This window comes from Vipera ursinii, assembly GCF_947247035.1.
Source record: "Vipera ursinii genome assembly, chromosome: 10".
Taxonomy (NCBI): Eukaryota; Metazoa; Chordata; class Lepidosauria; order Squamata; family Viperidae; genus Vipera; species Vipera ursinii.
The window spans coordinates 18,105,792-18,168,352 of NC_139520.1; the positions used below are offsets into that span (position 1 = coordinate 18,105,792).

Genomic DNA, 62,561 nt, shown 5'->3' on the forward strand with positions numbered 1-62,561 from the left:
GGCAAATCTTTCCACTGGTTAATTGTTCTCACTGTCTGGAAATTTCTCCTTAGTTCCAGGTTGCTTCTCTCCTTGATTAGTTTCCATCTGTTGTTTCTTCTCTTGCCTTCAGGCGCTTTGGAGAAGAGGTTGAACAACACTCCCACACACACTCTTTCTTGTGGCAATCCCTCAAATATTGGAAGACTGCTATCATGTCACTGAAGGTTTTTAAGAAAGGACTGGATAGTCATTTGTCCGGAATGGAATACGGTCTCCTGCTTTGAGCAAGGGGTTGGACTAGAAGACCTCTAAGGTCCCTTCCAACTCTACTATTCTGTATTTGATTCTCTATTTGCCACATCCTCATTTTAAATCAAAAGCATCTAAATTCCACTCCTTTTTCTAAATACATCAGGAAGGGCAGAGAATTTTGGGTACCACAAAAGGAGATTTCCAATGCTACTCAAGGATTGATTCTTAGACGTGCTGAACAGAGATATTTTATCTCTGGACCTTAAACTCTTCCCAGGAAAGGCCAAACAGAAAACTTCCTTTAGATCAACAACCCTTCTTGTTTGGACTGGATCAAAGAAAGATTTCCCCCCCCCTCAGAAGTGGAGTTTTTCTCTTTCTTTTCTCTCACTCTGTTCAAAACTGGGCCTTTTGTTTCCTCCCTGCTTTTTCTGACACAAAAGGAAGACGGTTCTTCCTGCATGCCAACCCTGTTTCAATTCCTCCTTCTGAAATGCTATTGCTGGGTCTAATTAGTTATATATATATATATATATATTTAAAGAAAAATCATCCATCAAATTCTTGCTGAGAAGTTGAGAAAGAAAGAGAGAGAAGCCAGGGACGCCTTGCTTATCTAATAGGGTTCCAAATATTTGCAGGGAAATATAACTCTTGAATAAGATCTGCTTTCAAGTGTCAAGTCCTTAGCATGTCAGCTAAGGAAAAAGTCCTGACAGGTACTAGGTGAAGAATAAACATTGTCTGACAAGGGTGGTGGCAGCAAAAAAAAAAAAAAAGGCATCAAAATGGAGGAGGGGGGGGGAGGAGGAGGAGAGAGAAAATTCATCCTTTTTTTAAAGTAGGAAACTTTTACTTCTCCATCCTAGCTTTGGAAGAATTTCAGCTTTGCAACCTGACTATTATTCCCCCACCCTCCCTATGACCCTCCCTCCACTCTGCTGCTAGGATAACAGCCTGGTTCTGATGAAAAGGTAAACAAATGCAGCTCATTAAATGGTTTCCAAATTAATGGCCCGATGTGGGGACAGTCCTCAAATTGCTGTCCTTTCCTGCCAACGGTCACAAGGAGGCGATGCTAGGGATGCCATGCGGATTTTCTTCTGTGGCAGAAAGCGTCTCGGATGCTCAATGGAGCGCGGCCGTGCAGAACCCAAGAACAACGTGGCTTGGGTGAGGATTCTGTTTGGTTTCTGGTCAATGCTCAAGACAGTGTTTGGGACAGTTTAGCCTCCCTTAAACCAAGGATAGAAACCGAGGACCATGGGTGGTTAACAGGCCCCCCCAAGCGGGTCCCCTGAGATCCTAGCCAAATTCCCACGGAGACAAATTAAGCCAATTAAGAGTGAAGGTTGGCTTTTGAAGGCCAGGTACGTTTAGAAGACAGAAGAACAAAAATGTCCTCGACGGTGGCAGAAAGAATGGCGGTTAAAGATAAAGGTAAAAGTTAAAGATAAAGGTAAAAGTGTCCTCCATCCAATTGTGCTTGACTATAGGGGGCACTGCTCATCTCGGTTTCCTAGCTGAGGGTGGACAGTATTGTCCGAAGACATTTCTGTGGTCAGATGGCCAGCATGATTATATCCTGAGGAGCACGGAATGAATGCTGTTACCTATTTATCTACTCGCATTTGCATGCTTTCGAATTGCTACGGTAGGTTGGCAGGAACCCTAACCCACCATTTCATTTCTTAATGCAGGTGTAGAGGAGAGAGGAGAGGGCCATCCTCAGATCCAAGATGGAGTAGCATGGCCAGGTAGGGTTGAAAGAAAACCTGTCCGAATGATTGCTGGTCAGGATCAGCCACCACGGATCAAATGGACGGAGAAATTGCTTGCCTACCTGGCTAAGAGCGCCTGTGGTCTGACATTCTTAAAAAAGGATAGAATTCAACATGCTGGCAATGTATAGATCCCAATAAGGTATGCACAGGGATACAATTCCTTTGAAGTTTAGCTTAGCTAAAAACAAACAAGTCTGAATCGTGTTGCCCCTTTGAAAAAGGGGGAGGGGGGGAGGGAGAAAAAAAAAGAGAGCTGGTGGGAGATAACAGGGTGGTTAATATCTGCAGTTCAGGAGGAAAATAAGAAATGGCTGCTTAGAAAATAAAATAAAAATCAAAGTCTTTTGCTACAAACAGCGTGTCTACATCAGAATAAAATCTGGCACAGGGAGAATGGGAGGGGGAAGATCTTTAGATGTGAGGGATTATGAAAGAGTGAATATAATTTGCAGATAAAATGCAAGTGATTAAGTTAATGAAGGATAATTTTGCCAGTTTGAAAACTATAATTAATAGGAATTAATTGTTTATTTAGAAACTTAGCAGAGCTCTGCTAATACTAATAATAAGAGAGGAAAAACATCAAACGTGATGCCATTGAAAGCTTGTATAATGAAGAAATGATCCAGATGTTCATAAAGGCTTATAAAGCACTTTTTTATATATATAAGAGAGAGAGAGAGAGATGGAACATGTATCAAGAACTCAGATGATAAAAAGATGTTACTTGCTGTTCTGCTCTTCTTTTAAACACATCCTTTCTGAAATAATGATTATCATTTATACTTTCATCTTAAGTTAAATAGCATATGGCTTTGGCTGATTAAAACCCCCTCCTGATATTTAATCAGCATCTTAGTATCACGATTCTAATGGAGGCTGCTGTTGCCCTGCTGATAATAGAAGCTTTTTAAGCAACATCTAAAGTCTCTGGATCAGAGCTTCTGGCTAGAGAGAGCCTTTGAGCTTCTCCTTATGGAGGAACTGCAGAAATATCTCTTGCTGGTTTGTGGGTTTTAGGGACAACTTCAGTAGAGTTGAAAAACGCATTTGCTTCAAACTTTCCGCTCAAACAAAGGCTCCATTTCTCCACCCTTCCCTTTATATCACGGATTTCAAATATTAACCCAGGACACATTAGGACCACCAGCTAGCCCACCCCATCTTAAACCAGCAGGTTGTGGAAGCCCATCTGGGTGAGCTAGGATGAACCTTGAGAATCGAATTATTCCATCATGGGTGTGCTTTACAACCATCATCCATGGAGGTGATCAAAAAGAGTTTGGTCCCTCTATATACAGTATTTGCCCTGCCAGTATTGATGAGGAGGAAGTTTTCTCCCTTGCTTGAGGGACCGTGTCACATCCTCTCTAACAGCCAAGACCCAGATAAGCAGGGATTAACACCAGACAAACAATCCAGGTGGAAACAATGCCCCAATCAAAGAACTACGAGGAAGAAAACCACCTGCTCCCACCCACATTGGCAGGCTAAGCTACTGTGTACAAATTGGGAGCAAATCCCGGGATCACTAAGGTCGATTGATGTTAGTGAAAAATGTTAGTAACATGGATGTTAGTGAAAAGGAAAAAAAAACGGTGGGAATGACAGCAGTGTTCCAATATTTGAGGGGCTGCCCACAAAGAAGAAGGGGTCAAAGTATTTTCTAAACCAACTGAAGGCAAGACAAGAAACAATGGATGGAAACTAATCAAGGAGAGAGCTAACCTAGAACTAAGGAGGAATTTCCTGACGGAACAATTAATCGGTGGAATGACTTGCCTCCAGAAATTGTGGATGCTCCATCGCTGGAGATTTTCAAGAAGAGACTGGACAGCCACTTGTCTGAAATGGTATAATGGCTCCTGCTCGAGCAGGGGGTTGGACTAGATAACCTCCAAGGTCCCTTCCAACTCCGTTGTCCTGTCTTCTGTGTTACCTGTGCAACACTAATGAACAACAGCTAAGCTCAGAGAGCACCGAGGATGCCGCCGTTCGGCCCTGAACGGCTACAAACGGGCTACAAATGTTCTTTTTCTCTTCATACTTACCGTTTCTTGCCATTGGTCATGCTTGCCAGGAATAGAAATCTACAACATCTGAAATGTTACCTTACCCGTCTTGCAAGGAATAATAAAGACTTTGACTCTTCCGGGGTGTCTCAGCCTTTCTCTCTCGTTGTTCTATTTTGCTTGCTTCTTCTTCTTCTTTTTTTTTTTATAAATAGCAAGCAAATGTGTAAAATCACACACCCCTTTCAGATCAGCAGCAGAAAAGGGATGGCAAGCGACAGTATCCTCAAGGTATTTCCTGACAGCTGTCCAAACAAAATGCAACACATTTCTCTTTTTATTTTCTTTGCCTGCCTCTCTGCTCCCCCCCCCTCTGCTTTTTTGTTGTTGTTGTTGCAAACATCAGAGAAAAAGCTGCCGATAAACTGATGAACATTTGGGATTTCTGGGGCTTTCTGTTGGAGGCTTTGCCATTTCTTTCCTAAGCAAAAAAAAAAAGCATTAAAATATCAGGTAACCTGTTTTGGATGGCCTTCTTTCCCCCCCCCCCCCCCGGAAGGGTAATAAGGATAGTAATAGAAAGCTTGGGGAGATCTCAGGTTAACTCAACTATGTTTTTGGAGGTGAAGAATGGTGATATGATGAAGTACTGTTACCAAATAACACAGTGACACCTGGCAGAGCAGTTGTGGTCGCTTTAGTGCTAACATGTTAGTCACTTGTACACTTGCTCTGATGAGGTGACAGTCTCAGCCACCCTTGATGTTCGCTGTCTTCTCCTTCCGGTTTATAATTCAGACCTAATTGTGGGGTTCTTGGGAAGGATACTCTTTCCTATCAGTAGAAGTGGAGATTTCCAGCTCAAGGCTGAACTGTGGGGTGCATGGTGCTCTCTGAGCTTGGCTGTTTTCTTGCAGACATTTCAATATCCAAACTAGGTGACAGGAGGAGGAGGAGGAGGAAGAAGAGGAAGAGGAGGAGGAGGAGGAGGAGATTGTCCTTGGTGTTCTCTGAGCATGGCTGTTTTCTTGCAGACCTTTCATTACCCAAACTGGTCAGCCTTGGTGCTCTCTGAGTTGGAGGAGGAGGAGGAGGAGGAGGAGGAGGAGGAGGAGGAGGAGGAGGAGGTCGTCCTTGGTGCTCTCTGAGTTGGTTGTTTTCTTGGAAACATTTCATTAACCAACCAGATAACATAATCCATGAGCACTGATGATGTCCCCTAGTTGAGTCATAAAACATCTGCAAGCAAACCACCCAGCTCAGAGAGCACCAAGGACCCCACAGTTACAAACCTTCTCTTCTATTGGTCAGACTTAATTTCTGGGCATTATTTTGAGGCAGTCTTTTTTTTCAAACTTGGCCACTTGGAGGTGCGTAGACTTCACCATGTTGAGGTGGGGAATTCTGGGAGCTGACGTCCACACATCTTCCAACGGCCAAGTTTGGAAAAAAAAACATTTTTTTAGAGTTTCAACAATCCAGCCAATTTGCAAGCTACTACTGGACCTCAGGGAGCTTCTAGGCTTTTAGTTAGAAGCTTCTCGCTCGCTGATCCAGCCTCTTCTGGATAAAGGCAAGGGGAAGGCTATTTATGAATTGCCTTGCGTATTCAATTGAAAAGAAAGGCAGGATACAAATTAAATTAGTGAACTAAACAGGCTACCAAACTCCATCTGTTGCAGCAGCTGTAGTCTGTCTCGCAGAAAAGAAAGATCTGACAGTCATTGCCTTATAACCTTCCAGATAGGAATACCATAATTTACACTGTGTGGTTTTTTTCTCTTGAGAACATATTTTTGGAAAGGTCATTTGTTTGAAACAATGTTTTCAAAGCATGATTCAGATTGGGTTGGATGGAATAAGTACTTCCAAGCTACAGATTTGTTTTAAAATCTTTGGAGCAGCCATAGAACTCCAGAGGTTCTAGAGAAGAAGTTACCAGAGAATGATATTTTTAAATTTACCCCCTCCCCCCGCCACTCCCAAGTTATCGAATGCCTAGGGATTCATTTAAATTAAGTATAGTTATGCCTTTTAATTACGACAAATCAACAATGTGGTGCAGACTTTTCCCTAAATTCGTGTACTCCAGATATGATTCCGGGGAGATCCACTTTAATCAGCAATGGTATCTTTCCACTGAAACCTGGAATCTGATCTGTAAGTAGATATAGAACATAGACTAAAGGACATAGAATAATAATAGACCTGGGGGTCATCTAGTCCAACTTTTTACTCAAGCAGGAGACCCTATGCCATTCCAGGCAAATGGCTGTCCAGTCTCTTCTTTTTTTTTTAATTAAAAAGTTTTACAAAAACAAAGTTTTACAATATATCCCCAAATCCCCCCCACCCCAAACCCGCCCACTCCCCCCCACTTCCCAGAGCTAAATACAGGATTATAGTTATAATAATCATATTCTAAATAAAAATTATGCAAATATACAATTAACCAAATTCATAATGTGCTTTAACTCCCCTTTAACATAACTACAATCAAAGCACCAATAACAATATCCCACTAAAATCTACTCGTAAGCTAAATGGAACTTTTTAGTCCCATATTTGTTCTGAATATAATCTATCCATCTCCTCCAAACTGAAATATATCTTTCCTGTGAATGATCCTTCAAATAAGCAGAAATCTTAGACATTTCTGCAAGATTCGAAACTTTAAACACCCATTCTTCTATAGTAGGCAAACTATCCTTCTTCCAATATTGTCCCACCAGTAACCGTGCTGCTGTTATCATATTCAACATCAAATTAGTTTCTTTAACATCACAATCTACAATAATACCCAATAAAAACAATTGCGGAGAAAACTTTATCTTTCTCTTAAAAATCTTTTGAATGTCCAGTCTCTTCTTAAAAACCTCCAGTGTTGGCGCATTCACAACTTCTGGAGGCAAGTTGTTCCACTGGTTAATTGTTGTAACAGTCAGGAAATTTCTCCTTAATTCTAGGTTGCTTCTCTCCTTGATGAGTTTCCATCCGTTGCTTCTTGTCCTGCCTTCAGGTGCTTTGGAGAATAGCTTGACTCCCTCTTCTTTGTGGCAGCCCCTAAAATATTGGAAGACTGCTATTACATCACCCCTCGTCCTTCTCTTCATTAAACTAGACATAGTTCTCTCAATTGTTCATCACATGGTATAGCCTCCAGATCCTTTATCATATTTGTTGCTCTTCTCTGCACTCTTTATATGTATATTTATATATACATAATATATTTATATACTTTATGAGCACCCCAGGCAATGTCTGGTGTTGAGTATGGGGTATGCTTGCAGCCAACAATTGTGACATTTCCTTCCTATCCCGCATCAAGTGAAGAAGCTCTGGAGTTCTACAGCAAATGTTATCTCTACGTCCCCAAGCCCTGTCCCACCAGCCCAGGAAAAAAAAATATATCCCCCTTTTTTGTTGTTACTGTCTTATCAACTTCAATAAAATCTGGCAAGAGATTGTAGCCTGCAGTTGAAAAAGAATACAGCGCACAGCTGTAATAGGGAAATAATAGCCTTTGCAGGAAGAATTCTCGTATTTTCCAGAACCTCGTGGGGACATAAACTGTTGAAAAGAATCCTTCTAAATTCTTCCTTCCTTCCCTCCCTTTGTGCAGAACAAGGCTATAGTCCATGCTGTAGGTTTGTTGTCACCTGGAAAGCAATCCTGCGAAGTGGGTCAGTGTTGTTATTACAACAGATGGAAATTTGTTTTGGAAGAAATGCGGTTTGGGAAAAAGAGTTATTCAGAACTGGCAGGCTTGCAGATGAAAACAGATCTTTCTGGAAAAAAAATCTTCCTTCTTTCTTTTTTCTTTTTTAAATAATGCTGGAACACTACCCCAGATTTATGTGCTTTGTGAAACCAGTGACAAAGGCAAAAAAAAAACAAAAAAAACATTGAGTGGAGATGCTTAGTTATTATTTTTAAATAGTTAATAATGAAGTGAAACCTTTTCCAGCATTTATTAGTGGTGCTTCAGAAGATACTATAAATGGACAGGAGAGCTGTGGAAAGACACCAGAGTGGAAATAAAATATTCATTTGCAATGGAGGGACTGCCCACTCATTACCAGCAATGTGTTTCAACTCGTATCTCTTGTAGAAAGAACAAGTGCGGTTACAGATGAGAACTTGTTGGTGCCAGTGTTTCATTGTGGTTAGAGTTCATCGCTAGGGCTTGGAGATTAAATATCCAGCTAACCATAATGCCCACCCAGGAGACTTTGGACTAGTTCCTCTCCAACTAGGTTGACACATTGCACTAATTATAACGTGGTTTCTGTTGGGCTTAAGGCACTTCCAGATAGCGCTGATCTGTGTCTCTGGTTCTCAAGCCATCGATAAATCTCAACAGTTGAATTGATCAGCCTCCCGCTTGGCTTTTGCATCAAAAAGCCGGATGTGGATCCTGTGCCAATTCTTGCTTCTCATCCAACATCCACAGCTTTTTTCCCCTTTCCTGTTTAAGTTAGGGCATTATGGGTAGGGATAGGAAATCAGGGCTAAAATCTAGCAACTGCTAGATGTCAATAAGAATTTTCACTTCTTTGTACAAGTAGATAAGTTGATAAGATGAGGTGAGGCGAGGCGAGATTTTGAAGAAAAAAGAGAACCAAGAAAGTCTAATTGCCTTTGGGAAAACCATGACTTGGATGATTGAGACTCTCCACTGACACCCATGACTTAAACCAACTCCATCTTTCCGTAAGGGTTATTTGATGGATGCCAGCATGCGGCCATAACTTAGCTACCCAAGGCTGAAGCCTATAGAGCTGTTAGCAGTCATAGGTCGATCCCAGATCTAGGCAAAAAGTAGACGTTGTGTTCTGTCCTTGTCATCATTATCCTCATTGTTACCATCACCCTTCCCCCCTGACAGGTCTCTGGGAACTAACATACCTCTCAGCTTACACTCCAGTTTTGTTGAGTTTCTCCATGAAAGTGCATAAATTCAACTCTGTCTTTCAACCCAGCACATTTGTTGTTTCCAAAACAAACAAAAATGGCATCTGCCAGTTCTGCAGGCCTTACCAAGTTCTTGATAGCTTAGACAGGGCACGACACTGTGTTTGTGTTTTCAGCTGTCACTGGGCCAGGGGTAGGTTTATTAATATTATTATTTTGACAGTTATTTTTCTTCTGGTTCTTTTTTTTAAAAAAAACAAAAACAAAAACAGCACAGTTTCTTGCTTGACAGCTGAAATAAGGCTTTTTTTTTTCCTCCAACAGCATTTAAATAGCATTTAATTGGAGTCAGGGTTTACCCTGAAATTGGAAGACTGCCACACAAATGTTACACAGCCAGATACATATAATGTGGTTTTTTTTTGGCTTAGTATGGTGTATGAATCTAGCCAATGAGTGATTTAGGCTGGAGTCAAGGTATATTCAATATACCAGAGTTCCCCAACCTTTTGGGTACCAGGGAACGGTTCCGTGGAGAAGTTTTTTTCCGCGGACTGGAAGATGCGTGGTTTTGTGTGCTGCTTGCATCCTGCAGATGGCGCTTTGCTTGTTTGTGCGGACCGGTTGCTGGCATGCCGCGGCCCGCTCCTGGGCCACAGACCAGGGGTTGAGGACCCCTTCAACATACAACCCTAGGCTGAGTTAACACAGCTCATTAAGCTGTGATCTAAATTGTACAGCGATTAGATTCTGACCCTACTATGTGGTCCAGACCAAACTGGCTCTCCTTGTGGTGTGGAAAGTTTGATGGCCACCAAAAGGCGGAGACATTTTGTTGGTTATATATAAGGAGGCTGCAGTGCTTAATCGGGGACGGCACAATGTCCCCCTGGAATGTCTCAAATTGCTCTTTGCATTGTGACTAAATGTTCCCCACCTGCCTTGGGGGAGAAATAAAAGAAAACAGTCTTTATCTGGAACTGATTAGGTCTCCTGTTTTGCTTCTGGCATGTTAGTTGTTTTTTTTTTTTTCCTTCCCCAGGTTCAAAAGCCTTCTATCACTAGCAGCAAACGTGGATCATTATCCTATTATCACTCAGCGATCAATGTATAACTTTACCTTCGGAAATAATTTTCCAGAACGTGGTTTCCCAGGCACGCTCTTGGCTATGCTCTGAATTAGGTCTGTGACTAATTTTAACAAGTTAGCTGATATGAATCCCACATCCCTGTGTAATCTCTCCCCCCCACCACACACACACACACACTTTTCTCCAGGTTGATATAAGAACCTGGAGACCCTTTTGACCGACATGCTTGATGATTGTTTGAAGAACTGACACACAGCAGGAGGAGGCAGTTGTATGACTTTACACATTCTCCCATTAAAATGGTTTCTAAAAGACTGCAGTTGGGGGGGGGGGCTAAAGCGGAAGCCCATCTCTTTCTCAGATGGTCAACCTGCGTTCCCTAGAAAAGCAAAGCCTTAAAGCAGGCATGTCAAACTGCCAGCCTGCGGGCCGGATGCGTCACGTCAAAACCGCGCCCACCCCATTGCCGGCAATGGGGAAAAAGTCTCAATGCATCGCACGACATCACGTGATGTCACGAGTTTGACATGCCTGCCTTAAACTGTTGCAGATAATCCTTGGTTTACAACCATTCATTTAGTGACTGTTCAAAATTACAATGGCACGGGGGAAAAAAGTGACTTATGACTCTTTTTTACGCTTTCTACCGTTGCAGCATCCTCATGGTTACATGATCAAAATTCAGATGCTTGGCAACTGACTCGTATTTATGATGGTTGCAGTGTCCGGGGTCATGTGATCCCCTTTTGTGACCTTCTGACAAGCAAACTCAATGGGGAAGTCAGATTTACCTAACAACTGTTTTACTAACTTAACAACTGCAGTGATTCTCTCTCTCCCTTCCTTCCTCCCTTCCTCCCTTCCTTCCTTCCTTCCCCCCCTCTCTCTCTCTCTTTCTTTCTTTCTTTCTTTCTTTCTTTCTTTCTTTCTTTCTTTCTTTTTCTGAGTTTTCTCTCTTCCCTCCCCCCCGCTTGGCCCTCCTAAAACCCCTTTTTCATTCCCTCTTCCTCCTTTCATTTCTGCACGACTTGACTCTCCTATGTTTTTGAGGTACCCACGGCAGTTGCTTTGCCAAACTCCCACTGTGCAAATTGCCCTTCAGAGAGAGAAAGATCTTCCTGTCAGTAGCTTATAAGAGATGCCAGCAGCAGCAGCAGCAGCAGCAGCTAAGGAGATTTGAAAAAAAAACATGAGCTCACAAATCAGCAGGCATCTGCCTGCAGTTCTGGATCCACCCCTGGAATTAATTCCTATCTTGTATCAAACGTGTCCGTTCCTCCTTTTTTGGAAAGCATGCAAACGAACGAGGTGGCCTAAAGGCAGTGTTTGAGGTTCAAAGACACATTGGTGGAATTTGGCTTCCTCGAAAAATACCTATAAAACTACCAAAGTTGCATTTTGCTCTTAACTTGCTCAGGGTGCCACCGGTCAAAGAATGCCGACTGGTGGCCCCCAGGGGGAGGGCGTTCTCTGTGGGTGCACCGGATTTATGGAACCATCTTCCGGTTGAGCTCCGGATGGCGCCCGATCTCCGCTCCTTCCGGCGCGATCTTAAAACCCATCTCTTTAAACAAGCTGGCCTGGCCTGATGGGACGGGGTGGGATTTTTATAAACGACTTTAATTTTAAATTTGTATTAATTTTATGGGCATTGTTTAATCATGTTTTAATAATTTTAATTTTTGTGTCTAGTTTTTATGTATTGCCCTGTTCACCGCCCTGAGTCCTCCGGGAGATGGGCGGTATATAAATTAAATTAATAAATAAATAAATAAATAAAAACAAAAAAGCGAACAGTGAAGGTCTGTGAGAACTTTCTCCTACCTAAAGTGAAGCAACTTTGTTCCTCTGCCATGTCCCACCTCAGTCTTTTCCTCCTGTTGTGCGGTACTTCCACTGGACTCATACACTACAACGAGCCACTGTTGGCTTTGCTTAGTTTATTGAATAAATTACAATCAGCTAGATTGGCACAAAGTGCTAAGTCCAGATCTAACGTGATCAACAAAACCTCATTAAATGTACTTAGTGTGATGTGGGAATGCCCTGTAGAAGGAACGTAAAACATAGAATAACAGAGTTGGAATGGACTTTGGAGGTCTTCTAGTCTAACCTCCTGCTTGAGCAGGAGATGCTATACCACTTCAGACAAATGGCGGTCCAGTCTCTTCTGGAAAGCCTCCAGTGATGCAGCACCCACAGTTTCTGAAGGCAATCCATTCTACTGATTAATTGTTCCCACTGTCTGGAAATTTCTCCCCAGTTCTAGGTTGCTTCTCTCCTTGGTTAGTTTCCATCCACTGCTTCGTGCCTTGTCTTTTACTGCTTTGGAAAACAGTTTGACACCCCCCTCGACTTTGTAGGCTGGGTTTATGCAACATAGCAGCCAGATAATAGGCAACATCACCACTGTTGATTTTCAGATGGGAGTGTAAATCCATTAATGTTTCCACTTCCTACGCTGGGCATGTACATGTCTAGTTCCTCTCGGAATCAGGAACTGCAGTTTGCTCCAAATCATGCAATTATTATGGGAAGAAGCTAGGATGTGCCACATGCCCAAAGCCAGGGAAAGTCGTTTTGGGAATGTTCAAGCCAGGATGTCATTTTGCTTTGATTGTGAAAATGCATTTCTGTATGGAAAAGTTCCATAGTATGTCAATTTAGCCAACTGAAATTTCCTTAACAATGCATATGGTAGATAAACAGACCATAGCTTAGAATGGTGAACCAATTCCCTTGTAGGCTGGACTCAAGCAAAGCCCTACATCAAAATGTAGTCTGCCTGTTTGTGACCTGATATCAATCTAACTGTGGTTTATTCTATAGACAACCTTTAAGCAGACAGACTTAGTTGGCACGTGAATGAATGTACAGTACACTAACAGAGCTCCAGAGGGAATGTATATGATCTTTAGATAAGGACTGCCTATTTCTTTTTCCAACTCTCTATTTGAAGTTTACAAAATTAAGTGCTTTATGTTGAAATTTGGATTTAGTGCTCTGCTCTTATCCCAAGCTGGTTGGGAAAATGGAAGCATTAAATCTGGCTATGGTCTGAGGTTTCTTCTCCCCTACATCTGTTCCCAATCCTTAGTCATTTGCTCTCTTCTGCTACTCTAATAGGTTTCCTTATTAAAAAAAATCCCCCCACATTCACTACAAAAGCCGTGCTTGTTATAATGAGCTTAAAATCTCTAATGGTACTTCTTGCTCCAAATTCCTTCAACTTCTTCACAGCACCATATTAAGTTTGGGAGGAAGGGATTTCTGCTTAATATATCCTTTGAAAGACTATTTTGTGAAAAGGGCTGGCTTGTCTCCTTTTTTCTGCAATTAAAATGGGGAAAATCCACTGAAGGAGTTCTTTATGGCAGAGGGGGGGAAAAATGAAGCTGCTAGATTTGGGCGGTGAAACCACAGATGGCTATAGGTGGCAGCATAGTGTTGGCATTGTCCTGAATCTCTTTGCTGCCATCTAGTGGGCACTCAAAATATTGCAGCCCAGCACAAGAGACTATGAGGCCCTTGGTGCTCTCTGAGCTTGGTTGTTTTCTTGCAGACATTTCATTAGTCAAACTAGGTAACACCATCAATGCCAGAAGGGAGAGCTAGAAGGGGGGGGGGGTCTGAAGTAGCTGAAGAGTTTGAGGACCCCTGATCGGTCTTCTGGACCGGAGTAACATCTCCTTTCTGCTATTAACCCCGGTTGCATTCATAATAAAAGACGTTGCCTAAGGAACGTTTTGTCAAACAAAAACCTTACACAAATATCACATCCTCAAGAACAGTTTGGCCAAGGCTCCTATTGGGTTGCCGTCTAGATTGGGGTTCCTTCCCCAAGTGCTCAGTATCAACCCCAAAAGTAGATGAGATTATCCAAGGGGTCAATCACTGTGATCGTTATTCATGGTGCTATTGAAGTCCTATTTCTTAAATTATTTTCCTAACGTCCCGAGGAGCAATCTGCAACTTCATGCAGGCATCTAAAGGAGCTGAAAAGTTTGAGGACCTCCGATGGGACTTCTGGACTGGAGTAACGTCTCCTTCCTTGCAGGTTATCCCACTGCTTTTATTTCTCCTGAAACCCACCCCCCTCTCCCCCTCCGCCTCCAATACTTGGCTTCCCAAGGGCCTTTGTACCTAGCATTTTTTTCCCTCCCCCTTCCTCCCCTAAAAGATTTGATGATGCATTGTGATTTCTTTCCCCCCCCACTTTTTTTTACTACAGGGGTTTTATTAAGAAGGCTGGAGACAGTTCTCATTAGTCTCTGTGCCACCTTTTATCACTTATCAGAGGAACAAGCAAACGGGAGAGCTGATTCCTTTGATCACGGCAAAAGGAGAAAGAGTATTAAAAACCCTATGAAGATCTGCTAAGTAGGAACTGGGAAAGACAGACTGAGGCATGTTTCAAAGAAAGGAAGAGGGATTGAAAGTTGCCAGATTTTGCTTGTACATATTAAAGAACTGTACGCAAAGCAACATCTCCTACTGCTGCAGCCTTGCTGGCTTCTCCTTCCCTCTACTCCTTTGCTTTTTTATTTATTTATTTATTTATTATTATTATTATTTTGGAAACAGGCAAACAAGAATTCATCCCTGGGAAGGGCAGGTGATCAATGCGGGGGGGAGGGGGGGAGAAAACTTGGGAGGTGAGCCGTTTCAGGGGAATTGGAAGATGGAAGTGGGGAAATGGCTGAGAAACAAAAAGAAGGAAATGAGATTGGCAAGTGAGATTGGGCTCCAGGGAGACAAAAGCTCCCTAGTGTTCTTCCTTTAAGGAAAAGCTGAGGATTTTTTGGGGGGGGGGGGTTGTTTTTATTTTTGCAAAATTAATCACGGTATGCGAACCGGGTGACTTGATGGATGTTCTCTACTTCTTTTATTATTTTTATTTATTTATTTTTATTTTTATTACATTTATATCCCGCCCTTCTCCGAAGACTCAGGGCGGCTTACAAGCTTAGCAGTAGCCTTCATTCTATGTATATGCCTGCTTGTTAGGGCTTTCACACACACCCCAAGCGGCATTATTACAAAGTCAGCTTAATTGCCCCCAACAATCTGGGTCCTCATTTTACCTACCTCGGAAGGATGGAAGGCTGAGTCAACCTTGAGCCTGGTGGGATGCGAACCTGCACTAATTGCAGGCAGCTGGTGTTGCTTAAGGAGGCGTTAGCCCACTGCTCCACCAAGGCTCTTTTATCCTTATCCATGCCTTCAGGTCCATCAGGAGAAGCCAGCTCTGGGGGTGGTGGTTAAGGTTTATTAAATTTATATGCCGCCCTTCTCCCTGAGGACTCAGGGCGGCTCACAACAATAAAAAGTTAAAAGATATAAATACAAACATTAAAAGAGGATTAAACAATATAAGAAATAAGAACAACTTAAACCAATAAAAAACCAAATTTAAAAACCATGATCAGTCCAGGCCTGCTTGTTGGAATAACCCGGTCTTTAGGTCACAGCAGAAGGACCGAAGGTCAGGGGCCATCCGCAGCTCCGAGGGCAGTTCGTTCCAGAGGGTCGGTGCGCCCCAGAGAAGGCTCTCCCCCTGGGGGTCGCCAGCCGGCATTGCCTGGCTGACGGCACCCTGAGGAGGCCGACTCTGTGGGAGTGAACCGGGCGATGGGAGGTTGACATTGGCAGCAGGTGGTCTCGCACTAGGGACTGCCGTTGTAACGGGTACAAGGAATAACCTTGAGGAACAGGTGGAAAAGCAACACTAATCTGGCAGGAATAGCCAACACCCCAGAAGGACAAGCATCTAGTTCTTCATCCAACATCCTTGGATATCAAAGATGCTGCAGGATTGGGACCCCTGTGTTATTTTTCCTGAGACTGGACTCCAAGCAACCTTGGACAATAAAGCTGATGTTTCCTATAAGGCAGTATGAAGGGAAGGTGGACCCAGCTCAAAGCGATGGGAATCAATCACAAACCCATACATTCTATAGTAGGTTTGTCAACAGCTGCTTTCATCTGATGCTGCTTTCATCTGGATCCGGGGCATCCAAACTTGGCAACTTTAAGACTTGTGGACTTCTACTCCCAAAATTCCCCAGCCTATCATAGTGGGGAATTAGGGGAGTTGAAGTCCACATGTCTTAAATGTGCCAAGGTTGGATGGACACCCCTGATCTAGACTTTCTGGATTCTCAACATTCAGTGAAGTTAACAAACTCAGGCAACTTCTGATTCCAGCAAAAATCAGCTAGGAAAATATACTGAATTTCAACTGTCCTCTGGATCATGCCAAGAGAAAGAGAAAGAGTTCGCTTTTGTTCTTCTCCTCCCCTCATTATCTGATAGTTCTTTAAAGAGTTTCAAGTTTTACTTTGCTTCCTTTTGATCAGGAGGAAATGGCAGTACAGGGAAGGAAGCACAGCTGTGCCTTTGGCTTTGAACTCACCAGGTTTAAAAGTCTGCAAGAATATTTTCCCTTTTAGCTCTCTCCAGCCTGGCTCATACAGCCTCATGATAAAGGGAGATATTAAATTGTCCTCAAGGACTAGTGGAAAAGTAAATTCTTCGATCCAAAGAGCACGGTGGAATTGTGTTGGGTGTGTGTTTCCCCCCCCCCAAATTTAAATCTTTTAATAATGTAAATGGCCTGTTTTTTTGAATTGTAAACCTCAATTCCAATTGTTTCTTTAAAAAAAAACACACAAGTTTAGATTTTTTTTCTAAAAGAGGAAAGAGGCTGTATTTATGGCGGGCTCCTAGAACTTCAGATGGCATTCAATGTGGCAGCACCATCTAGTGGCATGATAAATTCATTATCCAGAGAAACATCTCTATTCCCAGTAATTTTAACGGATGTGAAAATGGGCTTCAGCATTAATAACTTGTAACATAGATCCCAGAAGATGTTCAAACTGTTCCACCCAGATGTTACCTGCTCATGTATGTGTCATTGGAGGTTTCTATTAAATATCAGCCAGATGCTAGCCATCTCCTGTTTCTTTAGAGATTTTTAGTTTTTTGTGTCGGCGCTTCAGAAGTTTCCGTGAGCCCTCGTTGAGGGCATCAGACAAAATGCATAGGATTTGCATTTTGACTGATGCCCTCAACGAGGGCACACGGAAACTTCTGAAGCGCCGAGACAAAAAACTAAAAATCTAATCAAAGCAAACGGTTTACCTCTATATTAGAGGTATACTTGGTCCTTTACTCCTTACCATGATACAACCAAGGGTGTGTGTGCATTCACACAACACAGTTAACGCAGTTGCTGGCATGGGACGTTTTCTGGGTTTGCACAATTGGTGAATCATAAATTAACCACATGGACTGCTGTAGGACACATGAAAATGCCTCCTACCCATCAAATGTCAAACAAGCACATCCTACAGTTTTTATGTCTGTACCTGTGACTGGGTCCAAAGGAGGTACACCATCATGATGTCTGAGCCCCCCACAATTTCTTTACACATCTCTGTCCTTGGTCTTTAAACAGCATACTCCAAGCCAAGACCCAAACCTAAACCTGATTTAATTAGACTTATCCCTTAAAATGAGATTAGAATTACATTAGATCAATTCAACCTAATTCACAAGATTGCCCCTAGCGTCTTTAATTGTTCCTCCCTCGGTTGGATTAAAAACAGAATTTGAGGGCAATGTTTGCAAGGACTCCAGGAGTTGTACCCCAAGTTTCCAGTGGCCACTTACATTCCTGGACTTTTAGGTGGGGTACCCTGGCCATAAGGGTACAGACACATAGACAATAGGTCTCAGCTGCAGAGTTGGGTGCCTTTCATTTCAACTTTACTGTCCAAATATAACTTGTCCCTGGAAGAAAGAAAACTTAAATTTTGGAAATATGTCAGCATCAGCCTTGGTTTTGAATGGAAGTGTCGTACATTTATTAGGTCCGAGGGAACACTTTTACAAAATAGTTCTGGATCTCTCTGAAATGGTTCCACTGGGTGATCTCTGAATTTTATCATGAGCAAAAGGTTGTGCTTTCTGCACAGAACAAATCATGTATTAAACTGTTCCCTCATATTTTTTTTCCCCTCTAAGTTCCCAATATCTTTCAGTCTCTCTATTGGGAAAACGTTCCTGTCTCTTCAAAATCTGCACTATATTTCTCTCCCTCTCTTCTCCTCATTATACATATTCCTGTACTGTCAGTTCCTTCAGTGTCAATATTTTCTGCGGAAGCTTTTTGGCCTTCCTCTCTTCCATCTTCTTTTGGAAGAACAGGAAGTCTCTCCCAAGTTCATATCCTAAGGAGACCATTGTTTCCAGCAATGGCAGGTAGTACCGGTGACCAGGTTGCTTTTCTAAGCGCTGTAGGGCCTTCTCTCCAAATTCGAAGGCGCTTTTGAAGTTCTCCAGATCTTTGTGACATACAAGGATGGCGCAGAGGGTGGGAACCAGCAGAATGGGCCGGTGCTTTGTCAGCTTCTCTTGCAAAGCGACGGCCTCCAGAAGACCTTCCAAAGCTTTGGTGTATTGTCCTCCCCGAAGGCAGCTGTAGGCCTCTTCCAACTCTGGCCTCGTTAAGAAGTCAATAAACAGTCGAGACGTCCTGATGAATTCCATGGAGTATAGAATGCGCAAATAATCCTGGAAAGCGAGTTTTCTCTCCAGGATGACTTCCTCCATGAAATTGCCAGTCAGGATCTTTTTGGGAAAGACAAGGTCCTCCATTTCATCATAAAACTCTTTAAACAGGCTCGTGTGCAGCTTTTCGAAATCAGAATACCGGCGTTCAATCATTGATATGTTGCTGTCGAAGCTGCCAGTCTGGATTATGATGATTTGGTACTTCTAGAAGAGATACGCAAGCAAAATATTTTAGGAATGTCAGATGGAAAAGGGGGGAGAGTTATCTGGAAGTTACCCTGAATATGGGTTGTATGACTTGTAATATTTGCAGTTTTAGTTTAGCACAATGTGCGGGCTTCTCACCGTGGCAGATGGTTTAATCTTAGGTGTTAACTTACGTCCTGTGGTTTATTCAAAAATCCATGATCAAAGTACTCATGGCTTAGTACTTTGTGTGAATTACTGGGTCACACATAATGCTATACCGTAATCTATAGTTTACAGCTGGGGTACCACCCTATTCAAAACCACAATGCTTGTGCTAAGATGTAATGTAGCTTAATCCAGTAATTGCTATAATCATTATATTTGTGGCTTATAATGTGGTGTTAACCTAACCATTGTATTCTTAACCATGATGTAGTACAACAAATAAAACTATCCAGCCTTAATGAAGTTATCAGAGTTGTGATTGACTCAACCAATGAAAGCGAATTATTTAGCTAGAGATCTGAGCAACCTTAGGTCAACAGAGGTTGATTCAAACCCTAGGCTGGTTCATCATCATCATCATCATCATCATCATCATCATCACCACCACTCTTTTGTTGTATTAGCTTACCACATATTTAGAGAAAGCCTTCTCTACAATTTTGGCTGATGGGATTTCGAAAAGCACCTTGACTTCTCTGCAGCTCCGTTTCTCATTCCGCCAGTATTCCTGAAGTTCTTTAGTTGTCATGGAAGAGTTGGGATTTTTCTCACCTAAAATTAGAGTCAATGTGCTGATTTAGAATTATGGCAAGGATTGTAAATTTTCTATTATCTTTAGATCATGCATGTTTAACACCAAGCCAATATCAATGGGCATTTTATAGATTTTGATTTGATCCCCTATCATCAGCTCTACTGGAGGAAAGATTTCATAAGACCCTTATTTACAAAGATTCCCCATGTGGTACCAAGGAAGTAGAAACTCTAATTTATATTCCCATCTAGTGCTCTTTCTATGATGCTCCAAGACAAGTCTGATCACCTCAATCATTTCCAAATAGAAGGGTGATGCAGTTAAATTTTATGCTTATTATTTTTGAAGGGACCCTAACCTTATACTCACATATCAGGTAGTCAAATATTTTTCCCCACATTTAAAGTTTTCATTAGATATGCTGTTTTATTGTCCTATGACTATTTTCCCTTTCCCCTAATAACTATTAACCTATTTCTCCTTTTTACTGTACTCTCAGGTCAAAGATTGTAATAAAGATATTTGATATTATCTTTAGAGCACTGAAATAATTTTAACTTGGAATGCTAGGAGAAAATTGTATAGGCTACACTGAGTTAAACTATAAACCACAGTTTGCAAACCATAACTGCATGCAGTATATTGAGCAGATCCTTTTATCTTTATTTTCAAACCCGCCATTTCTCCAAATACTTTCATCTTCCTCATAGCACATTCAACATTCTCTAATGGGTCTTGCAAAACCAAAACCAAGTCATCAACAAAAGCCCAAAGTTTATACTTATGTGCTTTAATTTGCAATCTTTTTACTCTGTTCTTTTGTTTAATGTCCTTGTTTAGCAGTCCCGTCACCAAGATAAAGAAGAAAGGGGATAAAGGACACACCTGTCTTGTTCCTTTTTGGATTTCACTTGGTTTTGTCAACTCCCCATTCACTAAAATACAAACCTTCTGGAGTATATAAATGGACTTCAATCTCTGTAAGAAGGCCAGTCCATTCAAATTCAGCATTGAGCCGAACCAGAACATACCAATAAGGGCAATTCAGAATTCAGAACCACAGGTAGGCTCTTGTGTTGGATTACAATTCTTGCAGTACCTTTCCAGTGGAGGGGGCTAATGGAATTTGGGATGCAAAACTTCTGGAGGACAGCAAGTTGCCTATCCTATGAAATTGCTTACCTGGTTGGTTGGTGGTCTCTTTTGCTTCCTGGGGTGCTTGAAATGAGTTCATGTTTCCATAATCGTCCTCTTCACCTGAATGGATGACCATAGGAGGCTTGGCTGTCTCTGCTAAATCTTGATGTCCTTCTTCTGCTCTTGAGCAGCCCTGTTTTTCATCCATCGTAAAGCTTCCAGAGACAAATATAATCAGTAGGTATAGTGGTAGGTGATGGGAGATGGGAAGGAAGAAAGAAAAGAAGAAAGAAAAACTGACACGATAGGAGTGTTCCAATATCTCAGGGGTTGCCGCAAAGAAGAGGAAGTCAAGCTATTCTCCAAAGCACTTGAGGACAGGACAAGAAGCAATGGATGGAAACTAACCAGGGAGAGAAGCAACCTAGAACTAAGGAGAAATTTCATGATAGGGAGAACAATAAACCAGTGGAATGACTTGCCTCCAGAAGCTGTGAATGCTCCAACACTGGAAATTTTTAAGAAGAGACTGGAGCACCATTTGTCTGAAATGGTATAGGGTTTCCTGCCTGAGCAGGGGGTTGGACTAGAAGACCTCCAAGATCCCTTCCAACTTTGTTATTCCATTCCATTCCATTCCATTCCATTCCATTCCATTCCATTCTACTCTACTCTACTCTATCTGCTATCTAGGGAATGATCAGATGAGAGAGGACATACAGTAACTAGCAGATCCATAACGGGCAGAGAAAAAAAACCCTCCTCAACTTTTTAGGCTATAAAAGATCAGCCAGGAGGTTTATCATATCAAGCTTGCAAGATTTAGTTAATGTAGCCTTACAATAGAATAGAATTATCTCATCTGGTTATGTTTCTTGTTTGGTCTACCTGAGAAAACTGGCACTATATCACACAAAGCTTTTCAGACATGTTTTCCAGCATAAGTTGAATAAGTTGCAGTGGGTTGAGTCCACACAAAACACACAGTGGATGGAACTCTCTCACAACTATCTAGCCTATTGACTCTCCAACAGACTCTAACCAGACAAAACAATACAGTTAGGAATAGTCCTAAGTCCTAAGCAAAAATGACAAGCAAGCATATCCCATAAATTTGAAACCTGCCTATTCTTAATTAAGACAGACAAAATCCTGACCTGGTAGAATTCTGGAAATTATTTGATATGTTCTGAAGCTCTTGCCTCTAAAACGCAGTGATAGCAACACTTCTGGCTTCCTTTTGAGTTCTCAAGAGACAATAAACATTGAGTTTCACTTTAGATATCTTGGTCAACTTCTCTATTTTAGACTAACGGAGGAAGTTTAGCTGAGCTTCCTCATTCTTAATCTCATCTGTGTTGTTTTAAGAAGATGGCTACTACAAAAATACACGAGGAGTCTGAATTTTTGAAATAGGATACCTGGTTCCTTGATGTGAGGACAAGGTCTGGGCACACTCCCAATAATCTGGTCAACATTGAGAATAGCAATCTTAAAAATGTACTAGTGAAGCTGGTATATGTATTGATTGCCCCAGTCACCTATTTTTCTACTTTTCCATGGAAAATTTCAGCCAGAAATGTCTGGATTTATGGAGCTAAGAACCAGGATTCCAGAAACTGATGAAGGACACATGGATTTTTGAAAACTTTTAAGATAGGTGGGTTGCTATTATTTTATCTCACATGTTTTGTACTGTTTAGGCTTCTTTGTTCTTAGGGATTGTCTCTACTGATCTTTGAAAAAAAATACCGTATAAGCAGCTCCAAAACACAACAAGTGGACAGAATGGAAATACTTTATATTCATCATATTTAATTGATGATGGTGATGATTGAATCTGAAGCATATTCCAGGCTTTTACATCACATGTTTTTTTTGGAAGAGAGATTCGCTTAATTCTAGGAACATGTCAGATAAGTACAGTCTTAGAGGACCTATCCAAGTAAGGACAACTCACTGTGGGCTTTATGTGGAATGACTTGCTTGAAGTTGTGGGTGCCTTACCACTGGAGGTTTTTAAGAAGAGACTGGATGGCCACTTGGTCTGAAATGATATAGGGTTAAGGTTAGGTCACCATAAACTCATAGAGCAAAATGGACATCGCCAACAAATTCGGAGTTCTTGGGTATGGTTAGGAGGGCACTGACTTTTCTAGGCTACCCTATCTACATTTCCTGGTAAAATACATGGGAAAATCCCATTGGAGAAAAATTCCACTTAGGGTTAGGGTTACGTCACCACGAACTCATAGAGCAAAATGGACATCACCAACAAACTCGGAGTGCTTGGGTATGTTTAGGAGGGCACTGACTTTTCTAGCCTGCCCTATCTATGTTTCCTGGAAAATCCCATTGGAGGAAAATTCCACTTAGGGTTTCCTGTTTGAGCATGGGGTTGGACTAGAAGACCTCTGAGGTCTCTTACAACTCTGTTATTCTGTTATTCTACATTTTGTTTTTTTCTGCAATTTTTCTTTTGTTTGATCATCTGCCTTTTGCCGAGAGCTCACCAAGTCAGACTTCTAAATATGCCTATGAAGATGTCACTAATGAGATATATTTCTAGGCTACAATTTACCTAGATGCATCAGGTCCCCTTGAGTTTGTTAAAAGTAAATAGAAATGAAGGAAAGAATCTCCATCCAGTGTATGTATTTTAAAGGATTAATATTTATCAGTTATTGCCTCTTAAGCAGGTCATGGTTGAAATAAGCTCTACTGATATGTGAGCAGCCAGCTTTTTGGCTATAAATATAATGTTCAAACTGCTTCCTGTCAAAACTAATAAAAAAACAGTAGCCAAGAACTTTCTGATTTACCAGTCTCTAATCCAACCTATCAGCAAAAGATAATATGGCTTAAAATAGCTGCTACGATCTAATAATAGAATTGTGCTAGCATAAATGTCTGTGTTATTTAAATTTCTGAGAATTCTGGCTGGCAATTTCCATTCGAACACAATTCTTTTTCAGCTGTTGTACCTACAGGACCTCAAAATAGGTTGTTTGATGTTGTGGTGAGGTATTTATTTTTGTGGGGAAAAATGAGATTTGGGGCACTAACGGATTTCCCCCAGAAAAATACGATTGTGGGAGACTTTCTTAATTTTGTGGAATTCAGCATTGCCGACACCATTATATATGGAGTGAGCGGATCATTTCTTCAAGTCGTAGTGAGAAACTTTTCAAAGACAAGGGGTCCGAACTTGGTTCTTTAAACTTTCAACTAAAAAAAATCACAAACAGCAGGTTGGGTCACAGATGTTAAGCAATTATCCTTTTGGTTTAGTGTGTTATTATGTGACTTCAGATGTTGTAATTTGTCATCTGAAGAATATGGCTTAGATCCTGCATGCGTACACACCCCTTATTCAACAAACTGAGCTTTTAAAAATGATAATCTTATCATTATGTATGAACCAGGATATATTCTTCCATTTTATATCACTCTGTTAACAGACAGAGAGCTATTTATCTATGTCTGTCTGTCTGTCCGTCCATCCATCCGTTTCCATTCAAGTGTGAAGAATACGGTTTCAAATCTTCTGACAGAATAGAAGCCCATTGCCCTGATCAATATTTTGTATGAGGACAATGGAGCATCATATTTCCTTCTTCTTTTCTTGTGGATTTCTTTAGCGTGTCTGTGTTTACTTACCTTCCTTGCATTTTGAAGAACTAGACAGACTCAAGTGTTTTTAAAACGTTTATTTAAAAATAGGAAGGGCAGGGCAGAAAGACAGTACAACACAATAATCAGTCAACAAGGTTCCGTGGAGCTGAAGAAATCCAGAATCTGCAAAGTGTATGTATACTTTAAGGGTGCACAATCTGCACGCTCAGAGGTGCCTATTTCTAAAGCTCCCTGAAGTCAAAGTTTAGACTTCTGAAGAGCGTGATCCATACTAGACGGCTGTGAAGGAAAGGGGGAAGAAAAAAAAAGAATATCGGAAAGATAAGGAAATACAAAGAGATCATAGCTAATTCCACCTACTGCTTAAGATCTACCCACACGGGACTTTCTGCAGAAAAAGTCCCCCATCCAGTGTTAAAAAAGACATGAAAATGCATTACTGATATAATCAAATAAATAGTTTGTTGGGATTCACTCCAAGCTTGGGTATCTGAAGACTTTCTGGTTTTTAACCAACTGGGCTTCAAAGCCTGAAGCAACACTCATTTTTAAACCGAGATCCCTTCTTCTCAAAGCTAAAAGTTATAGCTTGCATAAGAATCTTCGTGTTAATCCTCTTCTAAGGCCCGATATTTCGTGCAGATTTGTCCTTCCCCCCTAACTTCTTATTCTTTTCCAGATAGTCCAGAGTGACTTCTAGTTTTTTCTATCTCTTTTGGTTTGTTTTGCATAATCTGATCCATCGGGTTCGCTATTGTCTCATAGGCTTTGAAGTCACGGCCTGGAAATGTACAACATCCCTTCCATTCATCCAGGTAGTCTTGGAGATCAACCGGCATGTTGCTCTGATCTGGGTCATCCTCTAGAGTTAGATCTGAAGCGCTGTTCAGTAGATCACCGTCCTCTTTCCCCTCATGCATCATCGCAGTAATTTCCATACTGTCATTGTCCCTGATATCTGGAATGCTGTCGGATAAAATGTCGTGGACTATCACCGGTTCCAAACCTGGGGTGTACCACTTGGCTCCAGAAAACTCCAGGATTTTTTCCACTGAACTGCAGGAAAAGCACATAATTTCATCAGAGGAGAGAGGGCTGAATTTCAGACTGCCCAACACAGATTGCCCAGTGGCCCACAGGGGATGGGATACACCCCTGAAAATATCCTGAAGTAGAATAAAAGGTATTCTGAATTGTTTTTGTAGGCTATGGGGAATAGCAACCAAAACCAAAACCAAACAACAAAAAACAACAACCAAGAAATATTTTCATTTTATCATTTCAATAAAAGATGGCACTGGGTTTGGTGCTTCTCAGTATTTTGAAAAGTCTGGACACATTTTTGGAATTTTATATTTTGGTGTTATGGGGTTGTTGTTTTTTTGCATAACACTTAAAGGAAGCTCCCACATTTACTCTGGGAAATCAAACGAAGGGAACCCATTTCATCTGACAATGCTTTACTGTCAAGCAATAACATCCAATGTTACGTCAGAAACTTAACATTTACAGTATTATTTCTTTTACTGGTGTAACATTGCTTGGTACTCAGCTTTGATGGACTGTTTGTAAATCAGATAATAACAGTTTGAACAATATCATATAGGTTGGCCTAGAACCCCCTTTTGGGTTAGATACTCCGATTCTTTCATCTAGAGAAGCTTCTCCAAATGGTTTCTACTTGTCACACTGTTTTAGCAAGCCAAAGAATGAAAAGAATAGTGGGTACCTTCTCCTTGTCCTAAAACAGCAAAGGCAACATAAAATGGTCCCATGGAAGCATCTCCAGCACTTTGTTGTCATTTGTTTGAGCTTTTGAGGTGGCCCCAAGACCTCTTGAAGAAGCCACTTGAGAACAAGAACAGTCAAGTCTACTAAGTCCTAACACTAGACACCCAAAGCTCCCTCTCGGCTTGGATAGAGGTCCCTGAGTGAATGGTCCACCTCTATGACCCCAGGATACCTTGTGTTGCCTTTGTGACACCTTTCAGCTCATGCTTTCTGTGCATTGTTCCAAATAATTTGCATACTGGCATCACATTGGTGCAGAAGTGCTAGCCAAATAGTATTTTTTTTTAAAAAAAGTTAGGGTTGAAAAGGTGAAGCTTAACCCCACTGTGATTACTCAAGCGTGTAAGAAGAGGCTTGTAGCTGAGTCAATTCTTTGTGCCGGAAGCATTGTCTTCTGGGGATGAAGACCAACAGGGTCCAACGAATGCCAGCCCAGAACCAGCTTTGCTTTGCTACCTTCTTGAGACATCTCTGCTTCCAGAGATTTGTTCTAAATTCCTGTGGGAAGAGTTGTCTCCCTCTCTTTTTCCGTATCTTGATCTCCTGCAGATGCAGCCAGCTTTGTTTACCCAAGATCTGGCTTCTTCTTCCTGATCCTGAAGTTTCCATCATTTCCTGTTCTCCATTTTCTCAGCATAGCAACTTGTTGGCACCACCATACTATTTGGGCAAGCTGACCAACTAAGATCGTTGTTGAGCTATGCAGAGGTTTAGAGTACAACAGAGGGCTGATGCCATGGCCACTTAGCAACATTTCAGTGTTATTTTGCTTATTTCTTGGTTTTGCTTTTTTTTTTAAACAAAACAAAACACTCAACTCTCCTTCCAAGACCTTTTCTTCGAACAGCTTTTGGGATGTTTTGCGAAAGAAAGAGCCAACAGGCTCGGGATTACGACTACATACACAAAAATGCACAGAGCGTGGGGAACAAGAATACCTTGCCTTGCTTACGTTGAGACACTCAGGGACTGATCAGTTGGAAGTCGGAACAAGTGAACTGTGATTAGCTGACAGTTCTTGGGTCTTCTGCCATAGGTCAGTTTCACTGAAGGAAGGGCAAGCCTACAGGGATTTGTGTGAATTCTAGAATTAGGAGTCCCCAACCTTTTTGGGTCCACGGACCAGCGGCGATGCTTTCGGTAATGGGAGGAAATGGTTTCGCACTCAAGCTAAATCCCACATGTGCACAAATGAAGCTTTGTGTGCTTGCCTGGTGTTTCAGTGTCTCAGTTCCCAAGGGCTGCAGCCCCGGGGTTGGGGACCCACGCTCTGGCTCAGTCTTTCTCCACCTTGAAGACATATGTGGACTTCAACTCCCAGAATCCCCCAGGCTGTCAGCACTGGTTGTGTTTAACTTTATTCTTAATTTAAATCGTTAGCCAGCCAGTGTCATGGGTATGAGATAGGTAGCCATCTCAACCTATCAAATAAATCAATAAACCATTGGTTAAAAAGAAAAGCACATTAGAAACAGAAAGAAAACAAAAAGTACATCTATTTTCATTATCTATCTTTCCATCCGTCCCCATTTTATTATACAGTATAATTATATATAGTTGAGGTTCCCTTTTTTTTTGTCTGTTCACATATACGGGGCACATATAAAACCGCCCCGAGTCCTTCGGGAAAGGGCGGTATATAAATGTAATAAAATAAATAAATAAAATAAATATTCTACGCAGAGGTTTTAATACATTTTTGAAGGATCTATATGAAAATCATTCTAAAGAGCTGCACAGATTTAAAAAGAAACCACCTATTTTAAACGCATTTTTCTCCCCTTATGCATTCATGACATTTGCACGCACCCTCTCAACTAGAGTTCCTCCCTTTTTATTCTATGCTTTGCAATTGTATCTTATTTTTATTTTTATTTTGGGAGAAATAATAGAAATCAAAGAACGCCCCAACAGAGATCCGACCTACAGTATAATTATAAGCGAAGATTTCGGATTAATATGCAATATAGCAGCACAAGCGCCTGACCCCGCCCTCCTCCGAATGATGTCATCAATCTGGGGGCGGGGGCAGGAGGAGGAGGACTTGGTAACGTTTTGCCTTATAGAGCCCCCGCCCACTTTTCCCTCCGCTCTTTCGTTTTTTATCCAATAGAAAGCGAGGTAGGCGAGTCCTGGGAAAATCCGCCCAATCAAAGCAGCGCGGACGGGAACCAATTGGGAGGAGCTTTCTTCCCTTTTTAGCCACTAATTCAAGAGGAACGAATCCGGCCAGCCAATCCAACGACTTATCGCTACCGTCCAACCTAGCATGCTGGTAAGGGAAAATATGGAAATTCCCTCCGTCTTACTGAGAGAGAGAAAGACAGGGAGAAGGAACCAGTCGCAAGGAGCTACGCCTGCTCCCGCGCGTTCTGATTGGCTAAAGGCGCGGGCGGGGCGGGACGGAGCGGGCGCTGGCATCCAGCAGCGGGCTAGGGTGCACTCCGCGAAGCGGCTCGCCGAAGCTGCTGAGGGGACGAGGATGGTGGCGGACGGCGAGCAGCGTCGCGGTCGTCGCCGTCTCTCCCCTCCTCCCACTCGGGGCGCTGGGAGGCGAGGAAGCCCCGCTGCGGCCGCCTGCGGACAGAGGAGAGAATGGTAATGGCGGGAAGCGGCCGGAATCGCAGCCGCTCGGGAGCGGGATGCGCCGGCCATTGCGCCGAGGGGGAAAGGCGTCGCGGCGGGCTCGCTCCTCTCGCCCTCCTTCCTTCGGGGTCCTCCCTGGGTCCCCTTCTCCCCCCCCCCGACGCCCCACAAGGCCGCGGCGGCCGGCGGAGCGCTCCTTCGAGGTCGCTGCACAACAGCCCTGCGAGGTAGGCTGGCCTGAAGGGAAGCGGCCGGCCCAGACTCGCGGGGGTGGGGGTGGGCTCAAAACGGGCCTTTGGGGCGCTCTTATTAAAACTGCTCTTTTTATTCTATCATCATCATCATCATCATCATCTGCAGCTAGATTCACAGTCTGAGGCTGGTGGAGATTTAATCCTTCAAGTTCTAACCAAGGACTTAAGAACGATTAAGGTCTAAGAATAGGGGCAGTTCCAAGCAGGGCGGGGTGGGTTGGTGGGTTTTTTTTTTTGGTAAAATTAGGATGTTTATGTCTGATGAATTCATGGGTGACTTTGGGCCAGTCCCTGTCTGTCTCAGTCCAACCCACCTCACAGGGTTGTTGTTATAGGGGAAAGGACTTATTAGGTATGCTCCTCACTTTGAGTTATTTATAAAAGCAATAAAGGCAGGATACTTACGGTAATAAATTAATAGATTAGATCTATCATCTGTGTATCTCTATTCATCATCTATCTATCTACCTATGTCTGTCTATCTGCCTATCTATCTATCTATCTACATCTGTCTGTCTGTCTCTATCTATCTATCTATCTATCTATCTATCTATCTATCTATCTACGTCTGTCTGTCTGTATCTATCTATCTATCATCTATCTATCTATCTATCTATCTATCTATCTATCTATCTATCTGTCTGTCTATCTATCTATCTCCATCTATATTCACCTACCTACCTACCTATCTCATCTCTCCCTTTCTCAATCATCCAGCCATCCTAGAAAGTCTTTTAGATATACCACTTATGATTGGTATAACAACAAATTTCTTTTTCCATAAGCGTTCAACTTTGATCTGCACGTCCCATTATTTTCTAATTTTCCCCAATTGTTTTTCCTCAGTCCTAGCATGACCCAGAATAGCAAGGTCAGTGAGCCAAACTTTCTTCTTTTCAGTAACTCTTCTATCAGGCATGTCATGAGCAAGATGCCTGTGGGGTCTTGAAGTCCCATAAGATCTTAACCTGCTGTTTTTCCAGAACCTTCTAAACGTGATGGTCCCTGGAAGTTTTTTTTTTTTAAACTACATTCAATATCAAACCTCTGGCAAAGTTTCCAGTGAATAATTCTGCAACTCAGTCATGAGGCTGCTTGAGGTTAGTTGGTGAAATTTTGCTGCAGCCCCTGATCAAACAGTCAATTGTTTCATCCTTTCCACTACTGTACAAAGGCGACTGCTGTTGTTTGTTTCGTGTTCAGTTTTTGCCTTTGTGCGTTTAGTTGGCAAAGTTATTCTTCACATGGTTCTGATGGTGCTGCAGCTGCTCCCCCTCCTCATTGAGTAGGTTGGCTTCTCCATTGAATAAACACGCACAACACACACACCTTTCTCTGCTTGAAACATAGAGGGAGCTATGTTTTGGATATGACTTGTGTACAATTTCAGTTTTGTCCTTCCTGCCTCTTTTTCCCCTTTTTGGTTTCCCATTTGGAGAGGCTTCTTTTGTGCTGGGCAGGGTGACAAAACTGTCTAAAGTTTGTTTGTGTGTAGGAGGGTATATGTGTATATCTGCCTGTATGTGTACATATATGTATAAGGAATACATATGTATGTGTGGATATGTGTGTGTGTGTTTTTCTGAGTGTATGTATGTATATATGCCAGCCAAACATAAACATCGTTTTTCATCTGATTTCCCCCCCCCCATGGTGATGAAATAAGAAAGGTGCCTTGTTTCCTTCTAGGCAGGCTCTTAAGACTTTTCACTCAGCAAGTTGTTATGTTTCCTATGGATATCTTATACTTAAAAATAGACTAAGATTTCTGTGGCTTGGTCCTTTAAAAATCTTTACTCTGGAGAACAGTGTGGTTTTTGTGTGCATGTCTATATTATACAAATATTTCTTCTTACAGTACTTAAATTACTTCAGCAGGTTCTTCTTACAGTACAGTAGTTTAATTCAGAAGGGTTCTTGGGTTTGTCTTTTGCAGTCAGAAAACAAATACTGAGACCACAGTATCACATAACAGAAAGAGATTTTATAGGGGAATCACGATCATGCCTATTCTGGAATAAAGCCTATTAAGTTCAGTCGTGCTTCATTGTGAGTAAGCCTGCACAAAAGGGCAGCTGTGTTGTGGCAGAAGCTTTTGTGGACTAGAATCTGTTTCTGCAACCTAAGCCAAGATGGGGTCATTGATTTGCTCAGGCTGAAACTTCAGACTGAAGTGGCTCATGTCTTAATTTAGTGATGCAAGTCTTATGATCACACGGAGTCTCTTTGCAGAAGTCATACTGAACCACAAAGTGAGCAGTGAGCTGAAGTTTCCCGCACTAATCTAAGAATAAAACTTTGGTTAATAGTTCTTTGGGAAGAAACCAGAGTTTTTTATTAGTTATTTTGTCTTTTCTAAATCATTGTTTTCTGGTTTAAGTGTAGCAGGATATGTTTAATTGTGTCTTGCTATGAAAGAATATATGTCTTATTTAACCAATAAATGTAACTTTGGAGAGAGACAGATTTAGAGAAGGTTTGTTGGGAGGTTGGGCAATGTACAAATTTAATACATATTAATGATTGTTGTTTGTTGATCTTTGGTACCGAAACCAAGAGTTTTGTGATACCCTAAAGACTAATAAGTTGATTAATGCACAACATATCAAGGTCATAATCCATTTTATCCATTACTGGGAATCAGATATAAATGGTGAGACAAAAGTTCATGACATCAAGTACAGAATGTCTGCAAGATTTCTTGACAGAATTCAAATTCTGCAAGGTAAATACCAGTCCTTTGTAGCTTTGCTATGGTAGTGAATTAACATTATCATACATTGTCATGATACTTTTTAACTTGAGTTTAAAGGCTGCTTTACCTCACTATTGTCAACCTGTTTGATTCTCAGGATTTCTTATCCTTCTTACATATTATCAGTGTACTCATTGATAACACCATGTATCTGATGAACGGACTTCTAGAATGCCAGTGTTATGTGGAGGCTGGAATATTACTTGCATTCTTGAGGGTATCAGACAGTCACTCCATTCACAAAACCCAGTGGTTCAACTTCAGTCACTTGTTAGATCTCCAACTAAAATCAATCACAGAGTTGTGAATATACAATGTGATGAGCAGGTTGCCATTAGTTCCTTTGAAACGTATTATATATGAATTTAATAAAGAGAGTTAATGAAAGCTGATGTTAGTAATTTATGGATAACGCTAAACCGTAATGTGATTTATTTGTTTTAGCATGATCACGAAATCCACTCTCACGACTTAGTGTTAAGGCACAAATTTGGTGTGGCTTGTGAAACAAACTGGCTTAGCAGAATTATATAAGACGATAGCTACTAAGTTATTAGGCTTTAAGATGCTACAGTGGTTAACTGAAGGAGCCATAGTGGAGGTGGGCCACTGCTGATGTTTTCTTTTTAAAAGATTTTGGTTCAGGCTTTAGCATCTCAGTCATGTCTTAGGTCTCTGTGGTGAGTAATATAAGGATGAATAATACTGTACGTGCCTTCTGCTGGTTCTGTTCACTCAAGGACATAAGAACTACCTTGCTTGATTGGCTCAGAAGTACAGAATCTGAGTGGCTGCAAGTCTGTAAAATTCATTAAAAATTATGAAAATAACCCCTCAAAACAAACTTTGATGTCAGAGTGACTGCTACATTCCTCTGATGTGGTTGGATCGGGTAGAATAGTTGTGCTTGATATGCAGGCAAAGAACAACTTTTTAAAAAAAAACACACCATTCTTTTGCCTCCCAGGCTCATAACTTGAATTCTTTGTTTCAATTCCTATATTGACCTTTAGCTCAAAAATGATATCCTAAGGTTAATTCTTTTAATGAAGTTTTGAAGTTGGCGGTTAGTTGCAGCCATTAATTACTGATATTTTAAGTCTAGGTATCCTCCTCGGCTTTCAGAAAGTTACATTAGCTTTCCTTTGCAAAGTGCTTCCATTCACAGTTACCTCTTCCTCTTCCCAAGACTGGGGATGCTTTCATATGCATGCGTATTTAAGGAAAAATATAGCTTTTGTGAAGTACTGATGCATAATAATGTATTGTTGGTAGTTCTATTTAGATTGAAAGAGCAGGTGATTTGTAGAGTTTATTTTAGGCAATAAACAAGCCTCTCAATTCTAAATGATTAGAGATGTGATTCTTCTGTTGTATCTTGGCCTCTATTGGTAAAAAAAAAACCTATGAAGTACATTGATGACTTTTCCAGTTGCTAATAGCTTTATAAATTTCTTTCTCTTATCTTATTTTGCATGATTTTTATTTGGAAGCTTATCTCCCTTAAGAGATTATTCTGATTGAATCAGGATATAGACATGGAGTTTGCTACTACTCAGATATTTCCAGAAATATCCATGATACCATATTTGCAAATCATGTGTTACTTCAAGTACTACTTAAGCATACACTTTAATATTTTTTCCCCTATGGTCAGATTGTGGGATTAAAAAAAATCTTGTGCTTAATTTTTCCAGGAAATTCAAAACTGTTTTGATTACTAAAAAAAAAGGGGGGGGGAAGCTTTTATTTGTGAGAGCAGCTGTCCGCTGACTTCAAGATATTAATAAGGATTGCAAAGATAAAATCTACACGGTCCATCTGGTGGTGGTGGTGTTGATGATGATGATGAATAGGGCATCTATTAGCCAGTCAATTTTATTGCTGCAGAGAAATTCTTCAGCATGACCTTTGTAGCTATCTAAACATGTTCTCATTCTTGCCAGCTGGATGTTGTCATAGGTCTATAAAAATCAGGGATGATGCCTGCTTTCAAAAGTGTCTTGTTTTCCTGTCCTTTACTCTTACTATGGTATCCTTTAGCCTCTAATGATGCTTTCCTTTATTTTTATGCTTTAGGTCATCTATTCTGGATTTAGCTCCGTAGGACGTGGATGAAGAACATTAAGGCATTATTGGAGCTGGAACTTTATTTCTTTAAAACAAACAAACAAACAAACAAATCCTCCTTTACGGTTATGTTGCCAACTTAGCTTGTTCTGAAGATTTTCCTTTTTTTTTGTATCTTTATACAAAGCTTGAACCACAATGAATTCGGGTGTGTGGAGCCAAGAGAAAGCGAGCTCTCCCTATTGGGAAGAGCGTACCTTTTATTTGCTTCTCCAGGAATGCAGCATTATAGACAAGCAGACTCAAAAGCTACTAAAAATACCTAAAGGTAGCATTGGCCAGTTTATTCAAGACAGGCCTTCAGGCGGGCACATCCGGAACAACCCTTCGTCTAAAAGCAAGAAGTTGCAAATAGGAATAAAGATTCTGGAACAGCCCCACGTGGTCCTGTACGTCGATGAGAAAGAAATCGTCGACATAGAGGAGAAACGAGCAGAGCTGCTGTTGGCAATTACCAATTGCGAGGAGAGATACAGTATATTTAAAAGCATAGGCAGACTGCGTAAGGGCCTCCACATCGATGTCGGCTCCCCAGTGAAAGTGCAGCTGAGATCAGGAGAAGAAAAATACCCTGGAGTTGTTCGCTTCAGAGGACCCTTAATACAAGAGAGATCCCTGTCTGGCATCTTTTTCGGAGTGGAGCTTCTGGTAAGGATTCTCTTTCTTTCTTAAAGAATCCTCTAATGCAGGGGTCCCTAACCCCCGGTCCGTGGACCAGTACCGGGCCACGGCATGCCGGCAACAGGTCCGTACAAAGACGGAAAGCCCCATCCACAGGGTGCAGGCACCACACAAAACCACTACTCCCTCCGGTCCGTGGAAAAACCTGTCTCCACGTAACTGGTCCCTGGTGCCCAAAAGTGTGGGGGCCTCTGCTCTAATGTACATTAATGAAACCTAAAGATGCCTTTTTTTCCACGAGGCAAACTGGGCTTCCTTGTTTTTCTCTGAAGAAGTTTAGCTTCTCATCCCAAAAGCTTCTTCAGCTCTGACCGGATGGTGGGGGAAATGGAAGGATTTATACTCCTGGCAGACCGCTGGTCATTTGTATTCTTTTAGAGAGTCATTGAGGCCACTTGGAGGTTTATCTATGTCCTCAGGGTCACCTGAGTGGTGCAAATGGGCATGGAGCCTTCTTGGAACTGTTGAAAGGACTGTGTTGTAGACTGGAGATAGATGGTGTCGTATCCCTCCCCCTCTGTTGAGAGAGGGCGGAAGGAGCTTCTTGGATAAGAAGCCAAACATCTTCAAAGAAAAACAAGAAAGTCCAGTTTGCCTCGTGGGGAAAAAAAGCATCTTTGGGATAACTGTGACCTGGATGGCTGAGAATCCCCACAGACAAGGAAACATACTTACTGTCTTGTTGAGCATGCCTTCTGAAAACCTGCAAAGCGCTAGGTTTAATTTGTTCATCACATTCGTATTCCTGTCCTCCTCTTAGGGTTGGTGGATGGTGTGGATGGCTCTCCACGTCATTTTATCCTTGCGACATAGCTGAGTTGAGAAAATGCCTCCTGCCAGACGCTGCCCTTTTACTTCAGCCACGAGTTGCTTTATTATGAACATCTGTTACCTAAACTTTCTCATTTGCTGGACTCCTGCAGTTGGTTGAGCTAAAAAATAAATGGGTTCTGTTGTATGAAACAGGCCTCCCTAACGGAAGGTTCCCCAGGGAGTTTTAATTCCTGCGAAGGTTGTGAGACTTGGGACCTTCCTCAGCTCCACCTCTGGCTGAACTTCACCATTCATTTTCTTTTCCTTTTGTAAATGCAGGAAGAAGGTCGTGGGCAGGGCTTCACTGATGGACAGTACCAAGGCAAACAGCTGTTCAGATGTGATGAAGACTGTGGAGTGTTTGTTGCACTAGACAAACTAGAACTGATGGAAGATGATGACAATGAACTGGAGAATGACTATGCAGCTCCAGTTGACTCAATGCAGGTAGACCTTCCTCCTTTGGAGCTCAACTCCAGGGTTTCTGTGAAGATAGGGAAGAATATAGAGTATGGGACAGTTATATTCTGTGATGTCATACCAGGAAACGAGAGTTTAGGATACGTGGTTGGAGTGGACATGGTAAGAAATCAAGATTTTTATGACTTTTTGCATGTGTGTTTAAAATAGTACATGCAAGATTGCTGGTGGTTGGAATCCTTGAAAGCTACCTATGACAGTTGTTGCCCCGCGTAATCATTCTAGTATGTTTTTTAGTATCAGATAAAACGGGTCTTCAAAACCTGGCCCTTTTATGGCTTGTGGACTTCAACTCCCAGAATTCCTCAGCCAGCGTGAAATCCACAAGTCATAAAAGGGCCAAGTTTGAAGACTCCTGAGATAAAATGTATATTAATTTGCTTTGGCGGATAATCATCCCTCTTGGATTACAGTACAGCAACAAAGAATCAACAAAGATTACATATGAGCAGAAAGAACAGGCTTACTGTTCAAAATGACTTGAAGCTTGTCAGGTTAAAAACAAAATCTTGTCTGTGATTCTAATGGTAAGCATATTTGTTGAACTCAGTTCTTTTCTAAAAAAAAAAGTAGCCACGTATTTTGGCCCCTTGAAGGGACATGAAATGACTCCTCAGTATGAATTTGAATTTCACCTCATAATTTGTAACGCTCAAGAACACCTCAGTAATAGTTGGCTGTTCCTCATTTTTTAACTGACGTTTGTTTCTATAATTGGAAAACATAACAATAGCTTTCAAGTAAAAATACTGAAATCAAATGTTCTACTTGGCAAAATATCCATAGGTATTTGACGTAGCAAAAGGCTGTTTGCACATTGAATATAATGGGATGTACTTGCCTAATCTCACTTAGTTCCACTTAGAAGTATGAAAGATCAAAAAGTTACCTTACTCGTCAACTTTTCAATTTTCTCGGTAACCAGTGAGAATGGCTTCATTTGTAAAACTTCTAAAATTGCTGACAACCCAGGTTTGGTACCTCAGTAATTGGGAGTTTTTTCTTAATTGTGGCATGTGATTATTAGTGGACTATCATCCTTTGTTTCTCTGTATGTGAGAGGTGGGTTGCCAGCATTACAAGAATCTGCTTTTTTGTGATGGTTTGTACTTTCTATCTTAGCTTTGCATAGCCTTTGCAAATTTTAGTAACGTCTTGGTTTCCTTGAATGCATTCGGCTGTTCTCTTGAGCAATAAGGATAAACATGTTATAAAATGCTTTTTAGGATAATCCAATTGGAAATTGGGATGGAAGATACAATGGACAACAGCTCTGTAGTTTTGCAAGTGTTGAAAGCACACTTCTTTTGCATATCAATGATGTTATCCCAGGTAATATTTTATTTTGATTTTGAGAAGAGTTTCCAGATTTCAGCATGTTGATTAATGTCTGATTCTAGTTTTAGATTTGCTTAAAATATGGCTTTTTGCAGTTCAAATTTAAAGTAGATATTTCAGTATCTACTATATTACCTATTATTAAAGGTGATCGTATGATCCCCGGATAGTGCAGCTGTCATAAATACGAGTCAGTTGCCAAGCATCTGAATTTTGATGACGTGACCATAGGGATGCTGCAACAGTTATTGTGCATGAAAAATGGTCATAAGTCATTCTTTCAGTGCCGTTGTAACTTTTGAGCAGTCACTAAGCGAACTGTCGTAAGTCAGATGTCTTTGTCTTAATAGGATGCTGGTCTTCTCAACTATTTCCAGATGATAAAGCTTGAGGACTGATGGTTGAAAGTCCTCATTATCTGGCAGTGAATTTTCTACTTGAGAAATGGTCTTTGTTTAATAGGCTAGTGTGTGGGCTAGAGAACTGGAACAGTGTTGAATGGAAATGATGTGATTGCAGTTCACATTTGTGAATAATTATGCATAATGATTTAAAGGCTAGTTCAGAACACTTAAAAACCTGTACATGGTAAAAAAAAATAACGCATAAGGTCTCTCCAGGTGATTCTATTTTTCCGTACAGCATTTGTGTATTGGGTTATGGGATTGTTTTCTTACACCTTCTTTAAAAGGAATATGTTCAAATGATGCCCACATATGCTCTGATAAAAGAATGGGTGTTTGTGAGAAGGGCTCAGAACCAGAGGCAATCTGTTCTTCTCTCCATATTATTAGCGTGCCAGTTTTTCTATTCACCAAGCTTTAATAATACTGTAACCTTTATGCTGCATGCATGAGTCAGTTGCTTTGCGCTGGAGGAATGTAGTGACTTGAACAGGATCTACTGAAATTAGCTGATTTGCTTAGCAAGAAACCGCAGAGTCTAAGTTACTAGACGGCCTTTCATGGTTTTCAGACTTGAAGTTGGCAATGAAACTATTTACTTGGCGGCATTGCCAAGGAAACTGAAATATGTGAGCAGTCTTTGGAACCGGCAGATCATATATTTCTAGGTAATGGACAGCTGGATTAGGATTCTTATTTTTTGGCTGGCTAAGGACAAAGGTGGAAAGTTTGTAGGTGTAAACTGAAGCTAAGGTTTCATTGGCTGAATTTGAGAGAGATGAGAAGCAGATAGGTGTAAGAAAACATTAGAATTGCTGTGCTGGATTAATACATAAAGGTTTATTTAGTCTGACAACCTGTTCCAACAATGGCCATCTGAGAAATTCCTTATTTAATATTTAATTATTAACAGTTTTTTTAAACAAACTTTCATATTGTTCCTAAAGCGTGATAGTTTATATTATAGTTCCATTATGACGCGTATTATAATTGAGGTTTCATATTAGTTTGGCTTAGCTCTATATGTAAAATTTTACACGTCAGGACTTTAATCCCTCCTGAGGAATGTGTGATGTGTTTCCTTTTTGGTTAAGGTTTTGAAACTTAATACATTAAATTGTTGTATAATGTGCTCTTATACTTTGTGAAATTTCTAAACTCTGCTCTGTTTTAGAGCCTGTGTCTCAGGACAGGAGACCTCCCAAACTTGGTTATACTTCCAGAGGTGGTGGTGACAAAGGTTTCGGTCATAGCAAGCCAAAGTCTACAGGTACTTTAACTCAACATTTTAGCGAAACTCACAGTGTTGTTTCTTAAATGAGGATTGCCATGTGCAATCTTCTTATGTTGCTATTTAAAGGCAAGTGACTACTAAAACAGGCTCTAGAAAGATCAACATCAGTGAAGATGTTTAATGTGTAGTGTACTGCATTCGTTGTAAAGGTTTCACACACACACACACACACACACACACACACGCACGCACGCACATACATATTGGTCAAACCTTTATAAGGAACACAGTACACTACACATTAAACTGATGTTGATGTAGAGAAATGGAAATGGATAGATCCATTTTCCATTGAAGCCTCTAGATTTGCTCCTTGAATTTCCTGTGCTTGATCCTTCAGGCCAAATTGCTCTTCACTTGCAAACGTCATCTGTAAAATAGGAAGAAGAGGAATGTACTTCAGAGGATTAAATATATTGTGAAAGGATATCCAGTGAGAACCTTTGCATAGGTGCCTATTTCTAGGATTATCCCAAGGTCCTGCATCACACTTCCATAAAGCAACCTATGAAGAAACTTGGGCTGCACTATTCTTAACCCGCTGATCTTTCCAGTCTGCTGAGCAAGACTGGATATAGGCAGTTTCTGCCTTGCGTATTAATATTACAATGACTGCAGTTAAACAGTCCATATGTCACCCATTCATAGTGTTGGTGATGATGTATAAGTCAAGAGTTGTTGGGATTTGGTGGCATATAGTTTTAAATAACATACCCATGTTCATTCCTTCTAAAATATTAAGTCTGAAATCAGCAGTATTAATCTTTAAGGATATTATTGAGAAAACAGTTTCATTAAGCTTAAAACAGAATTGTTATTTGATGTAGTTTTGCTTTCTAAAAGGTACTATTTGTTTAGCTTGACATGTAAGCTGAGAAAACAGCTGTTGTGTTAAAGGGTTGGGACCGTATGAGATCATGCCGTATTGTAGCGATTGGACCAGTCGACCTACAGTTATATTTCTTCCACAAAAGTCATACAGTTCTGAAGCACTTCTATAGACTTTTCTAAGAACATAAAAGCTTACTTGTATATATTCTTCCCTTCTGACGTGACCTGTTTTTTCAGGTGCGCTCTCTGATCCTGTAAACAGAAACAGAACGGAATTCTTCTACGCTTTAAATGGCTCCTCAGTAGATTCTCAAGCACAGCCAAAATCAAAAAATACATGGTATATTGATGAAGGTAACAAACTGGATTTTGATCACAGATGTAGCAAAATACAACTGTAATGATGTAGAGAAATATGACAACTCTGTTGACCTATATTTTTGGATATGCTTTGTTGCATCCTTTTTTTTTTAAACTGTAGCTTTCCTTGTGTTGCTGCTTTGAGTCAAGCTGAGCATGGTCCAGCATCCGCTACTTACTTCCGCAGCCTCAGTGGAAGTATTTTACAGCCTCATTTGATCCAGCATCTTATCACAAACAGCTTTTGAAATTTGCCCTTGACTTTTTTCTTTCTTTTTTTTTTTAAGCAATGGCTTGTAGTAGCAGTTGCATGGCTTTATAAGAGGGTGGGGAAAATGTAAAACTCTTTTGGTTAACTCCAAGTTCCTTAGTTCATGGCTGTAGTTTGTCAGATAACTGAAGACTTTTTCTTCGGCCCAGGTTTTAGGGTAATTTCTCAGTCGTTGGTAGAAAATACCCAACATTGCATGACAGGTTGCTCTTATTCTCTGTATTAAACCTGTTGGGTGGCAGGCAGAGCGTGCAGGAGGCTTATAAATAGTAATGTTCTATTATACCAGCTTGTGACCTCATGCTCTGAGCTTTGACTCATGATTTATTTATGTGTCTTCGGGAGACAAGTTGGTGAATATGTCCTTTAGGGCCTCTTTGCAACTGATGGCACGAGTTCACGTGAGGTGTAGATTTCATTTTTGTTTCCCAGTAAATCTTGGCTTCCAGATTGCTAAGATCTAGAGCGGTGTTTCGCACTCTCAGCAACTATGCAACTTCAGCTCCCAGAATTCCTCAGCCAGCATGATCTGGAATAGCAGTTTTAAGCAAATAGCTTAAAGTTGACCAATAAGCCTCGCTTTTTAAATAGCTGACAGAAAATACACAGTACCTCTTCAATATTAAATAGTCCTTAAATGTTGAATAAGATAGAATTGTGGCTTCAGAGGTTTTTGTGTTCAAGAGTTTTTTTGTCACACCAGCTTTTCTGCTGTGCCCAGCTGTCATAGAGTATAGGAGTCTGAGAAAACTTGAGGGACAATATCTAATTTATTTCGAGCATGTACCAAGCTCACATGATATTCTGAATGAACTTGGAATGAGTCCAGGATCCCAGTTTCTTTCACCCAAGTTTGGAATTGCTGTGAGCTGTCTTATCACCTGCGACAATCTATCACTAAGAAACTATGAAATCATTTGTGAAATATTACTGGTTATAACTACAGTCTTGATTACAGTCCTTGATTGTGATTTTAGTAAAATCTCCTTGTTAGCTCATTGTACTTAGCCAGTGCCAATAAATCATTTTAAAGTAATTTATTCTGACATGGTAGAATCTAGTCAAAAAGAGAGAGAGAGAGAGAGAGATTCCATGCATGTTTTACTCATTTTATGCGAAAAGCGCATCAGGTCAGTTCAGGCGCTTTAATAAAAGTTGTTGTTCCTTTTCTCTGTGCCTCTTGCTTTGTACTCCTCCGAATTCAACAGTGGCTGAAGATTCTGCAAAATCACTCAATGACTCCTCTTCTGGATTTGGAAATGCTTCCCCACCACTGCAGCCGGCCCCGACAAATAGTTTATCTCCCGAAAACAGATTCCATTCCCTGCCTTTCAGTCTAACCAAGATGTCAAGCACCACCAACAGTTCTATATCGCACAGCCCACTCTCCTTATCTGTCCAGTCAGTTATTGGAGTAGGAACTTCCGGGCCAACCCAGGAGAGTCCACCAGCCACTGTAGCACCCATCAACCTCCACGGCCTTGAAGTTGGCTCTTTAGCCGAAGTCAAAGAGAACCCTCCCTTCTATGGGGTAATCCGTTGGATCGGGCAGCCGCCGGGGGTCAACGAAGTGTTAGCCGGGCTTGAACTGGTAAATGACTGTCAGATTTGAGAACCGACGGGCCCTTCTTGTCCGTCTCTACCCTGCAGTATCTTTTTATTATTGCCTTTTCCTTAAATTTCCTGGCTACGGCTTGACTCTTGACATCAGGCCAGGAGAAAACTCACTGCCAGGTTGAAGCCAGCTCAGAATTCTGATATGCAGATATCAGTCTTCGAGTTGCGACTGTAATTGAGTCTGCAATTACGGTTGTAAGTCGTGACGGTCGTAAAGTTGGTCTTCCATGTGATCAGACCCGATTTGAATGATCTTTATTTTTTTGCAGCACTTTGTGAAATGAAGCCGTTGTTTGCTCTGGGGCAATTTTAGCTGGAAAGCAGCTGGTTTCCGCCAAAAGTGTCTTGTGGTCACGTGACCGCAGGGCACTGCAAATGGCCATAAATGTAGGCCAGTTGCCAAGGGCTCAAAATGTCACATGATTGTGTTTGTGTGTGTCTGGACTTTGGAACTTTAAAACTGAGTCACAAGTCCCATTTGGGTCCGTTGTAATTCTGGATAGTCACTGAATGCCTAGTTGTAAGTCAAGGACTACCTGTTCTATGACACATTATGCTAAGGGGAGCGGGAGGGAAGCAAATAGGGACACGACATCGAAGGAGACTGTGATCTCATCAGGAGCCACCTTTAAGCCTTGCACTTTTGTCAGAAATTGTGTGGATGATGTGACTGTGCTGTTTGAGGGCTGGCTGAGGAAGCAAAAGTGTTGTGACAGCCATTTAGACAGGTTATACGTCAGGGGTGTGTGTGTGTTGTAGCGCTACAATTTCTGTATGTGTGAATACTGACCGAGAAGTTCAGAAGTTCTTTGTTTTTTCAGGAAGACGAATGTGCAGGTTGCACTGATGGGACTTTTAAAGGAACTCGTTACTTCACCTGCGCACCAAAGAAAGCTCTTTTTGTCAAACTGAAGAGCTGTCGACCTGATTCCAGATTTGCTTCCTTGCAGCCCGTGTCCAATCAGATTGAACGTTGCAATTCCTTAGGTAAGGTCTACCTTTGTCTCTGTACAGCTTTGTCTGATAACAAGTTCTGGCTTTATTCTGAATTGGAATGAAACATTTCTAATTATCCAGGAAGTTGTCTCTGTGTGTGTGTTTCTGCCTGTAAGCATGCATGCATGTGCACATTTGTGGGGAATAAGTGCATGTACGTGTTTCCGTAAAAGCAGTGTTGGTCACAAGAAAGGAGAAGCCTTTGGTGAGCCTGGGACTATGCTGGACTTTGTTTTGGGCTCTTGATGGGAATATTTCTATTGTTGCTAATGTGGAATTACGAATGAGAGCAGGTGTAGCTTTAATTTCCTGATTTGTTTTTCAGCTTTTGGAGGCTATCTCAGTGAAGTGGTTGAAGAAAACACCCCTCCAAAAATGGAAAAAGAAGGTTTAGAAACAATGATTGGAAAGAAAAAGGGCATCCAGGGTCATTATAACTCCTGCTACTTAGATTCCACCTTATTCTGGTAAATAATGGGAGAAAAAACTGTATTTCAAACCTGAGATGACAAAAACACACAATAGGCATTTTTTAAAAATTCAGTGAAGTTAACATTAATAGCTGGCACATGGTATTTTTTTAATCTACACACAGCAGTTAGAAATTTCTAGGTGCTTTTGAAAAGTTAATGAATATAGGTAATCTTGCTTACAAGGGACGCGGTGGCTCAGTGGGTTAGGACGCTGAGCTTGTCGATCTGAAGGTCGGCAGTTTGGCGGGTCGAATCCCGAGTGCCGCGTGACAGAGTGAGCGCCTGTTGCTCGTCCCAGCTTCTGCCAACCTAGCAGTTCGAAAGCACGTAAAAATGCAAGTAGAAAAATAGGGACCACTCCAGTAACAGCGTTCCGTGCGCCTTTGGCGTCTAGTCATGCCGGCCACATGACCACGGAGACGTCCTCGGACAAGCGCTGGCTCTTCGGCTTTGAAACGGAGATGAGCACCGGCCCCTAGAGTCGGAAACGACTAGCACACGTGTGCGGGGGAGCCTTTACCTTTTACCTAATCTTGCTTAATGACCAGAATTGGGACTGGCAGCCATCATTAAGTGACTTCTGATTTTACTGCTGGCTTCTCCATGCACCCTGCTTGTTGGAAGCCGGCTGTGACATGCACAAATGGCAGTTGTGTGTAAATGCCTACTGATTGTGAAATGCCCAAAACATGATCACTTACTGTGGGGATGCTGTTAGGGTCATAAATGCGAGGTCTAGTAAAGTTTTTCAATGCCCTCGTAATTTTGAATGGTCCTTAAATAAGGTAGTCATTAAGTGAGGACTACTATGTATATTAGGGATTTCTTCTAACCTTGTAAGTTGCCCAGAGCTTAGTTTACAGTCTGGGAAAGGCATTCTGTTTTAAGACACAGAATCAAACTTAATACTACTACTTGTCCTGGATTTTTTTTCCGTTCAAGTGTTCCTTTCTCTTTCTTTCTCTGCTGATTGAGCCTTTGGTATTTGATATGGCTCACACACTCTTTTTTTAAGGCAAAATTGTCTCAAACCTGATTTGTATTATGTAAGGTGGTATGCACGGTGAGCTTAGCTGCTGGTAAGGTTCAGGTTACACTGTTCCAAAATGTAAATACTGTTCCTGGAAACAGATACTGGTCAGAACCTCACAGAATTTGTTAAAAGCATCTCTTTCTGCAATAGATTTTGGGACAGTCTCGATCTGAAGATGTGTTTTTTCCCCACTCCCCTTTCCAGAGTGAAACTATTTGTTTTCTTCTCTTTCAGCCTGTTTGCATTCAGTTCTGTTTTGGATACAGTCTTGCTCCGACCCAAAGAGAAGAACGATGTAGAATATTACAGCGAAACTCAAGAACTGCTACGGACAGAGATAGTAAATCCTCTTCGAATGTAAGTACAAATGAGCTACCTGTAATGCATGCCAACTTCGGTGGGAAATATTGAAAGCTTTTCTACAAACAGGAAGATGTTTGAAATGGTTTCTGGAAGGTAGAAGCTTGGAAAACCCTGCTTTGCTTGACCATCTATGGCCCCTGTACAATTTCTTGACCTCTTTTTGCTTGTTTTTCCTTTGGATTGTGGGAGGCAGATCAAGATCAAGATCTTGACGATGTTGCTTCTTCAGATTCTGCCTCTTGGGGGTTCAGTCTGCCTTTTGAGACTCGCATCTTTTATATCTTCTAGATACGGATATGTGTGTGCCACAAAAATAATGAAGCTGAGAAAGATTCTGGAAAAAGTTGAAGCAGCATCAGGATTCACATCTGAAGAAAAAGGTAGGTTCAGTCTGTTGTATTGATAATGAGGAGGAACTGAAAGGATTTTATTTCATGTTATTAAACAGAAGTCTAGAAAAGATGTTCACCACCACCATAAACCCCTTTATGTTCGTTTGGTAGCCCATCCTTAGTTTAAAGACTCTGCTTAAAATAACAGATCAATGAAGTTCTATATCTGCAGATTCTTAAAAAGATTAAAGACAAGTGTCAGATCATCCCCAAATAATCTAGAAAATGTTGGCTCCCCAGTTACATAGATCAGAGTGCTGCTAGCAGTTTTGAGACTTGATTTCAGGCAGTGTTAGGCAACTTGGATTTTTACTGTATTTTTTTTTTTAAAAAATATCTGGGCTTTCATACTCTGTTGAAACTTTTTTTTCCAGATCCAGAAGAATTTTTGAATATTTTGTTTCATCATATCTTAAGAGTAGAACCACTCTTAAAAATAAGGTAAACATAGTCCTTGGCTCACACAAGAGAAATCGTAAAGTCACAAGAGTTATTTTATTATCTATAATGTATAATTTTGAGGATAATTTCCAAAAAAAGTCTCCATTACTTTTAATTGTGTTTAGTTTTGTAAACTGTGAACATTTAGCTATGCCTTTGTCTTGGGGATGTTTCAAAGGCAGTTATTGCTGCCTTATCTCGCTTCCTTAACTCATAAATGTCAGTTATGTCTCAACCTTATATCTGCTATAATAGCATCAGATGTGGAGAACTTGTGGTCAGCACTGTATTGCTAAATTACATACAGGTTAGGAAATTGTATGAAGGTTACAGAAATCCTTAATTTCAAAAATTTCATAGTCCACAGACTAATAGGTATCGGCTATTTAACTTTAGAAATAATCCCCTCATCAGTTTAGGGAATAATTTATTCCAGGATCAAATCTGGGTTGGTCACCGGGACCGGAAGTTTAGTCCTCTGAGCTTTTGGACTCGTGCTGGAGCCCATTTAAGGGAACTTTTCTCTAGCAGAATGTGTTATTTATTTGTTATAAGTAGATGAATCAATAATAATTTATTCTTATATTTATAACTAAACATTTGGAAAGGCCCTTAAAATCCAAGTCATCTGGTTTCATTCCAGATGCAGGAATCTATTGCTACAGGATTCTGCTCTAACCCTGAAGACAAATCTGGCCGCAGTAGTAGTAGATTCCACTTTTTAAAATCAATCTTAAGAGTCCCCATTGTGAAATAGACTTGTATCTCTCTTCTTAGATCAGCAGGGCAAAAAGTCCAAGATTGCTATTTCTATCAGATTTTCATGGACAAGAATGAGAAAGTTGGAGTGCCTACCATACAGCAGTTACTGGAATGGTCTTTCATCAACAGCAATTTGAAGTTTGCTGAGGTTTGGAGAAGATTCCTCTTTATATAGTTTTACCAATCAGTGCACATTCTGCTGACTGAGGGTTGATCAGCATGCAAGTGTTTGTACAGTAGTTCAATAAATTCTTATTGATTAGGAGGTGACCATCGTGTTGAATGAGGGATTTGCTTCTTCAGTAGATATCAGAAGAACTTGCTTGAAGCTTTGCTTGAGCTCTTTGTGCAAATGATTTATTAGTTAAAGCACAGGTGGGGAACTCAAGGCATCCAGATGTTCCACAGCTTAAATTCACAGCTGCCTTGTGTGAACGACCAGTGGCAAGGGATTCTGGGAGTTCTAGTTCAGCATCACCTAGAGGCCCATTACCGGTAATTTCCTTCTTGCTTTAGATCAGGGCGTCAAACCTTGGCAACTTTAAGACCAGTGGACTTCAAACCCCAGAGGCTGGGGCATTCTGGGAGTTGAAGTCCAGACATCTTAAAATGGTCTATTTGGACACCCCTGCTTTAGATTGTTAAGTCAAAGGTTGGACTAACCTGTGTGACTTGTTATAGCCTGTTGAGAAAGCTATTTTTTAACTTTACATTAGGGGCCATCAGGATTTAATAAACTGAAACAAAGCAAATGAAGTCTCTTTGACTAAAACACATATCCTTTTTCTGTTGGGTTTTACTAGGCCCCATCATGTCTGATAATTCAGATGCCTCGATTTGGCAAGGACTTCAAAATGTTCAACAAAATTTTCCCCTCTCTGGAATTGAATATCACAGACCTGCTGGAAGACAGTAAGTTGAAATGTGCTTCATGATAGTACAATGAGGCTGAATCGTCAGTTGTTCAAATGAATTCCATGGCATTTGATGAACCTGGATGCCTTTATCAATAAAATGAATCACCTTCAAAATAATGCAGAATGGAGTTGCTGTGGACCATAAAAATCTTGTCTCAGTGCAGACACGCAAATAGATCTGAAGCCTTCATTGCAAACTTTGGACCTCCAGGCTGCTCCAGTTTCGATTATAATACCTTTTTTCAGCTTCCTAAAATAAATTTAGGAAATAAAGAATACAAATATCCTAACTGTCTTTAGGAAATAAAGAATTTTTTGCCAGCCAGTCTGCTGGCTAATATATTCTGTTAGAATTTAGATGGAATATGTTTAAGTTGCGTGTCCACTGTATCAGCGCAGAATAAACAAAACTTAATTTTACCAACAATCTCTGGAGAAATTCTGAGGGTTTCTTCCTCCCCCCCCCATTCAATTCTTGTTTTCATCTGTTCCTATCTGCCACAGCTGATCAGTTCTCAATAGAAAATCTAGAACAGGGGTGTCAAACTCTCAACGTCACGTGACGTGTCGTGAAGACTTTTTTTCCCCATTGCTGGCAATGGGGTGGATGCGGTTTCGCCATGACACATCTGGCCCGCGGGCCAGCAGAGTGACACCCCTGGCCTAGAAGAACTCCAAATACGACAGGTCACATCCTTTAAATTAGTAATATCTGTGCAGGAATGGAGCGAGCTAATTTTCTTTTACTCAAAAGTTTAATATTCTATTTTTTTAAAAAAAACCATAAATGTGGGTTCTGTTTATACAGAATGGTAGCCTCCAGCACAACGGGTGTTTTTCTTTTTGTAAAATGCAGCTCCCAGACAGTGCCGTATCTGTGGAGGACTTGCAGTGTATGAATGTCGGGAATGTTACGAAGATTCAGACATTTCCTCTGGTAAAATCAAGCAGTTTTGCAAAACTTGCAATACGCAGGTAAGTTTTTTTCTTTCCCAAAGGCCCTAGGAATTTGTTTTTGACATTGCTGTCTTGTGTTGAGAACTGGATTCTTTCAGAGAGGGGCAAGAGTGAAATTCCCTTTGCTAAAAGTTTTTTTCTCTCCATCCCTTCCAGGTTCATCTTCACCCCAAAAGGCAGAGTCACAAATTCAACCCAGTCTCCCTTCCAAAAGACTTACCAGACTGGGACTGGAGGCACAGCTGCATACCTTGTCAGAAGATGGAGCTCTTTGCCGTTCTTTGTATAGAGACAAGCCACTATGTGGCTTTTGTTAAATATGGCAAGGAAGATTCCTCTTGGCTCTTTTTTGATAGCATGGCTGATCGGGATGGTACGTACGTTTTCTCTTTTGTGCACTTTCAGCTGCTAGCCTGGCACTTAAATTAATGAACTTCTTACCACTTAACATCTGTCATGAGATGCCTCATGGCACGGTTGAAGTGGCATTCCCCAGTCTTTGAACCGTGGCATCCACTTTTCAAATCCTGTCAACATTCCCCGGATTGTAGGGCGCCTTGTTAATGCTAGGTTAATCTAGAAGAAAGCTAGGTTAATGATGTAGGGTAAGGCCAGGGAGATTAAAAAAAATAAATCTGCTCAGCTCTGAGAATTGCAGGAATTACGTACAAAACGAATTTGGATGGTGGCAGGGTATGGAAAGTTAAAAAAAAGCCAATATAATAGAATAACAGAATTGGAAATGACCTTGGAGGTCTTCTAGTCCAACCCCCTACTCAAAAGCAGGAAACCGTATACCATTTTAGACAAATGATTATCCAATCTCTTCTTTAAAACTCCAGTATTGGAGCACCTGCAACTTCCAGAAGCAAGTCCTTCCAGTGACTAATTGTTCTCACTGTCAGGAAGTTTCTCTTTAGTTCTAGGTTGGTTCTCTCCATGACTAGCTTCCCTTCCTTCTTTCCTTCCTTCCTTCCTTCCTTCCTTCCTTCCTTCCTTCCTTCCTTCCTTCCTTCCTTCCTTCCTTTCTTTCTTTCTTTCTTTCTTTCTTTCTTTCTTTCTTTCTCCTCCTCCTCCTCCTCCTCCTCCTCCTCCTCCTCCTCCTCCTCCTCCTCCTCCTCCTCCTCCTCCTCCTCCTCCTTCCACTACCCAGTGCTTGTTTTCATTAAAGTAGACAAGCCTGGTTGTTGCAAACTGTTCTTTGTGTTTTAGCCTCCGGTCCCTTAATCATCTTTGATGCTGTTTGCACTTTTTTTTTTGGTGAAACTCTTTGATGCTCTTTGCACTCTTTTTTGGGGGGTGAAACTCATTTGGTTTATTCCGAAATGGAATTGGGAGATTTAAGTTGGCATGAAGTAGAATGCCATTAACATGTAGATGTCATCATCTCAGTACAACGTAGTTTTTGGCTGTCTTATTGTCCTGCTGGGGTAATTCTGTATCCCTGTCTTTTTCTCTTCCCAGGAGGTCAAAATGGTTTTAACATCCCTCAAGTGACTCCGTGTCCAGAAGTTGGCGAGTATCTGAAAATGTCTCTTGATGAATTGCACTCTCTGGACTCAAGGAGAATCCAAGGCTGTGCACGGAGACTACTTTGCGATGCTTACATGTGCATGTATCAGAGCCCTACGATGAGTTTGTACAAGTAGGAAGTTGATGACTCGTTAGAAAGGAAACCGGTCCCAGAGATTTGACTGCGGCCCGAGAAAGCTCAACAGAGCCGTCGGCTTTTCAGCTTGGGCATCTGTTGCTGGCAACCGATGCTTCGAAGGGTACGGAAATCAGATGAACCAGAAAAGAAGAAGCAACTATTTTAATGAAAAGAGGGAATGGAACCATTCTACAGCGCGGTATTTTGTTGCTAAAATACTTGAGTGTTTTCACTCTTGGAAGTGTGTGCGTGTGCGTGCGTGCATGTGTGTGTGTTTTAAATAAAAAAAAAGTCTAAATGAAGCGATTAGGGTGTGTTTCAGAGAAACCCTTTACCTAGACTGAAGATGACGCCCCCTCTGGAATGTTCTGCTGATTCTGCTGACCTTGCACAGCCTAAAGGAAGAGGACTACATTTTGTAAGTTTCCCAGCGTTGTATCCATTGTGTCTGTAAGACAGGCCTTTGACCTTGGCATCAAGGCTTTCGCTTCTTATTTTGACCCGGAATAACTTAAATCACAAAAAAAACCAAACCATCTCTAGTGCACTGAGTGTGGGTATAAATGCAGATATACCATGATCGCTTCACATTGTCGCTCGCCCTGGACCAAGAATGCTCCTTGCTTTCTTTGTAGCAAATCTTCCAAGAAAAGAAAGAATAATGATCCTGAAACCTTGTAATCGTGGTACTCGGAATGAGCTCCGGAAGTGGTCTCCCTCGCAAGATTGCCTCCCTTGCACAACTTCCTAAGTTCTGTTCCAGGCGCTTGATGCCGTTCGTAAGGTTGTTTCGGGGAACGTGTGGATGAACCAGTGTGATGTCTTTCAGTGGACCCGCCCATCTTTGAAGCTAATTCTGAGGCATCCCACTGCTGTCCTCAAGCTTGATTTCCATAATGGAAGAATCCTGAAAAAACCCCCTGCTTTTTATCAATGAGTTTTGGAAACGTTTCAGCATGCGTTCTTGCATGCCTTAGGGATCTTGGTCCATTTTTCAGAAAGTACCCAGTTAACTTGGAAGGTCTGAGGCTATTTTCCTTTCCTCCCGTGTCGACCCTCTGGCAGCTTGCAATTCAGCGGGGTAAACGGGGATGAGATTAATTCATATCGGTTCAAGAGCTGTCGTAGAGCTAATTCAAAATCACTCCATTCAGTTATCTTCCTGTGTTCTGTTAGGTAATAGTTTATGTCTTCGCATGCTTCTGCATCTAAAGGGCAAATCTGGATTACGCAAGAAATCCAGTCTTCTAATGCATTTGTTCCACAGTTCTGACCGAGGGGATATGAGTCAAGTTTAATTCCGTCAAGATATTCTTTGCTGTTTCACTATCGGTATAGGCTGACTTTTATGGTTATAGCTTATTTGCCCCCACGGGACTTTTCGATACTGTATGTTGGTGGGGTGGATTTGACAATGATTTCAGGTCTACGATCACTTGACCTGGCCAACTTGCCATGGGGCAAAAGTTAGACTAATATCAAAAACATAGTGGAACAGAATCATTAAAGAAAGGATGCCAAAATGGAGGGACAAAATGAAATGTGAATGACAACAATTTAAATATTTTTTAAAAAAAATTATTTTAAATAATTAAATTGTTGAATTGTCCCGCGGCGAGTTGACCATGGCGAGTTGGTTGCGTCAAATTGTCCCATTCTGGTGTCTGCAAAGTAGGATTGTGAGGGCAATAGCATATTGTACATTTGGGATAAATGTACTCCATAGACACCGTATGTAATAGTAGCATGTTTAAGACCTCAGTTGTTAGTTGTTATTGTGCACTTTTTTTTGTCTCAGGGAATGTCAGCGAAATGACATCTGTTGTCTATTAAGTGGAAGGCGATCGTTGTATTTTTTCAGTTTTGCGCTTTATAGAATCTTGCTCACACATTTATCTTCTCAAAGGACTATATTGAGCCAGCATGTAGTTAAATTATTTGACTTGCTGTTCAGTACATACAAAAAAACATCACTAGCTTGTTTTGAAGTATTCAGTGTTGTATTGAGTATTTTTACGAACTGTAGGTGTAATAGTTTTTCTGCAGTATGGAGGAAAATCTGCTATCGTTGCCTTAGGTACATTTTGAAAACAGTAGCTGAAGGGATATCTGATGTGAGAAAAACAAAACAAAACCCGTGAATGATGTAGAAACGGATTGTACGTTATGAAGTAGATTTAAAAAAACAAAACAACAAAACTTCAGGATGGATGGTGGGTGCTGAATGTCTCTTAAGATCAGCTTGCTGATGGAGAGAGTAATTAGGCATCTAAAGCTTTTTTCAATGGTTTCTAATTGCACAGCAGGACTGCCAACTCGTTGCATTAATTCTCATTTGTGTAACTCATGCTTGGATGTCCTTCTTGTTCCTACTTATCCTGCTTTTTCTTTGAACATCCGTGGGAACTCCACACCTCAGAAGGAGGTTGGGAAATTGTGATTTGAGACCTCCAGTTGGCTGGACTGATAGGAAAATGGTGATTTTTTGATGGAACAATAGGATGAAGGAATGTGGGCAGGTAATGAGCAGCAATTGAAAGAACTCAAGGAAAGAGAACAAGCTTTGTCAGGTTGCAGGGGTGTGGTGAATAAGGATAGGAACACATTCATGCATCATCCAGAGTCATTCTCGGGTCACGTGAGGATGTGGCTCCAATCCTTGAACAAATGTGGAGGTGAGGTCAGAATAAAACAACAGGGTCTAAGAAAGATGGTGGCCAGCTGAATCTTGGCAGGGGTCTCCATTTTAAAATAATCACATTTGAGGTGGGTGTGTGAGATATACGATGGCGATTTTGATTTATAATCGATTCTTTCCAGCTGTTTCCTTGACACGTCTGAGGCAGAGTCTTCGCAAGTGGCAGACTCTCCGTTTTGAGTGTGCAGTGCGATAAAACATCCATGGAATCGCGCTCTGCCCTTTTCCTTGTTGCCCATTCTATTTCCTCTTCTGTTTCATCCGTTGGGATTTTGGCATTTTGACACCATGCTCTAAAAGGTCTCCTGCGTCACTATGAAAACTGAACTTTTTAAGCCATTGCCCTGCAGAAGGAACTCAACAGAAGTGAAATAATTTCATTTGAGATCATGTCCACACAGACTTTGGTGTGTAAGCAAGAAATTAAAGTGTCGTCTTTTGGTTTCCCAGGGCTGAGATTGTCACGAAGAACAGAGCTTGAATCAATATATGAAAGCTGAATTGGATTTTTATCTTGACCTAAATTGCCTCTTTTGAGGTTTGGGCTATTATTTATTCTGCCATTGTAACAAGCTATGTTCTGCATTGGCTTGCACAATTTTTTTAAAAAAAAACCAAAACAAAAAATAAAGATTTTGTGGTTGAGTGCAGTTGTCTCCTCAGTAGAGCGTCTCAGCTGAGAGCTTAGGACATTTTTCAGATTGTGCGTGTGAAGCCTTAATTCCTTCAGATGAGAGATTATACCCTATATTATTTCTGTACTAATATTTATTAAACTCATTATTTTCATCGCTGTGTCAATTTATTTGGAACAATACAAAGGCATCCAAGGTTTGAGGAAAAATGATAACCACGTAAAAAAATTTGTGCTTTACTCCTTCCGTTTGGGGGGTGGAAGATCTTTTGTATATGGTGTAAGAAAAGAAGTGATTATATAACTGAAGAACCTTTAGACCTAAGCATGCAGACCAGACAATTACAGCCTAAAAGCTTATTTATGCTAAGTCCTGTCATAGGTTATCCTGTTACAGTATGTACCTGTGCATTGGATTCGGCTTTTTGAAAGATGACTGGAACCCTTTGATGTGATTCCAAAAGGGGTCCTCCAAAGGAACTTTACAGAGAATGTAAGAAAATGATTTTTGTTCCAAATGTTGAAAATCTCTTGATTGGAGCAGAATGGCTTAGTACACTATTACATTTAAAGCTGCTATTTGCAGCTTTGGTGCCTTTCATAAATCATAACTGAATAACAAGAGTTGGAAGGGACCTTGAAAGTCTTCTAGTTCAACCCCTATGCAAGCAGGAAACCTTATAACATTTCAGACAAGTTTTTGTCCTATTTCTTCTTAAAATCTTCCAGTGTTGGAGCATTCACCACTTCTGGAGGCAGGTTGTTCCACTGGTTAATTGCTCTCAGTGTCAGGAAGTTTCTCCTTAGTTCTAGGTTGCTTCTCTCCTTGGTTCGTTTCCATCCGTTGCTTCTTGTCCTGCTTTCAGGTGCTTTGGAGAATAGCTTGACTCCCTCTGCTTTGGGGCAGCCCCTGAGATATTGGAAGGCTGCTATCATGTCACCCCTCGTCCTTCATCAAACTAGCCATACCCAATTCCTGCAACCGTTCTTCATATGTTTTATCCTTCAGTCCCCTAATCATCTTTGTTGCTCTTCTTTGTACTTTTTCTAGAGTCTCAACATCTTTTTTATATCATGGCAACCAAAACTGGATGCAATATTCCAAATTTGGTCTTAATCAAGGCCCATCCCATGAAGAACGGAAGAGGGACAAACTTTGTTTCTATTTATCTTGTTTTAGATGGACCAATTGATGGCTTCATTGCTTGACAGGGACAGTAAAGATGATCCAAAATCTGTCAGCAGAGACATTTCTCTATGATCTTATGCCTGTTATATAGGCTTCTGGCCATCAAAACTACCACAGAAGCCTCAAGCTGCATGTATTCTCACCGCCTGACCATTTTTAACGCCCTCGTGCACTCAACCCAAATTTCAACTGAAGGTTTCTAAGCATAGGTGCGTTTATAGCAAACCAATTTTTTAATTCCTTTAATTATCGTGATGTTTGAAAGACACCTTGTGTTCAATTTTGTTCGCAGTTACTTTGGGTTAAAAAAAATATGCTTCAGATGCCCCCTTGTGGAATTAATACACAATTGCTGGTTGATTATTAACACCCCCTCCTTAAAAAAAGGGGGGGGATGAACACTGGAATGCTTTGTAGTAGCCTTTGGAATGCAGCTGCACCACATTTAATTTTTCTAGGTGCCATTTAATTTGTTCTCATATACCCAGATGTACATTCTGATGCAGTGTAGTATAATTATTCTTTTTTTAAAAAAAAATGTATCCAAAGGTTTCAGTGCCTGAGACAATTGTATCTGTGTTTCATGTTTTTTTTCAATAAGGTTAGCAGAAGAAAATACCATGAGCTGATTAAAATATTTTACACCCTGGCTTCACTGGTGAAATAAAGAGCTCTAGTCTCTTTATGGTAAAGTAAGTAACCCACCACCAGCTCAACATTTCTGTACCGTGTTGCAAAGCATGGAAAGTGCCTCGCCTATCTTGCTATCAGTGCAAATGAAGATTAGAACTGCTATTGCTAGAATATAGCTCTGCTTGGGGTTCTTAGAAACCTGAGACTTTTTTTAAAGGCCAGCTTTACGAGTTCATAGTAAGCGGAAAAATAGGAATTTTTGTGAATCTGACTTAATTTGAAATTCATACTTCACTGTGGAGCAGTTCATCGAACGTGTTAGATCACTTCTGTGGAGAGGTCCATAAATTATGCACATAACCATATAAAGGTAGTTCTCAGCTTAAAACACTTCATTTAGTGACCAGAGTTAACAATGGCATCGAAAAAGAGTGACTCACGACAGCTTTTCATACTCAACGACCTTTGCAGCATCCTCATGATCGTGTGATCAAAATTCAGAGACTTGGTAACCGACTCTCCTGGGGTCGTGTGATCACCTTTTGTGACCCGACGAACAAAGTCAATTGGGAAGTCGCAATCATTTTTTTTTCTGACCTAACAACTGCTGTCATTCACTTACTATCTGTGGCAAGGAAGGTCATAAACTGGGGCAACGTTGACTTAGCAACTGTCTCACTTGGCAACAAAAGTTTTGGGCTGAATTGTCGTAAGCCGAGGACTGTGTGTCGATGCCCCTTATCTTTCATCACAGATTGGAATAGGGGAAGGAAAGCAGAAACATAAATACTGCTACGGAAGGATATAGAATACTTTATGTTTGAAAGTAACTGTCAATAGGGCCCAGCGCCATCTGAGTCTCTAGCCTGATAACTCCTATTAAGTTAGTCTTTCCCCATGACCAGTAGGAGGCAAGCAACACCAAATAATTTCTTTGAAATTTTTCCATGGAATATGCTTTCAGATTTACTGTGTGTTGCCTCTACAGGAGTTGGAAAGGTTCTTTCCTGGAAAAGCAACTTTTTCCTTTTCAAATAAGTTTATTCTAAGAGGACTGCCCACCTTAAATCAGAACCCACCTTAGTTGGTCACTAAGATTTCGAGAGCACAGCAACTCCGTTTTCTATATTTTGCGAGATAATATCACAAGCCCTCTATGAGCGACCAAGAATAAGCATTCTTGACAATTATTTGCTGCTTGAGCAGAATCCTCTTTTGCTTACGACAGATCTCACTGTGGCTTGGTGCAACTCGTGAGTAGAGAGTACAGAATAGCAGAGTTGGAAGGGGAGGTTGGAGGTCTTCTAGTCCAACCCCCTGCTCAGACAGGAAACCCTATATCATGTCAGACAAGTGGCTGTCCAGTCTCTTCTTAAATCTCCCAGTGTTGGAACACCCACAATTTCTGGAGGCAAATTGTTCCACTGATTAGTTGTTCTCACTGTCAGGAAATTTCTCCTTAATTCTAGGTTGCTTCTCTCCTTGATTAGGTTCTGTCCTTTGCTTCTTGTCCTGCCTTCAGGTGCTTTGGAGAATAAGTCAACTCCCTCCTCAAATATTGGAACACTGCTGTCATGTCACCCCTGGTCCTTCTTTGCATTAAAAGTTCCCACCCAAACAGATCACCTTGAGTGAATTTGGCTCTTCATTGGAAGGGGAAAAATGGACTTTTGATAACGCCATTTGCTTGCCATCCAAATGTCTGGCAGGCAGGAGCATCCTCAGCAAAGCCAGTTGGCTGAAGTCCTTCCTGAAACAAGAATTGAACCTAATTAATCAGAGGGGAGGCATTTGAAGGACCCAACAGCTGAGTTCGTTCAACTGTGACAGAGCCCAAGGTTCATCTTTAGCCTCCAAGCCACAATTTCTATCTTACACTCTGCTTATACATGACAAACAACTTATGCAGCAATGACTTACATGGCAAGGTAGACATTGGTTGGTTCTTTTGTCGTGCTGTCTTCTTCAGTGTTAACCGATTTAAAGGTCCACTGTTGCTTTGACACCTTTTCTCAGACTATAAAAAGTCAGTAGATCTCTAATCAGTCATCTGTAAACTTAGTTCTCATTTTCTTCGTGGAGATTTATATCTTGCTTTTCCTCCAGGAATGCCAAACTGACTATTTAGCACTCCCTCCTTCAATTTTTCCATGCAAAAATAACCCTGTAAAAAGAAAAAAAATCAGCTGAGGTCAGCCGGGCTAAGAAATTATGATGTAGCTGATGGTTGACATGAACTTGTGTCTTCCCTGACCTAGTCCTCCACCATAGCTTCTCCAGTACATCCTGCTGCTTCTTAGCTTCTACCTTTTATTGAGACAGAACAAGGGGTAGCTGGGTTCACATTTTGCCTATCCATGGCTGTTCTACCCCAATGGTTGGAGGAAATCACCGTTAGCTGGATGCACACACAATATTAAGACATAAGCTCTGATTTAGTACACAGTGGTGGGTTCCCTTAGTGGGCTAAGATGTGGTTGACAAATCCCAATGGGTGGTTTCCAACCGAGAGAAAGGTGAGTTCCAACTTCCTCTTCACCACCACCCAGCACCCCAAGTTCCATCATGATTTCAAGTGATGGGTGAACTTAGATGTGGGCCAAAGAGCAGTCTTATGTTGTAAAGGTAAAGGTTCCCCCGCACATGCGTGCTAGTCGTTTCCAACTCTAGGGGCCGGTGCTCATCTCCGTTTCAAAGCCGAAGAGCCAGCGTTTGTCCGAGGACGTCTCCGTGGTCAGGTGGCCAGCATGACTAGACGGCAGAGGCGCATGGAACGCTGTTACCTTCCCACCGTAGTGGTCCCTATTTTTCTACTTGCATTTTTACGTGCTTTCGAACTGCTAGGTTGGCAGAAGCTGGGACGAGTAACAGGCGCCCACTCTGTTACGCGGCACTCTGGATTTGACCCGCCAAACTGCCGACCTTCTGATCGACAAGCTCAGCGTCCTAACCCACTGAGCCACCGCGTCCCTTTTAGTCTTATGTTGTAGTTCTATTTAAATGATTTCAGATTAAGTGGACCTTTCTCAGCCCTGTAAAGGGTTCCATCAAAACAGAAACCTTCTGAGCTACAATCTTTTTCTTTGTGTCTCTCATTGCATGTTGTATTAAAAAAGAAAATAAAGATTATATCTATAATCTGTTGCTTGTTTTGATCTCAAGACCATGGAAGCAATTTGAAAAAAAAAAATCCTATTCCCAGGGCTCAATTACAATAAACCACTGAATAAGCATTATACAGCATTTAAATGTATAATGAGTTGGGCAATCGTAATTATTAATAAATGCCAAAAGGTGAACCGCTGTCTTCCTGCCCCATCTCTCTCTTACCTTTTCCAAGCCAGATAATGATCTCAGATCATGAAAGCGGGAAAGCAGCTGTCACACATGTAAGCAAACCCCCAATATCATATGGAATTCTACTCATAAATACTTACCTTTGGGCCACGTTATTGCAATCATATGGGCTCTTCCCTAATTGTTTTTCTCCCCGAATATCTAAAGAGGTCGCAATGTGTAACTGATTATCTCCTGAAAAACAGGTCCTCGGGAACACCTTAGCCCTCCCGAGATTTCTGTTTGATGGTGCAGCCTCTGAACTGTGTTGGGGGGGGGGTGGGATTTATGTGAATTTGGAGGAATACAAATTTTGCAGGAAAATGTGGGTGAAGTATGTTTTGGAAACAAGGCTGCTGGGAAGGGCCACAGTTCACCAGTTTTGGAAGGTAGAAATTGTAAAGAATATTCGTAGCTCAGATTGTAGACGCAGTCGTTTGTCCTCTGTTTGCTGCCTCTACAATAATATATGTCTCCCTTTAACTCTTTGTCAGCGCAAATCTAAATTTACAGCAATAGTTTATCACAGTAGCGACTTAAGCCTGCAAAACGCTCCTAGATTGGGGCTGAAAGGCAAAAGTAATCATAGCAATAGACCAAGGTGTTCTATTAGATCGGTTTCAACAGATGTTTTATATAGATATAGGTATAGGTGTGTGTGTGTGTGTGTGTGTGTGTGTGTGTGAGAGAGAGAGAGAGAGAGAGAGAGAGGAGAGAGAGAGAGAGAGATGTTACAGGAACTAAATCAGGATCGAATGACCGCAAACCACCGTGTCCTGGTTCACACACACACCATTTAATGTACTATATTACAGCTTTAGACGGGTATACAGATAGTCCTTGATTCACACCTATTCGCTTAGCAACTGTTTGAAGTTACAACGGCACTGAAAAAAACTGATTTATGATTGTTTTTCACACCTACGACCGCTGCAGCATCTCCGTAGGGTTACTTGATAAAAAAAAAAAAAAAATCAGACGCTTGGCAACTGGCGTGTGTTTGTGACGGTTGCCGTGTCCCAGGGTCCTTGCCACAGGTGTTAAGTGGATCACAGCAGCTGATAAGATAAATCTGCTTGTTAAGTGAATCTGGCTTCCCCGTTGACTTTGCTTGTCAGAAGGTCGCAAAAGGGGATCAGGCATTCCCCCGGGACTCTGCAACCGTCGTAAATATGAGCTGGTTGCCAAGTGCCTGAATTTTGACCCGGTGACACCCTGGGGAGGCTGCAACGGTGGTGTGAAAACAGTCATATAAGTCGCTTTTGTCAGTGCTGTTGTAATTTTGAGCAGTCACTAAACAGGTTTTTGTAAGCCGAGGACTTACCTGTATGTGTTACAATTCCCACCCACCCCCCCAAAAAAAAATCCCACCCACCACCCAGTCTCTGCAATCCGTTGCACGTTCTCAGTCCGTTGCACGGATGCCTCCAGTTGTGACGGCATTTGCACCAAGCGTGCATCAGGTGAGTGAAGAGAGAACCAGAAGCCCCCCCTCCCCCTGCCACCCCAGGCCATCAGCTCTGATCTTCCCTGGAAGGTGGCTTTGTGATAAATAGACCTGAGTGTATTTCCTCCAGCCCCCTTCCTCACTCTCCAAGCAGGGATGCTGCTTTCATTAGGTCATCTTCCCCGCACCGGTGTCATTTTCCACCAAGGTGCCGTATATCACCTCTGGGAGCCGGTGGTGCTTGTTGTTGAACACAGATGAGCCTGTAATGGTCCATCTGCTTTGATTTTATTTAGGGATCCCTCAAGGGCTGGGGTGGGGGGCGGAGAGAGAATAATAATGCTTCAGCCCATCTGCTTTTCCTACAATCAAACCCCCCCTCCCCGTTTGAATTATCACATGTTCTGAGTGGCTGGCATATGCTGTCACATAAAGCTACATGGAAGTGTTGTTCTCCAGCTGTTGTGTTGACATCGTTTCCAGCCAGTCATTAACTTGAAGAACCAGGAAGGGAAAAGTGTAGCAGACATGAAGGAAGTTGGGGGTTAGTTCTGAGAGTTGTCAGAGGGAGGCAAAAAAAATTTTTTTTCCCCACCCCGCCTGTTGTTTAGGCTGTATCCAAAATCTGGAATTGACAGTGTCACGCGACCAGGTATGTCGGTGCTTAATAGAAACTATACAGGCAGTCCTCAACTTACGACTCCCACTTTAATTTGAAATCGCCTCTAACCAACAATCCAGGGCTTGTACGGTAGTCCTTGAATTACAATCTTTCATTTACTGACCGCTCAAAGTTACAACAGCACTGAACAGACTGACTCAACGATCATTTTCGCACGGCCTCTTGCAGCATCCCCACGATCGCGTGATCAAAATTCGGACGCTTGGCAACCGACTCGTATTTATGACGATTGCAGTGTTCCGGGTGTGTGTGTGTGTGTATGTGTGTGGTCATATGATCACCTTTTGCTACCTTCCGACAAGCAGAGGGAAGCCAATTTCACTTAACAACCCGGTTACTAACTTAACAATCGAAGCAATTCACTTAACTGCGGAAAGAAAAGGCTTAAAATGGATCAAATCTCAATTAACCGCTGTCTTGCTTAGCCCCATTGTGGTTGTAAATCTAGGAGTATTTGTAGTCCCCAGGGCCGCTGACAATGCCACGTTTTCAGAAAAGCAACAGGGTGGGAGTCAGCTGTAGAGAAGGGGCCACCACTGAGAAGACATTTTGTGTGGTCCCACCAGATGTACATCCCTAATTCATGGGACCTGCAACGTGCTTCGTTATACGGTGACATTTAGTTGAAAACTGAATGGCAAATTTCTAAAGATGCTACAGCTTTCTTTTGAATGTAGGCAATTAAGCTGATTAACTAATGAGAGTAGATTAGATAACAGCTCTTCTGCTCACTTCCAGGGTTTCAACTCCAGTGTATAGCTCCCACATCCAAGGTGATCTTAAAATGGTAAAGCAGCCACTGTACGTACCAAACTGTTTCCATTAAAAATAAATTTTAAATTCTTTATTAAAAAAAAAAGTCTGGGGTTTTTCTTAACATTACATCTCAGTCCGGCATGGTTCGGCTTTCTTATATTTGCATTATTGGCATGTTAAAAAAAGCAAAGCTTTGAATTCTTCCGTATAACTTTGTGCTTGCTGTTTTTGTAATATGACAGCACCAAGTTCACGCTGGTATGTTGCAACGCGAGTCGTTACAATCTTTATTTTATTACATCCTAAGACTTATGAGTTCCATCTGCAGTCCTCACTCTCATGTATTCTGATCCCCTGGCTACCATATGAATTGTTGATTAGATTCATTTTGATTCAGTTGATTACTGTGAATAATAGGGCAAGGAATGCTATCAGCATTTTGACTTTAACTATAACTGTTACAATTAATTATAGGTTTAATTAGCATACATGCCTGGCAGCAGCGAATATAACATTTCATAGTTAACGGATGACTCTGAATCTTTAGCAGGAAGTATGACACCAAAGCTCTGTGATGGAGAATTATTAATAAATGGCTTCTATTGTTTGATGTCCTTATTTATACAAATTAGCAAGTACTACATAATCAACTTAAACTGTATAATTTATAATAATTGATTTCATTTTGACTGACCACCGGTCAGTCTCGGGAAGAAAAATGGCCCTATTAGGATAACTTTAATCCTAAACATAGCTAATGAATCCTATTACTTTAAGGTCATATTTGAAGCTTTTGTTAATTGTCAGAACCATTTTAAATTGATTAGAGCTAAATTAAATCAATGTAATGTTTAGAGAAAACAATATTTCTAATGGATGAGGCTGGGCTGACCTCAAATAAACATATTTATCAACCGATTTCAGCGAATGAGATGGTTACCAGCCGGCCTCATAATTCATGATTGTCTATAATATGGGAAATGTCACTATCTCGGCAATTAATTATGTCAGGTTATAAATCTCTTGTTTACCATTCACCGTTTGCCAATTGGAAGACTTTGACAACCTAAAAAGCAAATGGGCTGGATATGTTAACAAAAAAGTCCCCTCCATTTGTCTGAAGTTTTGGCTAAGGGAGAGCCTAACATATTTTAACATATAAAGTTAAAAAAGGGAGGGGGAATCTAGAAGTTAAAACTTTTGCTTTGGGTTTTAAAAAATGGTATTTTTCCTAGATAGTGAGCAAGAAAAACTATCCC

The 62,561-nt window shown here is 41.3% G+C and overlaps 2 protein-coding genes across 4 annotated transcripts; one reads left to right on the top strand and one right to left on the bottom strand.

The window, feature by feature from the left end:
• Positions 1 to 17,888: 17,888 nt before the first annotated feature.
• Positions 17,889 to 21,943, bottom strand: SNX20 (sorting nexin 20). Of its 2 annotated transcripts, XM_083370878.1 has the most exons (4): positions 21,859 to 21,943; positions 20,747 to 20,916; positions 19,439 to 19,581; positions 17,889 to 18,819 (listed from the first exon to the last, which is right to left on the bottom strand). In XM_083370878.1, the coding sequence occupies exons 2-4, from the start codon at positions 20,907 to 20,909 to the stop codon at positions 18,154 to 18,156; spliced, it is 972 nt and encodes a 323-aa protein (XP_083227004.1). In that variant the 5' UTR covers positions 20,910 to 20,916; positions 21,859 to 21,943; the 3' UTR covers positions 17,889 to 18,153. The 2 variants fall into 2 exon arrangements, with proteins under 2 accessions (XP_083227004.1, XP_083227005.1); XM_083370879.1 differs by lacking the exon at positions 21,859 to 21,943 and having other exon boundaries at positions 20,747 to 21,149.
• A 6,613-nt stretch (positions 21,944 to 28,556) lies between these two features.
• On the top strand, positions 28,557 to 54,024 carry CYLD (CYLD lysine 63 deubiquitinase). 2 transcript variants are annotated; one of them, XM_083370197.1, is made up of 17 exons: positions 28,557 to 28,726; positions 33,803 to 34,501; positions 35,627 to 35,929; positions 37,054 to 37,159; positions 38,744 to 38,839; positions 39,932 to 40,048; positions 41,534 to 41,916; positions 42,764 to 42,929; positions 43,264 to 43,405; positions 44,679 to 44,801; positions 45,096 to 45,187; positions 45,574 to 45,640; positions 46,418 to 46,550; positions 47,206 to 47,314; positions 48,176 to 48,294; positions 48,433 to 48,649; positions 49,741 to 54,024. In XM_083370197.1, exons 2-17 carry the CDS (start codon positions 33,992 to 33,994, stop codon positions 49,923 to 49,925), a joined length of 2,868 nt encoding a protein of 955 aa, XP_083226323.1. In that variant the 5' UTR covers positions 28,557 to 28,726; positions 33,803 to 33,991; the 3' UTR covers positions 49,926 to 54,024. The 2 variants fall into 2 exon arrangements, with proteins under 2 accessions (XP_083226323.1, XP_083226324.1); XM_083370198.1 differs by having other exon boundaries at positions 35,627 to 35,794.
• Positions 54,025 to 62,561: the final 8,537 nt, after the last annotated feature.

Excerpts from the sequence above, each read along its gene's own strand:
- CYLD (XM_083370197.1), top strand. The coding sequence starts at position 33,992 with ATGAATTCGGGTGTGTGGAGCCAAGAGAAAGCGAGCTCTCCCTATTGG. Across the intron at positions 45,188-45,573 it reads ATTCACATCTGAAGAAAAAG|ATCCAGAAGAATTTTTGAAT; the intron begins GTAGGTTCAGTC and ends TTTTTTTTCCAG. Across the intron at positions 48,295-48,432 it reads GCAAAACTTGCAATACGCAG|GTTCATCTTCACCCCAAAAG; the intron begins GTAAGTTTTTTT and ends CATCCCTTCCAG.
- SNX20 (XM_083370878.1), bottom strand. The coding sequence starts at position 20,909 with ATGGATGAAAAACAGGGCTGCTCAAGAGCAGAAGAAGGACATCAAGAT. Across the intron at positions 19,582-20,746 it reads AGAGACCACCAACCAACCAG|GTGAGAAAAATCCCAACTCT; the intron begins GTAAGCAATTTC and ends CTCTAATTTTAG. Across the intron at positions 18,820-19,438 it reads AGGCTTTCTCTAAATATGTG|AAGTACCAAATCATCATAAT; the intron begins GTAAGCTAATAC and ends TATCTCTTCTAG.